Consider the following 72089-nt stretch of genomic DNA (forward strand, 5'->3'; position numbering starts at 1 on the left):
TGGATTCTTTTTATTTCTTTTCTTTTTCTTCCATTTCTTTTTATGCTCAAGTCCCTAGCTGTTTTTTTGAAAATTGTTATTTCCTTAATGGCTTGAAGCAAAGGAACTTTATGCAAACATTATTCAGTTCATCTAACATGTTGTAACCAGGCAATAAAAAATGTTTTTCTAACCCTTCATCAATTTTTAATATTTCATGGAAAGGTTGTTTCGAAACAGACACTGAAGGTTGTTCCATAATAGGAGTTGGGTTATTTGAATGTGTTGGAGTAACTTGTTTTTGAGCTTTTTATTTTTCCTTGAGAGAATTTTCTTCTTCAGAAATATTTTCTTTTTCACTTTCTTGAAAAAAAACTGATGGGGAGTTCTTTTCTAATATTCCACTAGATCTAAGTTGAACATTGTTTAGATCTAGTAGAGTTATCATGTAGTTTGAAATATTTTTCCTTCCATATTATAAAAAGGTTGTGAATTTTTATTATTCTTTGAATTTGTGAGTGGTTGAGAAGGAAATTGGTTTGGTCTTTGAGGAAATGTTAATGAAAGATGTGGATTCAAATTGTCAGGTTGAGTTTGTTGAACAGTTTGAGGATAATATTTTGGAGGAAAAGTAGGATACGATTGTTGAAATTGTGGGAATTGAGGATATTGAACATATTAAGGGTATTTTCCATAAGCATTTTTTCATCCTTATGACGGAGGTTGTGGCAAATATGTCCAAGCGATTGGGGAAATCCAATTACTTTGTGAAGATTGTGGAAATGATTGAGTATTAAAACCTTGAGTTGTATTTGGTTGTGGATTCTTTCAAGGTATTTTAGCAAGAAAACAGAGAGGATCTATCTGATTCAATACTCCTTCTTGATAGACAACTTTAAGACTTGGTATTGAGGGAAATTCTTTTGTATCATGATTTTCCACACAAATAACATAAATTTATACACTTATTAAATCAAGAGGACATTCTCTCAACACATGCTTCTTTCCGCACTTAGGGAAAAAAATGGACAATGCAACATTTTCAGATTTTTGCTTGTTTTTTATTTTAAGGGTGTCAATTTGTTCACTAAGACTCCCTAAAATATTAGTTTTAAAATTATCAATAAAATTTCCTAATTTTTCTCTACTTACTGTTCGGGATGCAGATTTATTAGTCCTTGATAAAAGAGGATCTCTTCGATTTTTCTCGCTTCTTGCTTTGCCTCTTGAAATGTGTATGTACAATTCACAAATTTATCCTACTGACAATTGAGAAATGTCTACCTTACCCATTAGATTTAGAAGATCAATCCACTCACCTCTAATGGATTTCAATAAGATAGCTTTCAAATTTTCCTCATCTAGATTATTCATTTTTTCCATTTTTACATTGTAAGCAAATATTTCAATGAAATCTTCAAGATTTTAATGTTATTTTTGTATAATTTTAAAGACTTCATATTTAATGGTATGGGCATACAATTATACTTATATTTCTCTAACAACATAGTTTTCATTTGTTCCCATGTTCTTATGGAGTTTATGCCTAAACTCATAAACCATTTTAATGTTGCATCTTTAAGGGTTGCAGGGAATAATTTCAACTTTTCACCATCATGCAGATAGCCATATGATCTACACAAGACTTCAAATTCAAAGATAAATGTCTCAAGATCTTCACTCAATCCATGAAAGTTTGGAAGGATAGAGGGTCAGATATTTTTCATTGTTACAGTTGTATCTTCATCGAGGATAGGAAATCAAAAGGGTTCTAGATTTATATCTTCTCCTCTTCCCTTTCCTCCACATCTTCCACTTCCCCTTCCACCTCCTCTTCCACCTCATCTTCCCCCTCCAATCCTAGGTTTTTCACCATTGAAATTATGTACCTCTCCTTCCCCTTCTCCAACCATTCTAGATTATTCAAAACTAATATAGGGTTTTGGTTATGGTTCTAAAATTGGGTTTTCAACTTCCTCTAGTTCCTCTGGTTCTTCTATCAATGGTTTGAAGTAGGTTTCTTCTTCCTCTTCTTTAGTAGGAACTTCCAACTCTTGAGCTAGAATTTTTTCTCCAGTTGAAGATAGGAAATACATTCCTATTGTTGGGGATACGGGATCTTCTCCTATTATGGCTTTTGTTGATGAAGTTAGTGAATCTTTAGGGTGGATTATGGATCTTAATACCTTAGGCAGTTTATGTTTGCCTGCTATGGATGGAATTCAAGTTTGTGTGGGTGGTGTGGCACTACAAGGTCATGGTGGGATAAGTGATGTTGTTAGAATTAAGCTCTTTCCTCTACCTACAAATATACCCCTAGAGTCTCTTTCCCTGTGCATATCATATTTTTTTATTGTTTGATTGTTTTTTTTATCCAAAAGAAATCAATACTTCTATTTACACTTCCCTGGAAATGGCACCAAAATGTTTGGCCAATTTAATGTTCTTAAATTGCTTGTATAAATTATCGACCGAAGTTGGTAAACTTGTGAAGTGCAAGTGCACTATATATTCTAGAAGCCTTCTTGAGTTTATTAAAATGATGATTGTGTCTATTTTAAGGATTTTCTTTATTCTTATGTTCCTAATGAAACTGATTATTTACAATTAAATTCCTACAATCAAATCTATAAAAGAAAATTAAAACAAGTTATCATGATCCTATTTAATTGACTATTGTTAGTTTCAAAAGAGCTACTATGCAAGGTAATGGAAAATCAAAACTACTTTGTAAATTATATGAAAAAATTCTTTAAGATGAATTGTGTTTTTGAAAAGAAACTAAAAAGAAAGTTATTCTAAAATTTGTGAATAAACTACTTATGTTATAGAAAGACAATTATTTATGCTCTAAAACAAAATCACTTCTATTGTAGAAGGAATTTATAAAAGCATCCTATGTTAAATCTCTACACTGTAATTAGCAATTCAACTTTGAAATGACAAAGAAAAATAGAAGGAATGCAATCTAACATATGTATTTGCTATGAAAAGAAGAAGAGTATATACATGGTTCTATTTTAGAAAACATATAAATGGTTGAAATTGGTAGACAACAAAAGAAAGACTATAAACAAATGACTATAAAGAAACTGGAGCTACGATAATGAAATTCTGGAAATAACAAAAACAAAATGACTGAGATAATTGTAAAATATTGAATCTCAACTGTCTACAGGGGCCCTCCACAAAACAACAGGTTTTATAACTTTAATTCAACATGTAATTTCACATGAGATTGACGAAAATGCTTCTTCAATTAAAGAGAATAGAGTTATAAAACTTCAAACAATCATTCAAAGATTACATACGCGCCTCTCTACTTCCTATTTACAGAGTTTATATATAGAATTTGTGCTCAACAAGTTGAGACTTTTATGCCTGATAAAACTTTAAAAAATCCTAGTTTGAATTTTAATCTATAACAAAGTCATAAAATTTCTCTATGATTTTCTATTTGGAAAGAAAATTAGAGAGACGTGATTTATCTGAACTCCCATTGTTCCGCTTATCCACATACTGGCTTGCTTCTTTGATTCTGCCACTAGAGGATTTCCTTGATGATTTGGCTCAGGCGAATAGGAGGAGATCCATGAGGAGCTCAATCCCCATATGGCCATGTGCTTCTTTCCTTGGATGGTGTACTAGAATCCGAAAAACCATGGAGATAGTTGTAGAATCATGAAACAACTACATAATCGTATTAATTATGTACCTATTACAACCTTTTAACTTAATAATAAGGCACATTAATAAATATGAAAAATAAGACATCTAAGTACCTTACCATGTCAAAAGCTATAGTTTACTTCTTATTTGAGTTGATAGTGATGATGAAAAGAGGAAAAATGGATGAAAAGAGTGTCAAAAACAAAACAATCATGAGACTCTACAGATGGCATATGAGGTTTCTTAGGTGGATTAGGGTGAAAGAGTTGTGGTTGAGATGGAGGTGGAGGCAGTAAGGCTAGAGATTTGTTGAATGGGGGCTTCCTGGGATGGTGCATTCCACTAAGTTTGTGCAGGAGCATATGGCTAAATGGGTTGGTTAGGAGGTTGGGAATGGTAATGAGGTGCAAAATACTAGGGAGAAGGTGTGGACCATGAAGGATGAGTAGGAAGGCACCAAGGGGGAATGGATGCATTCTAGTCAGGGTGGTAATATGAATAGGATTTCCCTTGCATGCCCTTTTGGTAGGGTCAAGGTCCTTGAGGCCTCCTTTGGTTGATATAATAGAGTTGTTCAGTCACCCCTTCAGTTCCTTGATATGCATCCTTAAATCCAGTAAGAGAAGCACACTTGTTTGTGGAGTGGTTCTCCTCACAGATCGAGGAGATATCTATAAGATTCAATAATCTTATAGACATCCGTTCCTAGGGTGCCTTCTAGTGCATCTAGGGTAGAAGATAGCTAAGGCTCTTTATGCTTCCTCTTACTTCCTCTTGATCTGTATGGTGTCCATTTGCAGAGAAAGGGCATGCAACATTTCATTCTTGAAGTCTTCCAAAATGTTCCCAATTTCACTTTTTATGGATGTGTTGTAGGAAGATGAACTCATCAAATCTTAGCTAGCCCTACCATTCTTTCTGGCTGTCCTAGAATGATTTATGAAAATTGTCTTGATATCATCATAGGGTAGCTAATAGATGTCCCCTCCTGACATCAGGTTTAGGGTTTCTAGGAGATCTTCCCTGATCCCTCTAAGAAGGACTAACTTAAGTGATTCAAGATCAAGGGTGCACCTAGCCCTTTTGTAGCTGAGTTGGAACCTTTCCTCATAATCTTCCAAAGATTCATCATGTCCCAAGGTCATTCTAAAAATTTCCTCCTTGGTATATTTGGACCTGCAATAGTCCCTATACTTATTGTTGAAGACTTATGCATCTAAGCCTAGATGGTGATATTGTCCCCAAGTAAACCCATGAACCAGTGCAAGGCTGCATATTTGAGGGTAGATGGGAATAATTTCAACTTCTAGTCCTCAGAGGTCTAATCATAAGTTCTGCATATGACAACAAACTTAAAGAAAAAGGTATCTGAGTCCTATGAGGTCAGGCCATGGAAGTAAGAAAGGACAGAGGGGCTTATTTTTTTCATCCTAGCATCTCCATTAGTTTCTTTGATGGGAAACACACCCTTGGCTCTATTCTCAGCTCCTTCTCCATCTCCAATCCCATTTCTATTTTCAGCCATGGTATAGGTTGGTGGAATGGTCTCTTCTTCTTCCCAATATGCTCTTCAAATATATTTGGTTGTCTTCTAGCACACAACCATCGAAGAAGAGGGAAGGTTGGTTGTTATATGCAGTGGGGGTATTTGAAAAGTTTTCCCTAAGTTGTTTATACTCCTATGATCCATGGAACTATTTATGGAATTGGAAATAAATCAAATATTGCAACTATTTGTTGAATGGAACTACTTGCAGAACTAGAAAGAAAGAAAAAAATAAGAAATCAAATATACTTAGAAACCTCCCCAACAACGGTGCAAAAAACTGATGAGCACCAGTATTGCAGCAAGAATGTTGCAACTCCTGGGGCTACCAACTTTACTTCATCAACCTAGGGTTCATACAAACTTGGAGGTGACAGTGATGTATACACAATAGATGCAATGGTCTACTCTTGCCACTTTTTAACTAGGGCGATAAACCACTAGGTTTTTTTGAACCAGTATTCTATTGACTAGGAGTCTGGCTACCAAATGGAAAATGAAAAATTATCCTTAATGCAGAAAGGGAATGCTGCCTACTCTAGGAAATTGTCTAGCTAAGCATCTACACATTTTTCTTTCAAAAGAGACGTAACTTAACATTGTTTATAAAATTTAGTGACCTGGACTAACTAAGGATGGAATTTTATCTAAGAACTATTATGACCGCAACATGCATGTGGTAACTTAGAAATTGTAGAAAAATCATTTTTGGACTTTTAGTTTTATGAATGAAAATGTTAATTTCCAAGTTTTCTTTGGCAAGGGAGACACGCATGGGGGGGAATTTTGGACTAGTTTCAAGGGCATGGAAGCCAAGTGGAGGCCTAACCTAAGATCATATGACCATTTCTGCTTAATTTTGGCTTAGAAAAACTACTACAGGGTTTCCTGTAGAACTACAAGATATCTTAGTTCTACTACATGATGTCGTGTTTTACTACAGGAAACAGGCCGAAATCTTATAAGGAGGTGTTACACAACATTTGATCACTGTCCCTATACTCCACATTCCATGATCCTAGAGGACCTCTATAGTGAACCCTACATTCTTCCCCTTCATGAAGAAACTCCTACTGTATCCCTCTTCATGAGCAGAACAATTCCCTTTTGCATGATTTCCCAAGAATCTTCTGTTTTTCCCAGTTTACAAGACCAGTGCTAATGACCCTTGTTCTTCTTGTGCCGATATGCAAGGATTAACACTTTCCCTAGCATCGAATGGAGAGGCTGAGCTTCTTTCTAGTCATGTCGATCCTCTTTTGGAAAATTTTTTAAATAAGGAGCCTAAGCTTCCAACTCTAGAAGCTTTGTAACAGATGTCTGGTAAATGGTTGGGCCGAATGGAGTTGAGGATGTCAGTTTGGGCTCCTTTCCCCTATAAGGATGGAACTAACTCAAGAGATAAGACCTTCTCCCATGAGAAGATAACCATCCCCCATCCATTCGTGCTATATAAACCTCCCTTTCTCCAAGCACAAGCTAGTGTTAATGTTGGTGTGCTAGTGCTAATTAAGTTTGTAGTAAACATCAAGTTATTCAGAGTTGTAGCTCTTTTGTTGTGTCTGAGGGAGAAGTGTGAATTTGGTTTAGTGTGAATACTAAAGGGATGAGCCTTAAAAATATTATTATTGAGGCCATCATGGAATTCTAACGGAAGTGTGTGGGAACCTGGTTTTGTCATAGGAGAACAACAATGTCAAGACAATGGTTGTAATTGCTTCTTAATTTAATATATATGCAACTATCGATTGATTTCCTACATAACGTGTCATCTCATGTGTTTATGGCTTAATGCTTCTTGACTTGTTAAGTAGGTTGATTTACAATTTGTCTATTATCATGGTTGTTGTTTGTTGTTGTTTACTTGTTTCAGGTGTTTGAAGAAGGAAGTGGGAGATAGCTAGAGAAAGCAAGCAAGGTCATCACCAAACAGGATAAGCATACTAGAGGTAGGCCCTCTTAATTGGTTCTAAGATAAGGAAATATTCCATAGAATGTATTATTTGTGACTAGACCGATGATCGGGCCAGACGAATTGTTTGTTTCTGCACTTAGAATTTTACTTCACCACAAATTGGTGACTCTGCTGGGGAGCCAATCCTTCTATTTTCTTGCTTGAAATTTAATGCTTTTGTGTGAACTTTTCTAGTATCAGCATTTCCCTTTAGTTATGTCTGCTTTTCCTTGTTTACTGCTCTGGGTCTAAAATTTACAATAGCAAGTCTAGTCTCAGCCTTTGAATTTTTTTTATATTTTCCTTGTATCCTCAGTTAGCGTGCTTATTTCACTGACAGTCACACTGAACCATGCGATATGCTTAGAAACTGTCATGTCGACCCCCTTCTGGTGCTTGTTGTTAGTTAGGCAGTCATGCTGATGCCTCTAGGTGAAGATTAGGGTTTACCTTAGATCTTGACTAGTGTGTCTTTCTCTCTTGATTTCTTCCTTTTATCTTGTTTAAATTGAATTCTCCCTTACTAGAAAGCTCCATTTAGCTTGGTTTGTGTGCTTGCTTGGTTAAGCCCACCCTCTGATGTGTTAAGTCTAGTCCTATGAGAAGTTATTTTTTTATTTTTTCTTGGAATCACTTGATCAGTGCTACTTGTCAGTTAGGCAGTCACACTGATCAGGACATCAGCCCTAGTTGTAGTATTGGCTAGTCGTGCCGGTTGTGCTGATTGGTGCTAGATGTCAATTAGGCAGTCACTCCAGTCTATGAGTTAAGAAAAAAATATGAATTTCTCACATTCCAATTCTAATGTATCTTGACCCTCAGACTCCCTCCTTCCGACTCCCATCTTCATTACTTCATTTTCAATTGAATGAGTGAAAGAGTGTCATTTGTTCTCTTATTTCAATTATCTCTTTTCTCTTTCCAAGCATAGATTACATTTCTTGGTTTCTTGATTGAATCATTTATGTGTTTGGTTGGTTTGATTTAGGGAAGAAGTTGTTTCAGTTTCATTTATCATGCTTTGGATTTGATTGATGCTTTCTTGTTTGAAATTGTGAAAATTTTCATTTAAAGTGCTTTATGTGAAAGATTCATTTGGCATTTTATGAAAAGGAGAACATCATTCTAGTTTACTTAAGTGAAAATATTGCATTAGTAGCATTATTGAGAAGCTATAATTGCATCATCATAAGGATTGGAAATGAAATGAAACTTCTTATGTTGTTGCATTGATTTTGTGTTCCCTACCTCTGAGGTAGTGTTAACCTTCATCGAAGGCAAAGATCCCTTTTCTCATATAGCTTCATGTAGGCTTTTTGTCAGATGACAGTGGTAGGGCCTTGTAATTGAAACCTAACTCAAGATCAACTGTTAAAATTTATCAAATTAGCCTAAGGAAGCATTGAAACTTAATGCTTACATTTAGTGGTCTAGGCTAGAGACGTGTTCTGGCATCATTAAACCTAGCAATTGTCGTTTGCTTCGGCATTAGACATTGCTAGTACGGACTTGTGCTCCTTGTACCATCATGTATATAAAGGGATATCCCACTAGGTTTGCAATCCTTTATCCATTGGTAGCCAAGGCTACTGCCTTGTAAACGTGATACACGGAACACAACATTCGTGGATATTTCTTGCCCATACTTCCCGGTTCACCAAGAGGTATTTTATAGTTCATGATTATCTGGTAATCCTTTATGCCTAGAGTACCCTAAGAAGTCATTTTTGATCTTTACTAAGTCCTTTAATTTGAAAAAAAACATCGATCACTTGTCCTCTCGAGCACGTTAATTCCAAAAGTGACTAGAGTCACCTTTCTTCCTTTTCTTGAATCTTAAAATATGAAAAGGAAAAGTTTTGTTTCAGTGTCTTAAAATTAATTTCCCACAAAATATTCTTGGTTAAAGTTATCTTCCTTAGTGTTTCTTTAAAACTTGATTCCAACGGCAACATTCCCAGAGTCTACCAGTCAAGCGTTACCATTGGATGGGAATCCTGGTCTTTTTCCTTATTTTGGAAATGTTGGTGCTCCTTATATGGCAACATTTCCGCTCCATGGGTTAACCACTGGTTTACCTGTCTAGTTATTTTTGACCTCGGTGATCGTGAGTGTCCCAAATCCTACCTCACCATCTCCTTCATTTGAATCACATCACGTTGATTCTAAGTTTGATCTCTCCCCTTCTTCCACTATTTCTTCCTCTTCCTCTTCTACTTCGCTTGGTGAAAGTTTGAAATCTAGTAACCAGGAGGCTAAGAAGAAGAAGACGAAGACAATGAAGAAGAAGTGAGATAAGAAAGAGGTCAACCGTGCAGTTGTTACTCCAAATGCACCACCTGTAGACAAACCTTCTGATCCTGCACGAAAGGTTAGATTCGCTTGCAAGCTGTGTAAGTGTGACCATCTCCTTTGAGACTATCCTGGCATTCTCGGAGTCTTAGAGGTATTGTCTCCAGACCTGAGCTGACCATCCCCATCAACCTTTGGAGATCATGTCGATGTTACGCCTTCAACTAAGATGGTAAGAAGAAGGGATATATTATATTCCCCTGTAGGTTATGTGAATGGATGCATCTTCTTCACCTTTGTCCTATTATGGATAAAGCTTCCAAATTTTTGGAAAACATTGCAGCTCCTCAACCCCAACTTCCTATTGGTTATCAGAGGATTTCTTCTAACCCTCTCTCGGTTGGTCAAGAGATTAACTTAGGTTCATATCTTTCCCATCCTGCTCTTCCTGAGCGAGACTCTCTTATGTCTAGTCCCAACCAACCATTGGACGAAAAGAGTGTCGACTTGGCTCTGCCTTCAGTTGTTCACTCTGTTCTCATAGAGAGTAGTGATAATACTGCTCATGTTCTTCTCATATCCTTAGATTCTCATGAATCGAAGAGTGACCCTCCCATCCCAGTTTTTCAGGAGAGTCCTTCTTCTATTCTTGTAGAGCATGGGGACAGTCATATGATACTGTCAACAAGTATTTTGTCATCTCTTTCGATTGGAGTCCATTGATTGCTTTTTGCCTTCCATCTTATGTGCCTTTCTAGATTACAGTACAAGCCTATAATATGGTAGTACATGGCACTATATTAGATGAAGGCTTTTCTGTTACCATCATGTCTTCTACTACTTGGCAAGCTTTGGGTTCCCCATAGTTTGTGCCTGTCACCCATCATCTGTTGGCTTTCAATAGAGGAACCAGTCAGCCCTTAGGGGTCCTTTTTAACTTCCCTATTACTTTGGAAGGGAAGACCATCTATATAGACATGATGGTAGTCCAAGGTTATTTAGATTTCAATATTCTCCTTGGACATGACTATGTTTATGCCATGGGAGCTCTTATTTCTTTGTTTTTCTGTGTGGTTTGTTTTCTACACGAAGGGAGAATTGTGATTATTGATCAATTATCATTCATTGGTTGCTAAGCGCCTCCTTTGCAAACATCATCCCCTATCGACTCTTGTTTGCAAGTAGTACCTTCCCCACCACAGGTCAATTATGTGGCTACCCATTCTATGTCCACATCTGCTGATGATCACTCAGATGGTATTGTACATATGTACTAGGGGAATTGGAACTCGATTTGTCTTTGGTACCAGATGACATGTATTCTTCCCAGAGAATGGTTCTTCCATCTAGTGAAAACCCCTTGGGAGCCATGTTCACTTATGGTTCATGAATAGATATCTGAGGATAGTTCCTGGTCTTGTGTCAACCTCGTTGAAAAATGAAACAAAGGGTGTGAGCATAGTTCTTTGTCTTGTGTCAAGCTTGTTAAAAAATTAAACAAGGGTCTTGAGGATAGTTCCTGGTCTTGGTTCAAGCTCGTTAAAAAATGAAACAAAGTGTCTGAGGATAGTTTCTTCCTATATCAACCTCGTTAAAAAATGAAACAAATGTCCGAGGATAGTTCTTTTACTATGTAAACCTCGTTAATAAATGAAGCAATTCCCTTTTCCAAATCGAGTCTTTAATTAAGATAACATAAAATCTGAGTCAAGTCTTTCTAGGATCTCAAAAGTGAACCTTCATTCCATCCACCTAGTTGACTGAAATGAAGCTTGAGGGGCATGTACCTCGATTGAGTCATTATGTTAGGTACATGCAAACTTATAACAAGCATAGTTTTTCATTTGAAGCTAGTGTAAACATGAAACAAAATCCAAGTGGAGTTCTCCATGGTTCAAGCTTATGTAAAAATGAACCCATGCCCAATTTACATCTTGTGATTGTCATTTTTATTAGCTAATTTCCACTATATGAGCCTTGCTTGTTTCATTCCATTGCCACCATCTCGTTCGCCAATCATATGCTTTCACTTGGTTGTTTTTCCTTTCCTGAGGGACCGCAACGATGAGTGGTTTTATTAGCCAGCCTCTTGACCATTACATTTTTTGAGTAGTTCCATCATTGTCAGAACCAGTTGCTACCCTTTATATGACTCATTCCTCCAGGAAGAGTTGCCTTTAAGCTCTTTTATGACTCATAAAAAATGAAAAGATTGTCGAGTATTTTCCCCTTTTTGACTCGTTAAAGGAAAATAAAAATAGGGGGTTCACTTTCAAGCTCTTTTGCGACCCTTTAAACACGAAAAGATTGCTTAGCTCTTGTCGTTTTGAACTCATTAAAGGCTACAAAAAATCATTTACCCAGTATATGTTTACCCCATTTCGGGCTGGGATCAACTATTTACGAAAAAGGTGCTCCGTGACTGAAATGGTCAAGCGATTCTCTTGAGTATTTCTTTTTACCTTTTTGGGATTGAGAGACACAAATGTATGAAAGGGGCCATGTGGAGTTTTCTTTTCCGTGCCTTTTTCAAACTCTCTAAACATGAAAAGGATACCGAGTTACACCTTTGTCAGACTTGTTAAAATATTAAACGACCTCTGATTCGTCACCATGATGAAAATGAGCTTCTCCTTCTTATGGCTCATTAAACTTACTAGGTTGGATTCATCTAAAGGATGAACTTATAGTGAAAGCATACACTATCCCCTTTAAGATTACAGTTAAAAAATAATTGGGGTACCTTCTAGAAATGGTGGGGGGAAATGGAAAATTTTATCATTCGTGTCAGAAGCTCACTCTTGAACATGACACTTTCTGCTTCGTGTCAGGTTGGGATATCCTCACCTCATCATTGACCTTCCTGGGTTGGGCCATTCATTTTTTCCTTCCATTTGATCTCTTCCATGTCATCATGACCACTGATCCTATGGATCCAAAAAGCTGCCAAACTTCTAGTCTTTTCGTTGATATGTTCAAGAGTGGTCCTTCTACAGTTACACTTTCCCCTGATTCTCTGTATCATCCAAAATCATTTTGAATCTCTTTGTCTCGTGTTGATGATGTGGGATTATTTTCAGGAAAATTAGTATTTCTAAGAAATGTTAATCCTCTAGGTTTGGTAGCTAACCTAGAAACAACAGTTAAAACAATTCACTATTTTTCCTATGAATGATAGATAAGAGAAAGGCTATAAGGAGCCAACATGTAACTTCTACTTGATTCCTCACTTGATCTCCCTCTCCTTTGGCTGATCTCGTTGCTCCTCCCATGTACTTAACACACTTGGAGAGTACCTGCATAGTTACAGAAACATAGACCCATCAAAGCATAATGATCCGTAATTCATAAACATCATAGAATCGAAAGTATGATAAACATATGAATGGATTGATAGATTACACAAACATAGGGGAAAAATATTGAAAATCTTTATTAATATAAAGAAGAATTACAACCCATAAGTTCGATCCAATTCCATCCTCCCAGCTTGAATCCTTATTCACCTCATGAACAACAAGAAATTTCGACATTACCACAATATTTTTCCTCAATACTAAAACCATCAGCACTTCCATACCACTTAGAATTATTCAGCCTCCAGATCCCTTGGATGAGTGATCCATTTATAGATGAGTGAAGGAGGTTGGGTCATCAATGGTGATGATGAATGCCTTTCTATTTTTAGGAATTAGTTTCATGAAAGAGGGGAATAGGAGGTGGATGTTTCCTAATTCCTTTAGTCATCCTTGGGTGAACTCAAAGGGCAGGTGGCACTGGAGAAGCTTCTAGAGGTTTTCATGAGTAACCGATTCTTCAAAATCTCCCAGAATTTTGCCCAAGCTCGACCAGCGCACCCTAAAGAGGGCGTAAGTGTGATGCATATCACTTGGTCAGTGTCGCACCTGCTATGCATAACATCTTAATGAAGAGCTTCCTACAATGATCTCTTTCAGACACTTTTTGGATGAATATTGTGATGTAACTTTTGGGGAATGAGGCATTCAGAGGACTAAGTTTATTTAGGGTATAAAACAACTATATTAGGGGTCGATAGACCCTAATAAAATTGACATGTGAGTTTGGGTTGATGTGCCCAAATAAGTCTGTAATAGGGATACATCGTGGCCCTCCTTTGACATGGTCACTTCCTGTCAACTTCAGCTCATTATCCAGGAAGTCGTCTGACAGACTTCCTTCCAATAACTTAGATCTTGCATGCCCTAGTGGAAAGTTCTTCACACTCGATGACAATCCACATCATTGGCTTTTGATCGAGTGATTTCACAGGTGTTCGACTATAGTTCCTTTGTTCATAGTCTATGAATTATGCTGATAGTACCTTGAGGACCATTGTCATTATTACTGGTTTCGCTCACGCTTGTTAACAATTAACATCATTGGCTAGTAATAAAGTGATTTTCCTGCATGTTTGACATCAACACATCTATTCACATGTTAGAATTTGTACTTTGGTCAGGTCATGTTGGAGTGCAAGACCCTAGGCTCAGATTACAAATGTCTAGGTTGCAAGTCAGAGTGACATGGTTACGTTGATATACATGTCTCTCTCAGACGGATGCCTGCGACTGTACCATGAGTTATCATATGTTATCCTTCTCATTATTGGATGGTTGTGACCATACTTTGGTTTCATTATGGTCCTCTCTGTTGGATGGTTGTGCCCATACCTTGGATCCATTTACATGATCATTCTCTATATGGTTGCATCCATGTCTCGATTCATGTATCATTTGATAGAGTTTTTAGTTATGTATATGTATCTGTACTTGCTTGCAACTTTTCCGATGACAGACTTAAGTTCCTTGCATTGATTCATAAAGCATTTCATCCCTCACTTTAGTTCAGCCTTCATGCTTTAGGGGGCATCTATTACACAAAATTTTGTCACTGTCCCTGTACCCCCCATTCCATGATCCTGGAGGACCTATTTGGTGAACCGTACATGCTTCCCCTTCATGAAAAAACTCCTATTGTATCCCTCTTCATGAGCAAAACAATTCCCTTTTGCATCATCTCCCAAAAATCTTTTGTTTTTCCCAGTTTACAAGACCGACGCTAATGACCCTTGTTCTTCTCATGTCGATATGTAGGGATTAACAATGTCCCTAGCACCAACTAGAGCAATTGATCTTTGTTACAGTTGCGCTGATCCGCTTTTGGAAAGTTTTTTAAATATGGAGTCGAAACTTCCAGCTCTAGAAGCTTCGTAATAGAATTCTGGTAAATGGTTGGGCCAGATGGAGTCAAGGATGTCAGTTTGGGCTCCTTTCCCCTATAAGGATGGAACTACCTCAAGAGATAAGACCTTCTTCCATGAGAAGAGGAACCATATCCCATCCATTCATGCTATATAAACTTCTCTTTCTCCCAAGCACAAGCTAGTGCTAATGTTGGTGTGCTAGTGCTAATTAAGTTTGGAGTAAACAACGAGCTATTCATAGTTGTAGCTCTCTAGTTATGTGTGAGGGAGAAGTATGAATTTGGTTTAGTGTGAAGACTAAAGGGAAGAGAATTAAAACTATCATTATTGAGGCCATCATGGAATGCTAACAGAAGTGTGTGGGAACTTTGTTTTGTTGGAGGAGAAAAACAATGTCAAGACAATGGTTATTGTCTCTTCTTGATTTAATATATATGCAACTATCAATTTATTTTCTACATAATGTGTCAGCTCACATGTTTATGGCTTAATGCTTCTTGAGTTGTTAAGTAGGTTGAATTACAATTTGTCTGTTATCATGGTTGTTGTTTGATGTTGTTTATTTGTTTAAGGTGTTCGAAGAAGGAAACAAGAGATAGTTGGAGCAAGCAAGCAAGGTCATCACCAAATGGGATAAGCATATTAAGAGGTAGGCCCTCTTAATTGGTTCTAACCTAAGGAAATATTCCATAGAATGTCTTGCTTGTGGCTAGACCCGCAATCGGGCTAGAGGAATTGTTTGTGTCCACACTTAGAATTTTACTTCACCACAGAAGGTAAGAAAGGTAGAATGAAGCATGGGAAAGGTGTCTGATGGGAAATAAGGCATAGAGGAGGTTCACATTATCTAAGGCTTAGTAAAATGCTTCAATATTGTTGGATTTTCTCAATCAAAATGCCCACTTTGCTTACAAAACAAGGATTCAGATTAGGGCTTGGTGGACTTCGGAAGCATAGGTGGAGAAGACTTGGATGAGGCGAATGAGATGAGATCTCCCTGTAGATCAGAAGCTCCTACAACAACATACACTATTTTCTTCATTTATACACAAATTCATTTATACATGGAAAGTGAGTTGAATGTAGGAAAAACAGATTTATTAATAGCTAATGGCTAAGTTCACGAATGGAAGTGCTTCTAAACCATAGAAAACTCAAGAGATAAAAATGACAATTGTAGATACTTCTAAGAAATTTAGAGCTAGTCACATATTCAATAAGAAACCATAGGTCATGTAGTAATCGAACATTTTTTTTGGCCTACGTGAATGGAACCCTCAAATCATGATCCCATAAAAGAGATAGGTGAAGACCACTATCACAAGATTTTTTTAAGTGTTTATTTTCACTATGATACCACTGATCTATGTATCCACAAATGGAAGAAAACTAAGTAATCATACAAATACTTTCAAATTAAACAAAACCAAAATCACTTTAGAAGCTAACTGTGAATGTAATCTAACTGTACCTATACAAAAAGGGGACCCTCTACTGGTAGGGTTGGGCCTTAACCCAAGAGGTTCAGCCCTCTGAGTCAACTCAGTGATGGATCAAAGGAGTGTTGTTGATTTTCATTAAAATATCAAAAATACATTACAGTTATCAGTCACAATGTCTTAGCTCAAAAATGCCTCATGGCTACAACAAAAAAAGTTGAATCCTAATGAGGCTCTCGGCCTTCTTATTTATAGCACTGAATCTACCAACAACTTCCTTAAAGTTAGGGAGGCTTGGCTCCCAAATCATGATTAGTGTGTCTTCAACTATAACTAGCTTGGTTGCCAATGACATCAATGGCTTGGATGCTTGTAACTCTAAGCTAATGAGATCTAGTGGAGGAATCTTCGAGTGAGTGAGGAGTCAAGGAGGGAGATCCAATCTCCTAAAATACCTCTTTCTTATCTACTTCGAATTCCATCACTTTAATTAGCCAAAATTGCTCCAAATATTACAATTAATGCACATTAGGCCACATGACATAGCATCTCATACTTACCCTTCTCACTAAGCAAAATATAACAAAAATGTAAAGAAATGTGAGAAAAGTTGGTTTTAATAAGCTTGATAGTAGCATTAAGGTCCATATAATGTACCTATTGATGAGCCTCATTAGTTACATGATGCTACATATGAGTGTTTCTCAATTACACTTGATTATATGCATTATGTGTGGGAATGGCCCGTACTCATGCTTGAGTGCTATTTGCATGTAGGCTAGTGTATTATCTACATTGTGGTTGTGCATGGTTCACATACAATGGTACAATTTATATCATCATGTATAAGTTCATGGTATATATGGTTATGTAATGCTTATGAATTTTCATTTTTCCATGTGATCAAGTGTACCGTGATGTTGTTGATGTCATCATGCATGAGGTTGTAGTGTGTGAGGTGTTAAGGTCATGCATTGATGATTAGACCCTAGCTAGAATGATAGTTGCATGGTTATAAGATTTTGTACTATTTTTATATATTTTATGATTATGTTATACATGTATCATGTTGATCTGTTGATCTTTCAGATAAGGTGTCCTCCCCGATCTATACTAAGGTATGCCGGTTTATTGTGATTTGGTTTAGCTGACATGATATACCTTGTAGGAAGAAACATCAAATGGCTAGCAATATGGTTGTATACATAGACTCTCCCTATGAATCCAAAGAGAAGTATGGTGTTGGGAACTCTTCTAATTTGGCAGTGACACTGAGAAGCTTAAAGGAAGAGATAAGGAGTTGTAAGGTAGATAATGATAAAATCATACAATCAAAGGAAAATTTATCAGAGGTAAATGTCATCACACTTCAGAGCTTGTCGGATTGGTAGTGACAGGGCCACTTCAAATCATTCATGAGCAAGAGAAAAAAACTAATGGGGCATATGGCAGTAGATCACATGGAGGACACTGATCAAATAGAGAGGACAGAATTCGAGATGGTAGATTGTTGGACACTCTAGAGAGGAGAATGGACAAACATAGGTATGATTCTAGTTCTGATTCATATAGGCACTATGATTATCATCGGTATCATCCATACAATAAGAGTGATAGGGGATAATTTCTGAATGAATTTAATAAAGCGAAGCCACCTAATTTTGATGGAGAAATGAAGAAACCATGGGATGCAAAGGCATGGTTGCTTGGCATGAGGAATTTCTTTGGGTTGTATGATTATTCAGACAACATTAAAGCTAGAGTAGCTACCTTTCGTCTCAAATGTAAAGCAGACATTTGGTGGGAAGATGTGAAGAATTCCAAGTGTATTCATGAGGAAGATTTTTCTTGGAGTGATTTTAAGGGGCTTTTTAAGAAGAATTACTTCTCATAAATCTACTTTGATGACAGGGACAAATAATTTTATGAACTAAAGATGGGTTCCATGATAGATGGCAAGTACACTAGTAAGTTCTTGGAGTTACTGAGATATGTGCCTTACCTCACAGAGGAGAAGGCCAATATTCAGAGATTCATTACTGGACTTTCGGTTTATTTCAAATACATGATTGAATTGGATGAGCCTAGATAATTGGAGGAGGCCATTCGGAAGCTAAAGCATTTCTATGAAAAATTGAAGTGCAACACTAAAACTAAGCTAAGTTGTAGATGTAATGTTAAGAAAAAAGGAAAATGGGATAAAAAGTGAGTAAGGCCACAAGGTGTACATAAAAGGGAGAATGTTGCACCACCTAAAAGTTGAATGCATCAGATAGAGGATAGGCATATTTATCTGAAGAAAAGAATAAGGATGGATGTTGGAATCCTATAGAGTGTTGGACTTGCCAGAAATATCATTGTAGGAGAGATTGTCCATGGAATCAGGGTGGTAGACCTCAGATATACACTACATAGGAGGCACAGCCTATTGGGGACGTTGGTCAGAGTATTCCACATATATATGCGATAGTGGAAAACATGCAAGCAAAACACGAGGCATCTATCATTGAGATGGAAGGTAAGGTTTTTGATCAAGTTATTTCTATTTTGATTGACCCTGGATATAATTATAGCTATGTTAGTCCTGACTTGGTGGATAAGTGTGGTTTGCATAACGAGTTGCATGCAGAGTCATTTCTAGTGTAGTTGGCTACAGGTACAAAGAAGGGGGTGCATCATTGGGTAAGCACTTACGCATTTGAATTAAATAATATACCTCCTGAAACACATTTGAATTTTTTACCGTTGAGATCATACAGTACGTTATTGGGCATGGATTGGTTGTATCTACATAGAACCAAGGTAGACTGCTATGAAAAAGCTATTGAGTGTGTTGATGAAAATGGAGAACCAAGAGTATTACAAGGTAAGAAGAAGGCCACATCAATTAGGATGGTGAAAACTATGCAAGAAAAGTGTAGATAGAGAAAAGGGTGCAAGTTATTCGTAGTGAACATTTCTAGTGATAAGGGTAAGGAGGTTAAGAATGCAAATGTGTTGAACAAGTACTCGATTTTACAATAGTTCAAGGATGTATTTCTTGAGGACATTACAGAGTTTCCACCTCATAGAGAGGTAGAATTTTCTATTGAGTTAGTGCCTGGGACAGCTCTAGCATCAAAATTACCTTACAGGATGAGCACACTTGAGTTGGTAGAATTGAAGCTACAACTGAAGGAAACGTTGGACAAAGGATACATTAGGCTAAGTGTATCACCATGCAGTGCACCAGTCTTGTTTGTGAGGAAGAAAAATGGTACTCTCATATTATGCATTGATTACAAGCAGTTGATGAAAGTGACTATCAGGAACAGGTACCCTTTTCTGAGAACTAATGACTTCTTCAATCAACTAAAGGGGGCAACAATGTTCTCAAAGATTGATTTCAGATCCGAATACCACCAACTACGCATCAAAGATGAGGACATTTACAAGACTACATTCAGGACTAGGTATGGGAATTATGTGATTGTTGTAGTTCGAGTTGGCTTAACTAATGCTCTAGCTAGATTCTTGTATTTGATGAATAATGTATTATGTCCATATTTGGATAAGTTTGTTGTTGTGTTCATTGATGATATACTCGTATATTTTAAAAATTAAAAGGAACATGTCAAGCATCTAGTAGGAGTGCTGAAATTTCTGAGATAACATCACTTGTATGTTAATCTTAGCAAATGAAAATTATTTCAGATAGAGGTACATTACGTGGGGCATGTCATCAAAAAGGAAGGCGTTGCAGTAGATCTAGAAAAGATAAGATCCATCATGGAGTAGGTATCTCCTAAGAATGTGGATGTGGTGAGATCCTTCATGGGTTTGGCAGGTTCCTATAGGAGGTCCATCAGGAACTTCTCGCACATCCTTGCAAAGAAAAGGTAAGAAATTTGAATGGACAAAGGAATGTGAGGCTAGTTTTGAGCATCTCAAGCAGTTGTTAATGCATGCACCAATGTTGAAGACTGTAGACCTAGACAAAGAGTTTTTTGTGTGAACATATGTGTACAAGAGAGGACTTGGTGGAGTCCTTATGAATGATGGATAGGTATTATGATATGAGTCACGGAAACTAAATGAGGATGAGAAAAATTATCCCATGCATGACCTTGAGTTGGAAACAATTATACATGGATTGAAGATGTGGAGACATTATCTTCTAGGAAGAAGGTTCACATTGATGAGCAATCACACTGGGTTGAGGTATCTATTTGACCAACCAAATTTGATTGCTATGCAGGCTTAGTGGTTGGCCACATTCAGCAAGTTCTACATTGAGATCAGATACATCAAAGACAAGGAGAACAAAATGGTAGATTCTCTTAGTAGGCAGGTATAGAAGAATCACTTAGAAACTATGAGCTCTTATGTGACATATTTATAGGAGAGGGTCTTGTAGGAAGGACAGTAGGATGTTAGATACATGGAGATTGTGCAAGCTGCAATAGAGTCTAGGTACAACTGATGGTACAGTACAAGCATAGGTATAGGTACAAGTAGTGGTATAGGTACAGGTACAGCTGCACAAGACATGGACTATTGTCTTACATGATATGGATTGGTTAGGTTCTGAGACATGATATATGTGTCAGATGACAGTGATCTCAAGAAGGTAATCCTCAAGGAGTTTCATGTGAAACTGTATTCAAGTCACCCAGGTTACTAGAACACACTGCCAATAGTGAAGAGATCTTACTATTGGATAAATATGAAGAGGGATGTAGCGGAGTTTGTGGCTAGATGATTTGATTGTTAGCGAGTGAAGACAGTGTAAACATCCAGGTGGACTGCTACATCCAATTGTGATTCCAGAATGGAAATGGGAGGTCATTTCCATGGACATGATCACATGGTTTCCAAAGATAGTGAAGAAACATGATTCTATCATGGTCATTGTGCAGAGCTTGATAAAGGTTGCACACTTCATTCTGGTGAAGTCTACGTTCCCAATTAGTGATGTGGCATAGGTTTTCATCAGAGATGTGGTTAGAATACATGGTGTTCCTAAGAATATGTCAGATAAGGATGTGAAGTTCACTTCCAAGTTTTGGAAGGAGTTATTTGCATGTTCAGGCACAAAGTTGGCATTCAGAACAACTTATCATCCGCAGATAGATGGATAGATAGAGGGTCATTAGGATATTAGAGGAGATGTTGAGGATGTATGTGATGAATCAACAACAGAAGTGGGAAGATTATCTCCCTTTGGTAGAGTTCACATAAAACAATAGTTATCAGGAGTCATTGAGGATGAGTCCTTTTGAGGCATTGTATGGGTGGAGTTGTAACACTCCCATTAGTTGGAGTGATCCGGTTAGTAGGTCATTGATTGGACCATATATGTTGGTAGAAATGGAACAAGTAATGCAAGTAATCAAGAAGAATCTGAAGGAAACATAGGATAGGCATAATGTATATTAAGATAGGAACAAGTTTTTCAAGGAATTCCAGGTTGGGGATCATGTGTACTTTCACATTAAATTGAAGAAGAGCTCCTTACAGATTGGATCATGTGCCAAGCTAGCACCACGGTTTTGTGAACCCTTCAGTATCATCGAGAGGACTGAGCCAGTATCATATCGACCTACACTACCTCCAACAGTGAAATTCCATGATGTTTTCCATGTCTCGTTGCTTAAGAATTATGTTAAAGATGTTGATCATGTGATTGAGTGGTCTGTATTGTAGGTGGAACCAGATGGATAATTCTAGCTAGAGGCTCAGTTTATATTGCAAAAAGAGGTGCTCATGCTCTAGAATCGAGAAATTGAGTGAGTTAAAGTCCAGTGGAATCACTTTGGTCCTAATGAATCTACATGGGAAATGGTGGATCAGATGTGAGCCATATATCCTTCCTTGTTTGTCGGTTGAGGTAAAGAAGCTTGATATGATGGTTTGGTATTTGCTTATGGTGGTTTAATTTTTTCTTTATGGTGGTTTGGTATCTGCTTTATGATGGTTTCGTATTTTCTTTATGGTGGTTGATATATTCTTTATGATGGTTTGATATATGCTATATGATGTCTTTTATATTCTTAGACATGGTGTTTAGTATATTTTTTGATATATGCTTTTCGTATGTGATTTGCCACTACAACAAGAAAGGTCATTAGTGAGGGTCATGCTTGTGACGAACCTTTAAGGTCTGTCACCAATATCGCATATGGTGATGGTCTTTAGATAAGTGTTCTTGTAAGTGTATATAGTGATGGTCCTTTAAGGTTTGTCAACAAAGCCATTTTCAATGACACTTTTGGTGAGGGTCATTAAGGGACTGTCACTAATTCTCTCTTTGGTGACACTTTTGGTCAGGGTCGTTAAAGGCCCATCACTAATTCTCTCTTTGGTGATACTTCTAGTGACGATGTTTTATTAACTGTCACCAATGATATTTTTGGTTACTTTTGGTGACGGTCAATAAATGTTCGTCATCATTGGTCATTACAATGAGTATTTTATGATTCTTCATGTGTGTGACGGATCTTTAAGGTCAATCATCAATGTCACATATGGTGACAGTATTTAAAAAATTGTTGTTGTAAGTGTATATAGTGATGGTCCTTTAAGGTTTGTCACCAAATACATTTTCAATGACATTTTTGGTGAGGGTTGTTAAAGGCCCGTCACTAATTCTCTCTTTGGTGACACTTTTGGTGAGGGTCATTGTCATGCGGAAAGAGTCAATTTTGTGGACAAAACTGACCTCCCTAGAAGCTAAGGCTTTCTAGTGACAAACAAAACAATCAAGCACTATCTTTCCCTAAATATGCATTTAAAATAAAAGCAACCAGGTGTTTAAGGCTTACCTCTAGTCCAACGCTTATTTGTAGCAGCCAAGCCTCTTCGATCCAGATGAGCTCCTTCTCCTTGAAACCTGCATTCACTAACAAGCAAACGATTACATAGCACCCGAATAACTCATATAATAAAACATATTCATCATAAAGACCAAGGAGTATATGAAACAAATTATACATAACAACTTGTTGAGAAAAATGAACTTAATTGTATTAATTGGAAACAAAAGAAACCATTACAACCAGTGCCTTGGTGTTGTGCAGGTCCTTCCCAGGGTCCAGCAAGAGTTCTCCTTTACTTTGATCAGCTCACCCACTTCCAAATGAAGCTAAGAAAGGATTGGAATCTCTCCTCTCAAGCTCTAAAAGGGAGTCCTAATTTCAGCAACATCTACCCTTAGGAATGTTCAGCTTTCAACCTCCACTCCCTTTGGCCCAATGCCTGTATTTATAATGCTTTGGAGGAAGTTAATCAGGTCCACCATCAATGGGATAAGCTCCTCTTTCAAAGGGGTAGCTCCCCTCTTCATGGGATAAGTTCCTCTTTCATTGGGATGCATGAACCATCTGGAGGCGCTCAATACACGTCAAACCATCTTCTAGAATGCTCTAGAATCGACCACAAGTAACTTTTTTGAAGTAAAACTTGCGCCTTTTGACCTTTACAGGAGTACGCACCCATCTCTTTACAGACAGAGTGTACAAGTACGCAGGTATTATGAACTTAAGGTGCGTACACGCAGGTAAGGGTAAGAGAAACTGCGTAACCAGAGTTATATTGACTTTTAAAGACTTTTCTCTCTTTTTGGAGTTTGACATGAGGAGCAAAGGTATAAGACTTGCCAAGGAGGATAGTATGACTATTGATGGAGCCATACTGACTGCAAATAGTCATGGTGACAAATTTTAGTGTAACAGATTGCCCCCTAAAGTGTGAAGCCTGTAGTAGATTAGGGTTTTATATCATCTAGGAAGGGTGAAGCACTTTATCATTTCAAGGATTATCTTGTGGAGAGCCCAATTGGAACCTGCAAATATTCAACACAAAATACATATATGAGATCATATCATCGCTGAGGTAGGCATTCCCATACTCAGATCAAAAACTTTAACTAACAGACTAACCACTGCTCTGATACAGGAATGATTTCGCAGTACATCATAATCATAGACTCATGTAGACACAGTATGGACGCAACCATCTGTTTATAATTAGTCTACTATATAATGAATACAAAACTCCTCGCAGCCTGGATGGTGGAAACTAGATCCAGGGTCTTCATTTCTACTTCCCGAAATAGTACGATTCTATCCATGCAAATAAATGAGTTGATGTTGAACATGGTAGAAACCACTTGATTACCAGTCAATGATGTAAACTGTTAACAAGTGTGAGAGAGACCACCAGTGATGTCAATGGTTCTCAAAGTACCCAGTACAATCCATGAGATGTGAATGAATGTGTTGATGTCGAACATGTCACAGAATCCTTCGATCGAAAGTCAATGATGTAAATTGTCGTCAAAGGCGAGAAACCTACCATTGATGCATGCAGATTTCAAGGTACTGACGATTTCTAGATCATCTTTCTAGATAATGTGCTGATGTCGATAGAAAGCGATCCGTCGCAGGCAAGCCCACAACACGAAATCATAGATCAAGTTGAAGAAATGTAGCTGTAAGGACTGACTCAAGGATGGTCAAGATGGATGACAAGTATTTTGCAGATGAATGGTTTATTTGCAGTAACCTCTTGAACACATAACGACACAACAGATGGCTTGGTGACAATTAACCCAAAGTTAATACCCGGAAATCGGTTGAAGTCTTTCAATGTGGTTTGATCAACTGTTAGGCAAAGGATTTCCCAACCCAGGTGAATGAAAAGTGTCGTGTTCAAGAGTGGTGATAAGGTTTCTCTGAGACAAAGGATAACAAATAGGCTCATTTTTCTCTCTTTTCCCCCACCATTTCTGGCAAGTACCTCTTTATTTTTTTTTACAAGCTTGAGGAGGATGACATTTGCTTGATTATAAGCTCATCCTTCGGATGAGTCCAACTTAGTTTAGATTCGAACCCTAAGAAGGAGTGGTCCGTTCCTGTTTGTAATCGAACAGGTGCTTTACTGTGAAATTTTAACGAGTCCAGTATAGGAGAAACTCGGCGTTTTTCAAGTTTAGAGAGTCTGAAAAACTTAAGAAGACTCCAGGGTTGACCTTTTTCGTAAGTTTGTGTCTCCCAAGCCCGAAAAAGTATAAAATAATACTTGAGAGAACTGCTTGATCTTTACGACCAAGGAGTACTTTCATGATTAGTGTCTCTGATCTGAAAAGTAAAAAGTGATCAAGGACACGTCGTTTTATTTCCAATATCGAATTTGAAATGACAAAAATCTGGCAATCTTTCCATGTTTTTACGGTCAAAAAAGGGCTGTAAGAGGACCGTCTTTTAATTCCGTTTTAACGAGTGTAAAAGAAACGCTCGACAATATTTTCATGTTTTAGGAGTCAGAAAAGGGCTTAAAGATGACTCTGATGTTTTTGTTTGTAAAAAATGACAATTTTCCCTGAAAATCCTTTATCCTGCACAAAAACCAACACATTACTCATACCTGTTGAAGATAGATAAAAATACTTTGAAAAATACCTTTCCATGGTGAAAAATAAACAAATTTACCATTTATTTACCCAAAAAAACTATAAAAAGGGCTTTTACCAATTCATTTTTACCATTTTACTGTTGAGGAGAGAAAAAGGGCTTTTGGCAAGAAACTTCCCATGGACATTGCGGAGAATCCGACCATCGAAACCGAATGCCGTCTCTTTCAGGTATTCTGCAACATCCTCCTCTTCATTTTCATCCATTTAGAATTCGTTTTTAGGCCCAAAATTTCATTTTTTGGAGGCTTTGGAGTTTCAAGAACTGCCTCTCGGGGTACGCAGGTGCCACACTAGGGACCCGCGTACCCCGACATTTTCTCAGTTGGGAAAATGTCGGGCGTACGCACCTTGCCTTAAGGGAACCTACGTACCCACGCTTTGTTCCTAAAGGCATGGTGCGTACTCCGCGCAAAGAGTTTTCAAACCCCAAATTCTCCAAATTGGACCAAATTGTTTTGATTTTATGGACTCTAATGGATGTTTTCTGGTGTGTAGATTGTTCACCATGCTTGATTGGCGCGAGAGAGAGCAAGAAGATGTTGATTTGGCCGCCATTAAGCATCAACCGTCAATTGATGCTTTGAAGGCATGCGGCCTTTATAAATACTGGGCCATACCTGGCATGAGGGCCCAAGTGAGATTTCTAGAGTGGCTAGTAGAAAGATGGAACGTTCAGGACCAGTGTTTTTATATTGGAGGGCACCAGCTCGAGATAGAGCCCACAGATATTTACTTTCTCACTGGTTTGCCCAAGAGAGGCGAACACTTGACTCTGTTCGGGACTAGGCCGGGTGGCCAGTCCATCGCTAGTCTCCGACTAGAGTGGTGTAACACTCAGACTCAGGGGAAGGGGATAGAGATCAAAACTATATCCTGACCTGAACTTATGGTGATTGCTTTCACATTTACCAGACTTTGCGGGGCTGCCGCTTTGTACATTGCCACTGGATCCCAAATGCAGATGGCGATTGATTGCTATCGAGGTACCATTTTTAACTGGTGTGATGCTGTGTTGGCCAATGTAAAAGGCCAACTGACTAGAGCCAAAAACGGACAGCTAAAGACTTTTGGTTATGGGCCTTTAGTTGTGAGTTTTGGCTTAGAGAGGGTTCCGATGCTGATCCCACAGCAGCTCACTGTTGGTGTTGGGCTACCTCGAGAGCCCAAATTGATGCGATGGGTTGCGGTTATGGCCCGTCATCCTGATGAGGGAACGGAGGTTGTTCGATTTACTCCGGAGTACTTTCACTGGTTAGAGGACCAGGTCTTTTCTATACAGGATTTTCCTTATGCCAGAGTTGATTTTCGTGGAGATCCGGACATGGTTCTTCCACCGGGAGAACAGTGGGATGACACAGGTAACTTCATTTTCCACAAGTTTGTTAAACTATCTATTTTTTTTTTTTATATCATCTCAAAACTGATAGTAATAATTTTCAAAATGCAGATGTAGGCCCACGACGTCCAGCCAATCTCCGGCCTTTCGAGAGGAGACTACCAGTTGTAGCAGCACCGGCCCCACAGGACGAGGCCACAGAGACTTTAGCTGAGTTGGAACATGACCTAGAGCGTCTTACAGCAGACATACCAGAGACTACCATAGATGATATTCCTATCAGGCTTCAGCGCTATGTAGTCGGGGTCCCAGGACCTTTTAGGAGGTTCTTGTGTAGGGTAGCCCGTGCAGTGGTGTCATATAGAGATCATCACCAGTGATTGGATGGTCGTTTTGTAGGCACATGTGACATTTTGGTTTTTTGTACTTATCATCTTTTCCGATCATAAGGTGTTTTTCAACCTATGATCGAAGACAATGTATTTTTTGACACACTCCTATCTATATATATCATTATTACCAGCTTATTTTGTAAATCATGTTATGAAATGGTTTTAAATTTACATGTATGATTATTGCAAATGTCTATTTAAAATTCGAGAAGCAATTGCATCTGCTAATGTATTTAAAGACCTTGGAATATGCTGATATTCAATGTAATCAAACTCACGTTCCAAGAGACGCACTCTCAAAAATAACCTTAATAACACTGGATTTCTAATGGCATACACTCTATTAAGCTGTAATACAACGAGTTCAGAATCTAACCTCACTATCAAACTCCGAATCCCAAATGAAATAGATTCAGACAATAACTCAATCACTGCACTGTATTCAGCAATGTTGTTTGTTGTTTGACCGAGGCTCACCCCATGCATAGATACTAACTCGTCAGAGGGTGAATAGATAACCCAAGCTGCAGAAGAGATATTCCGTGTACTACGACAAGCACCATTGGCGAAACCAATGTATGTTTGGAGAGGCATCGACATCTGCATCATCAAGAGTAAAACCAAGATAAGCCAGAATAACGACGAAAACACACTTTCTAAGCTAAGCACACTGTCTAAACTAACAAACACACCAGCTAGAAAGAAAAATGAACCTAACTAAAAATCTCCATACCCATCTTTTAAGCATAATACCTCTTTAGGTAAAGTCCATTTCTGGGTTTACCCAAAGAGTCCCCGTCAAAGTCTACCAGCTCATAGGCCCCTTTTGCTAGCTTTCACTTGACAAAATAGGGCCCATGCCACATCGGAACGAATTTCCCAGCACCTAATTTATCATTAGCTTGATCATATAATAACACTAGGTCTCCTTCCAAAAAATTTCGAGGGGTCACATTTCGATCATACTGAGCTTTCATACGTTTTGCGTGAGTCTCGATCGCCAATGCATCACGTCGATTCTCATCTAATTGAGCTAAGTATAATAAACGCTTCTCCTCTTCGGAAGTAGCTGGAAGTAACTCGATGGCCATTTGCAGTGACGGGATTTCGCATTCAATGGGTAGCATAGCTTCCAAACCATAAACTAGTTGGAAAGGAGTGAACCCTGTTGACGTTTTCACTGAGGTTCGGTACGCCCAAAGCGCAGAAAATAACATGTTGTGCCAATTCGACCGATGAATACCAATGATTCGTCGGATCATGATAACTAAAACTTTGTTGATGGACTCAACCAAACCATTCGCTTGTGGATAATAAGGAGTTGAACTATCGTGACGCAAACCAAGCTGGCCTGTAAGTTCGGTCATCATAACGTTTCGAAAATGGCATCCATGGTCAGTGATTATCGCTTGTGGGACACCAAACCTAGCAATTATATGATTGAACACGAAAATTGTAGCTGTCTTGCCGTCTGCCTCGAATGTAGGCATCGCCTCGGCCCACTTAGTAAAATAATCTACCGCAAGGATGATATACGCATGCCCCCCAGCCGAGTGAGGGTTACATGTAATAAAATCGATACCCCATTTGGCAAAAGGACCAACGGAAATTATAGGGTGGAGAGGAGCAGGTGGAGTGCGCATCTTTCGATCAAACACTTGACAGTTGTGGCATTTTCGAACCGCAATGATACAATCTTTGAGCAAGGACGGCCAGAAGTAGCTAGCGCGCAATATCTTTTGGGCTATGGCATACCCAGACATATGACCGCCACATGCTCCAGAGTGACAGTAATTTAGAACCCTTTCAGCCTCTTCGTGAGTTAAGCAACGTCGAAAAATATAGTCCGCCCCACGACGATAAAGAGTATCTCCAATAATTTTGTATTGTTGGGACTGGAATCGAATTTTCCGACGTTCCGACTTTGAAGCTTCAGGCCGAAAGGATTGGGTCTGGAGATAGACGATGATATCCCCGTACCACGGATCTAAAGTGCTGATTAGAAACAAATATTCGTCCGCAATGGGCTCCTCTGCCACAGTTTCCGTGTCAGCACGCGGGAAGTTACACATTAACTCTGCAAAAACTAAAGATTTCTTAGACTTAGATTTTTCAAACTCCAAGTCGAACTCCTGCAGGATAACAATCCATTTGGAGTACTTGCCCCCTAGCAATTTTTTAGTCAAAATGTAGATCATAGGGTTGCAATCCAAAATGACTGTAGTTTTACGGAGTAAAATGTAGTGACGAAAATGTTGGACAGCTTGAACGGCTGCCAATGCCAATTTCTCCACATGTGAGTATTTTAGCTCAGTTGGATTTAACGTCCGACTAAGGTAATATATCACATGTTCCGTCCCGAATTCATCTTCCTGAACTAAGACCATTCCAATGGTGGAATGAGCGGCGGCGAGGTACAAAAAGTAATCCTGGTTGTAGTTGCGAGGATGCAACAACAGTGCATGGGTCAACGCGTGTTTGAGTGCATCAAAAGATTTCTCAGCTATCTCATCCCAAGGGAATTGAGCATTCTGTTTCAACAACCGTGTAAAACCCTTTGTAACCCCAGCGTAGTTAGGAATGAATCATCGTAAAAAGTTTGCTTTCCCCTGCAAACTTTGGAGTTGGCGAAGACTCGAAGGAGGAGGCAGTTTGATGATAGCTTCTACCTTCGAGGGATCGACACGAATGCCGGCCTTCGAAACTACAAATTCTAGCAACCATCCCACTTCTATACAGAAGACACATTTGTGTAGGTTCAACCGAATACGATAATGCCTACACCTCATGAAGATTGCTCGTAAATGGACAAGGTGATCAGCTCGATGTAACGAATGAGTAGGCAAATCATAGAGATACGGTTGCACAATGTGTTTGATGTCATGAAACGCATAAGACATCGCCCTTTGAAAATTTGCTCCGACATTCTTGAGCCCAAAAGGTAATTTGCAATAAGAAAATGTCCCCCATGGACAAATGAAAGCCGTTTTTGGTTGATCGGCAGGTAGAATATTGATTTGATTGTAACCGGAAAAACCGTCCATAAAGGAAAATATTTCGCTGCCAGCACAATCATCAATTATTTGATCGATATAGGGTGTTGGGTAGTTGTCCTTTGGACAAGCTCGATTAATATCCCTATAATCGATGCATATTATTATTGTTCCCTGCTTTTTGTTAACCGGAACAATATTCGATACCCAATCCGTTAACGGGATCGGATAAATGAAACCTGCTTTCAACAATTTCTCAACTTCTGCTTTAATTGCAGCAGTTTTTCGTGGGTGAATCTGACGCAAACGTTGCCGGACAGGTTTAGCATCCGGGTAAGTCTTGATCTCATGAACAACAATCGCGGGATCAATTCCTGGCATTTCCTCATAGGACCAGGCAAACACGTCGTGGAATTCTTGAAATAGGGCCTTGTATGTCTGAATTTCGTCATCTGTACACGAGGCACTTATATGAATGTTCTCAACAATTCCAGGCTTAACCGAAATGTCAATGGGAATAGTTCGAGAGATATTTCCCAAATTCAGCTCTGAATCAGGATGTTTCATGGGATTCTGAGCTTCTTTGACATACTCAGCTGTAAAAATTGATGAGAAATCATTTTCAAAATGATCATCCGCGGGTAAAAACGAAGACCTATGATGGAGATCGTCCCATGGTAAATCGTCTACACATAGGACTTCACGAAGTTGCTCGTCAGATGACACAACTTCGGGAAACACTGTTAACTCCGAGGTTGATGTAAAAAGTGATTCCTCACGGACCACATTCATTTGGTCGATTTTGGTTGAACACAGGTCGGTAAAAGACTGCACGGCTTCATAGGCAATTTCATATGGACTCAAAGGCATAGAATTACCAAATGAGTCTATTTCAGATTCAGAAGGAACGATCCAAGGATCGTCATAATAAATAGTGTCTGATGTAATCATATGAATGGTTGCAAATGAAGATGATGTGTTGAGTGGAGGAAAAGGAAAAGTTCCCAGTAAACCGGAATCTTTAACTAGTCCTACTCCAACATCCTTATATGGGATAGTCGTTTTACCGACATGCTGAATACTCTCTGAAGAGGCTGGGTCGGATGAAAAGTAAGCCAGCTGGTCTATTGTTACGATCTTTCCATTATGTGGGAACTTTATTACTCGGAAGACCGATGAAACGACTGCTGTCATAGCGTAAGACCAACTTCGACCCAAGAGAAGGTTGTAGTCTAGAGGGGCATCAACCACCTCCACATCTAGACTAACGGTTTTTCCTTCAACCCCTATAGGCAAATCCTGTATAATGCCAAAAGGATGAAACCCACGGCCATCAAAGGCCTTAAGAATTGTCGGGGACTGATTTAGTGAAGGAGAACCAAGCGATCGCCAACACTGTATCGACATAATACACGTTGAAGCTCCCTCATCAATTACAGTCCAATGAATAGGCTTGTTTTTTACTATCACTGGGATCTGGAAAGCCATTTGATGAGGCAAACGCGGTGTACTATTTTCTAGATCAAAGATTATTAGATTCGGGTCCTGAACATCAACAACTCCTATAGCCGACAAAAGTAATTTGCGTTGTGCTGGGCATGATTACAGCACTTCCAAAGCCAAAATTGCTGAGGGTGAAACAGCTAAGTCCTCAACAATGTTGTAATTTTGGGCCGCTCTCGCATGTGGATTGAAAGCAGACCTTCAAAGTACACCCTTGGCGGGCATTTTGATTACTAAGTCCGGGTTAGGCTTCTCGATCTGTAGTGGATCGGTACCGAGAGCTGAGGTCGATGGATTAGAGTGAGAAGATTCTACTTCTTTGCCATCAACAGGACTTTTACTACCATAATCTTGTGATCAAGTCGCAATCCTTACATGGGCAATCATCAAAATAGGTTCTTCATTGGCACTCGAGGAAGAACCTATCATTTTTCTATCTTTAGGAAATGGATCCTTCAAGACAGCAGGAATTTGGGAACCCTTGACGATCTTCGCAACCTTTGCTCGATGAGGGCAGTCTCTTGTAAAGTGATCTTCTTCACAAATGAGACATGGATAACGAGGTTTGCGCTTTTCATCATTGGATTCCGCCTTTTCAGTTTTCTCCTTTGGAGTTTTATCTGCTTTATTCTTCTTCTTCCCTTTCTTCTTTCCACCGGATTTTGATTTAGCCGTAGATGACTCTACAGCGTGAATATCGGCGGAAACTTCAGCAGAAGAATCTCCTGTCGGGGAGTCTGGTAAGGTTATAATAGGAGAATAATTCTTTGAGGATTTCTTCTTGCTTTTAGTGTTCACCGTACCAATCATGCCATCAGTAGCATGAGATCCCGAAGGAGTTGCAGCGATTTGATTTGACTTTGGAAGATCTGGGATCTTTTCGTGTAACATACCTGACTGAGTATAAAATAAGTCAAGGTACTGCGCTTGAGCAATCACTTGCTCCTCAGTAACTACTCCGGCCTTAGCTACGTCTTCAGTAATCTTCGGTAACAATGATTTAACAAACCATTCAGCTAAGATCTGGCCCGGGATAAAAACTTTCACTAACCGCCTTCGACGTCTCCATTCATGAATATGATCGGAAATATAAGTGGATGTCGATTGTTTTAATGAAGTTAGTAACTCCGTGCCATTATCGTATCTGACCAGCAACTGAAAATGAGTTAAAAACAAGATAGCTAACTGACTAAAATTATAAAAAGAGGCCCGTGGTAACTCAATGTACCACTTGGCCGCAAGACCAATGAGAGTGCGCTGGAAAAGACGTAAGCAGATCGAATCATACGAGATAGAATTGGAGGCACACCAGAGGTGGTAAGTCATCACATGATTCGACGGGTCCTCTCCAGACTTACCTTCGAACTTGGGAATGTCACTGGGCAACTTATTCGACATTGGTGGCCAAAACTGAAGATAGTTTATTGGATCATTTGTTAGGCGCAACAAGTCTGGTAAATCCAAAGTTGCGATAAATGGTAGCTGCCGATTAGGATCCCTAAAACTCTGAGTCATTATACCAGCCCCAGGAGGAGGATATCCAGGATAACTAGGAATGGGAATCACGTTCGGGATATTGTATCCTGCTGGAAAACCAGGATTAACCGGACCACACTGGGGTTGTTGTGGTTGTTGATAAGTGTACCCAGGATACGGTTGATACTGGTAAACTGGTTGCTGGACAGCAGGACTGAATTTGTACTGTCCCTGGTACGGTTGATAAGTGAATTGTGGTTGACTTGTGACAACCGTACTTAAACCAGGTTGTCCTACAGGCATCTGAACCGTAGTTTGAATCGTGGATCCAGACAATGGTAAAGATGTCTGAGGAGTAGATACAGGGACAGTAGAAACCGGAGCTGTCGATACTCCAGAAGTAAGTGGGGTAGATTGAACAGATGTTGCGACAGTTGCAGCAGTCATTTGAGATGGAGTACGAGGCGAAATAGGCCTAGACTGAGAAACTGCCGAAGGTACAGAAGTTTGAATATTAGACTGGACTGGTTGTTGGGTTGAACCAGAAACTAAGGGTTGTCCAGTTTGAGATGACAACTGTACACTTGGCTGCAATACCTGTTGAACTTGCGATGGATCCCACACTATGTTTATTCCGGGGTACTGACCCATAATAGGTTGAGGATATTGAGATCCATAACCGGGTTGAGGGTAGGATTGATAAGTGAAAGGTACATTCCTCGTGCCTTGAATGTAAGATTGACCTTGGGGTGGTTGGAAACCTTGATTCGAGTACTGACCTTGGGGTAAATACCCTTGAGGCATGTACTAATACTGGGGTTGACCTTGAGCTATAAATTGATACTGGGGTTGACCTTGGGGTACATATTGAGTTTGGGGTTGACCTTGAGGAATGTATTGTACCGTAGGCACGTATTGTCCTTGAGGTTGCCCCCCAGATGCAAATTGTGTAACTTGAGGTTGCCCCCCAGGCATTAATTGAGGCTGCCCCCGAGACGGTAACTGGCCACCTTGAGGTTGAGAAGCGGGAATAGAACCTGACATCATAAGAATGTCCTCTACGCTCAACAGCTTTGCACCATTGCTTCCAGTGAATACCCTTTGTTCAATGGGTTGAGGAGATGCTCCCGAAAAAGTACCAGCAAGTGACTGATACCCAGAGGGAACAGAAGGACCACCGTACAAAAAAGATTCAGGCGATTGAGTAAACATGGACGACTGACCTGACATATTTACAGGAGTATAAATACCTCTAGGTGGATAAGGAGCACGAGGTGGTGAAAAACTTAACCCTGAGTTGTCCAAATAATTAGTTAAAGAAAGATAGCAAGTAGTACTTCTAAGTGGACTGTAAAAAATTGATTCACGCTCCCTTAGATCAATAGTAGGTTGATCTTCAGGGATAGGGATGCCTATTTCTTCTTCTGGAGCAAGTTCTTCAATAGCTATCAAACCAGAAGGAAGATTTTCGGTGATGACTCTTTCTACCCTAAGTGAATCAGGAGCACTAGAAGTTGGAGAGACTAACCCCGATGTTGGAGTAACAGGTTCATATATCTCAGGTTCTTCGCCTATATCACTAGTAGATGAAAAACTACCAGCAAGCTCGGAAACCGAAATAGCTTCAAGATTATAACCTGTTTCTAGAGTTTGGTGATCAGGATGAACAACCAACGAAGACTCTCCTTCTTCAGGTGACCCTACTTTACTGCCACTAGGAGTTACGAGGACTTTCAAACCTTCGTAATGGCCCGAGACGTCTTCAGGAGGTTGGCCCCGAAGTCTACGGGACTTCCTCAACAAATCAGCCACGGTTACAACCTCAGGAGACTGGCCCCGAAGTCTACGGGACTGTCTCGGTAATTCAGCCACAGTTAAAACTTTAAACTACTGCACACGCAAACAAAGTAAAATCTCAAAGCAAACCGCCTAAAGTCTCTAAAGAACCAAACAAATTCGAATCACACGCCTAAAGAATCTAGGGCGTCAAACCACACACAAACAGTAACCTTCTGGACCGAAAACACTAGTTGGTGATGAAATCCAACATCGCCGAATTCAGTACAGAAGTGGTGGGTGGAACAGTTACCCCGGCAACCTGCTTAATGAATAGACTGGACCAAGTTCCTCCACTTTAACCGTCTCGAGTGAAGTGAACCCCCCAGAAAATCCAAGTGAGTCTAGCTGACTTCTGCTCCAGGTACAGTGGGATCTTCCCTCCACCGTCACCTTAGGAAGAATCCTAAAGATAATAGTCACTAAGGTCACCAACAACAACAAGTATACCTGGGGGAACAGTCTACGATCCAATACACACGCAAGGGCAGAGTAACAAGCTCAATCCCCTTTCCAGCTCCTTGACAATAATCCAAGGTTTACCGACAAGTGACCCCAGGCTCCCCGACAATGGTTAATCCAAGGTTTACCATTTGTAGTACGTGCATATCTGGCATCGTTCCCAATGAAGGAGGATTGATTCCCTCACTGGTTCGGACATGATCTCGTGCTTCTCCTTTAAGAGGAGCTTTCCCAGAGCATAAATGTAACAGTTGGATTTATCCTACCACAAGATAAGCTACTTGTTTGGTTTTGCTGTCTTGGAGAGTTAATTACTCTCCTACTCCAAGACACTAGCCTGATCTATATTGGTGTTTCAGAGCCCTACTAAATAAAAAGTTACGAAGTTGATTTTACTTTAAGCGTTAATTTTTATGGCTTTCCTTTAGGACAGAAGGTAGTGGAGATGAAACTGATGGTGTGCAGACTTGACTCAAATCCACTAAAAAGATGCACCTAAGATGATTTAAACTATCTTTCCTTTTCAATGAATTCCCTAGCTAAGAGAGTTGGAGAATGCAACTTTTATAAAGACAACTTTCTTGGCAATGAAAATCAAAGAAACAATTCTCTTTATCTTTTCCAGAGCACACAACACATGACCACTAATTATTTCACGAAAACTTCCTTTCTCTTTTGAAAGACCTCAAACGCTACTAAAACAAACTTTCTTCAAAAGAGATTTTGTATTTTTCCTATTTTAACAAAGCATGTAAAACTACTTTAACAAAAATCAATTGTAAGATCTATGAAAATCTAAGAGAAACTTACCTAAAAGCAAATCTAATGAGGTAAAAGCCTACAAAATATAATTCCAGGTTGTTTTACTCGTTACAATTCAACCAAGGACTAATTCATGTAGAATCATAAACTAGTCAAAAACAAAAATAAAATTCTTGTTCTTTTTCTTAAGAATGAAATTCACAGCTTAACCAACAAGCCTTCTCGAAATTCCGCAAAGAGACAACACAACGGTAGGTTTCTCACAAAGGTGGATTTTACGAAAGGTCCGACTCCTAAGAAGACTGAAAAGACCAGGGAGATCCAAGGTTTTTACAACTTCTAAAGCCAAAGTCACTACAGGACCAATGCAAAAATCAAACCTAGGGCTAGAACTTCTATGAACTTCACTAAAACCCTTGATGCTAATGAAACAAGCTTAGATGAAAACTTTTGACAGGTAACCAGTGGATCTGGGCAGCAATAAACAAACTAGAAACAAAATCTAATAGGTAAAAAAGGAAAAAAATGGAATTTTCTAAACTTTTGACAGGGTACGCAGGCAGCTTGTTTACACAGGTGCGGCCACGCTCTGTGTACAAAGTCGAAGTGCGTACAGGTATTCACTGTGCTTAACGCAGAGGGTGCGTACTGCTCTCAAAATCAAGAAAAATAAAAACTAACTCAACCCTAAGCTATTCCACCCAAATTCACAGTCAATCAGTCAAAAACTAGAAAGAAATCATATTTTCTCAAATCAAAGTATCAATCAAAAGAGAAATCAATCAAATCCATGGATTCCCCAGTGGAGTCGCCATTTTGTCATACGGAAAGAGTCAATTTTGCGGACAAAACCGACCTCCCTAGAAGCTAAGGCTTTCTAGTGACAAACAAAACAATCAAGCACTATCTTTCCCTAAATATGCATTTAAAATAAAAGCAACCAGGTGTTTAAGGCTTACCTCTAGTCCAACGCTTGTTTGCAGCAGCCAAGCCTCTTCGATCTAGATGAGCTCCTTCTCCTTGAAACCTGCATTCACTAACAAGCAAACGATTACATAGCACCTGAATAACTCATATAATAAAACATATTCATCATAAAGACCAAGGAGTATATGAAACAAATTATATATAACAACTTGTTGAGAAAAATGAACTTAATTGTATTAATTGGAAACAAAAGAAACCATTACAACCAGTGCCTTGGTGTTGTGCAGGTCCTTCCCAGGGTCCGGCAAGAGTTCTCCTTTACTTTGATCAGCTCACCCACTTCCAAATGAAGCTAAGAAAGGATTGGAATCTCTCCTCTCAAGCTCTAAAAGGGAGTCCTAATTTCAGCAGCATCTACCCTTAGGAATGTTCAGCTTTCAACCTCCACTCCCTTTGGCCCAATGCCTGTATTTATAATGCTTTGGAGGAAGTTAATCAGGTCCACCATCAATGGGATAAGCTCCTCTTTCAATGGGGTAGCTCCCCTCTTCATGGGATAAGTTCCTCTTTCATTGGGATGCATGAACCATCTGGAGGCGCTCAATACACGTCAAACCATCTTCTAGAATGCTCTAGAATCGACCACAAGTAACTTTTTTGAAGTAAAACTTGCGCCTTTTGACCTTTACAGGAGTACGCACCCATCCCTTTACAGACAGAGCGTACAAGTACGCAGGTATTATGAACTTGAGGTGCGTACACGCAGGTAAGGGTAAGAGAAACTGCGTAACCAGAGTTATATTGACTTTTAAAGACTTTTCTCTCTTTTTGGAGTTTGACATGAGGAGCAGAGGTATAAGACTTGCCAAGGAGGACAGTATGACTATTGATGGAGCCATACTGACTGCAAATAGTCATGGTGACAAATTTTAGTGTAACAGTCATTAAAGGCCCATCACTAATTATCTCTTTGGTGACACTTCTAGTGACAATATTTTATTGACCCTCACCAATGATCTTTTTGGTTACTTTTGGTGACAGTCAAAAAATGTTTGTCATCATTGATCATTCCAATGAGTTTTTGATGACGTTATGTACTTGTTACTATATTATTTGTGAAAAGATAACGATTTAAGACCATTGTTGTGGAGTCTTTTTCATTATGTTTCCAAGTTCATAGTGGTTATAACATTCAATAAATTTACTAAGAAGTAATTAGGGCATACCATTTCCCTCAAATCATAAGAATATAGCTTTCCTATGAGTCAACACATGATTCATCTCTATTAGGTTTATTATCTAGTAAATTTTCTTTAAATAAAGTTCCACTAGCATGTCTAGGAACTATATTATTTAATACATAATCAAGATCTATCAATTCTATTAATGAGAGAGACCTAGCAATCCTCAACACTCATGCCACACCTTAACATGCTTTTGAACAGTACACTAACATTCCTTGGCACCTCGCATGTCTTGGACCATATTTGTACTTGGAACATCGTTGTATATAGAACATCTTGCCGTGAGTAGGATGCCCAAGCGCATGTTGGCATGCCCTAGCATATCATATCACTCCCCTATCATGTGTTTGCATGCCCTATAGTCCCTGGCATTCCCTAGAACACCTTGGCATAATATTGCATTGACAAACATTACCACTTGGCACACATTGGCACTTCGCATGTATTGGAACATATTATTAGTGCGCCTAGCATGCCCCTTTTGAAAAATATAAAGTCCCGACTTATTAACCCTCTTATGTGTTCATTTCCTTGCATTTTAGCTTGGTTATTCCCATTGTTTTCTTAAAACTCCTTGATGCATATTGGCATACTCTGGAACCATGCACATCCTAGCATGTCTTAGCACCTAGCATGCCTTGGCACTATTTGGCACATGTTAACACACCCCAGAACTACCTAGCACACTCTAGCACTTCTTGACATTCCCTGATATTCCCTAGCATGCCTTACCCGTGCTTAGCATACCTTGTCACTCCCTCCTTGGCATGACAGCTAACACTCATTGACACTCCCCGACACAACTTCATATCCATTCACTTCCATGCATTTTTACCTATTACTCCCTTGTGTTGTCTTAGTACTCCCTAACACTCCTCATCATGAATTGGCACTCTCTAGAACACCTTAGCACTCTTTGATATGCTCTACCACTTAATAGCATGAATCACACTCCCTGATGCACATTGGCACTTGGCATGTGTTGACACCTGGCAAGTATTAGCATGTTTGGCATGTGTTGAGATAACTTGGTATGCTTTGGAATGGTTTAATAAAAATATTATTTGAGATCAAGTATTGGAAACTAGAGGATAAGAAACAAAGGAGGATTTGGAACTTAGAATGCATTGACAATTGGCACCTAGTTTTGGTGTGCCTAGCATGCCCCTCATGGAAAATGTAAATTGATTACTTAGTAACCTTATTATGTGCTCATTTCCTTGTATTTTAACTTGTTCCTCCCTTTTGTTTCCTTGACAGTGCCTGGAATGCATTGTCACACCCTTTATTGGGCATGGAATATCCCCACAACATGTTTTGGGGCTCAAAGCCCAAGTTTTGAATAGCATTAATGTAAAAACTCCACAAATTGTGGGTGTGGAGCGCAAATTGTATGTTAGAGTCATATGGATGTCCACCCTAAGTTATAAATGGAGAGAGGCTCTAAGTTGTAAAGTAGTTATGTCAAGGAAGGTAAAAAGCAGATGGAGTAAAAAGGATAGCAAGCATAGAGCAAGATTCTAGTATCTTGGGTTGTATTAGTAGGAAGAGGCTTTGTAGTTGAGTGCGCAGAGGCCTACTAGAGTCCGCAGCTGAGTGCACGGACCCCTGTAGCTAAGTGCACAGGGCAGAGTCGAGTCTGTAACCAAGGAAGAAGAATAATAAAGAGAAGTTTATATGAATTATGTGTATCTGTTCTTATGTTATTACATGTTTGATATCAATTACACTTATACTATTTATTTACTGCGCGTTGTTGTATGAATGGTGAATATTGGTAAATATAAATGAAATCATACAGATAAGCTAAGTTAATCAACTGATATCGTGCTACTAGTAAGGATTTGGGTAATAACACTATTCGGCCCCCAAGTAGGGTTACGCAAAGGCAACATCACTAGCTGCGAAGTACTGATAAGTGCACATAACGATGTGTGTGCAGGGTCGAACCGCAGATCACTAGAAATCATCAGACATCTCCAAGGTGCAGAAACTTGGTTCTAGCACCATCCCATACTACTTCAAATGAGACCTCAGTCTGCGAACTGTTGCCAGAAGGGACAGTAGTACTAGGATTTGTTTGGCTAAATCACCTCTGAACCTAGTTCAGGCCCCAACAAGCCAAGGGATGACATTTGATGTCGTGGTGTTGGAATTCGATGAAGAAAGAAATTGAAGGGTGGTTGGATAAAAAGATCACGCGTTCACGGCATAGGAAAAGAGGAATCCATGAGTATCAAAGGAACAGTGGTTAGATCACTACTTATATACAAAAATATATGAAATTTTCTTTGCATCCTTTCCCTCTGAGTTGTATGAGTAGATCGTGAAGGTAGCAGATAGTCAAGGAAGTTGTAGGCTAGACAAACCGATTGTGTGCACTCCAGAATTAGTGGGCAGACTAGAAGCATTAGAAGATAAGATCACACACATTGTGGACCATTGGCTCGGTCAAATTATAGTGAGTCTTATCACCGAGTTCGCAGTAGATACAACCATCAGCTACAATGAGGTAGAACGTCGCTTCCTCAAGGGATCGTGAGATAAGTACATTAAATCGTTGAACACTTGGATTAAAATGTTGTTGTGTGAAAAGAGGGTTATGGGAATAAATTAATATTTGGGACTACGTGAAGTGGGAGGATCTATAGAAATGAAGGTATAGTAGAGATAGAAAATAGTCCGTTGATTTTGCTGTAGTGGGGAAGTGAAGAAGATCTAGCAAAAGTTTCTCTGAGAAGTGCAATCAGTTTGATAACGCAGTGAATTCTGCACATACCACCCCCATCTACACCACCACCAATCTCACCACTATCACCTCCATCTTCGCCCACACCGCCTCTGTCACCACCACAGTTCAATATCGCGAGCGCGATAACATTGTTGGTATTCAGAGGAGTAGGGAATGAAGATCAAGACCAATTTTGATTCATGGTAAAGGTCATATGCGAAGCACAAGGAGTTGTGGATGATAATATAAAGAAGGCAACATTGGTAAGCATGTTGCGAGATCAGGCACTAACATGGTACATTAAGCACTCTAATGACCACCCAAATGTAGAGATCACAAATATCCAGGCTGCGTTGAACAGAGAATTTAGCAGGCCAAAGTCGGAGACACAATCAATTATCAGGTTTAGGAAATCGCGATGCTTCCAAGTGAGACCCCATGGGATCTGGATCAGATACTGAAGAGTATGATCTGCAAAACCAACATGACGTTGATTGATGGAAAACACCATGCATGGTTTGTAGCATCACTAACACCACATTTGAGGACGGCGCTATCGTAGCAGAAGTTATCCACCTAGGCTGAGGCTGTGGAGATTGCAATAAGACTACATGAGACTCCAATACAAGATTCTAGCTTGGGATTTCAACAAATACAAGTGCAACTACAAAATTTGTGTCTAGAAATGTAGAGTTTGAAACAAGATAGGACAACTTGTCTAAAAGCACGCGGGGAGGTATGGTGCATAAAATGTAAAGGCCAGGGGCATCACAAGGACCATTGTCTAGTTTTTGTGAATTACTTGGTTGGACAAGGGTCAATGCCCTTAAGACTAGAGGCATAAGCAGGATCGAGTGCAATACCCACATCATGGTGCATGATTTTTCAGATAGGAGGAAAACACACTACACTTAAATATCACCTATTACATAAGTATATGTAGACGTCCCAACAATTGTTCAAGAATTTTTCAGATCGATAGGCCATGATGAGTGCACCTACAGAAGTTACGACCTGATGATGGATCAAACTCATGCCTACAGAGTGCAGACCAAAATGTGAGCCCTTAATCCAAATGCAGGGATGGCACGTGCTAGATTTCAGGGGTGTGGATGAGGTCGAGGAGGAATGGGACTAGGAAGGGGTTGCGAATAACTGATTTGTTACAATTGTGAAGGGCTAGGGCATTATGCCTGTGATTGTACAAATCTAACAAGAACATCATGTTTATATTGTACTTATTTTGATCATGAGACAGAGGACTGCCCTGCACTGATAGCGAGGTTGCATGATAAAGGGACACTCCAGCCTCCCCTGACTCAGAATCTGCAAATGATGAGGTTTGAGCTGCGCAAAGAGGACCCAAATGTAAATATAATTCTCTGAAGCAGTATCATGATAGGTGATGACAAAGGTAAGAAGCCTAAAGAAAGTGCGTGGGTTCGCAAGGCTCCTACAAAGGAACTTGAATTTGATTTGATGCGCATGAAAGAGACATTCATGGAAGCTAAGAAGAGCTTCACAGAGGCCTCCACTTCAGGTAGTGAGAATCAACTAGAATCGAGGATGGATCCTTCAATGCTCACTACCTTTTTGGACAAATGTATGAAATAGATACGTGATAACAAAGCTGTTAAAACTGGAAACTAGGGCAAAACTTCATGTGGATCATCTTATTCATGGCTGATAATATTTTTATGAGATTCCTCTCGTCAAGAGGTGTAGGATTGATATAAAGATCATCCGATTCCAATAAGTATTCATGGAGATATGAATTTATTTTTATTATGGAATTATTATCAAGTCGACCTACAACTCATGTAGGCTCAGAAGCCCAACAGTCGCATCTATTCACCCGCCAACGTTGTGTATAAATATAAGAGGACTTTTCCTCATTTGGACTCACTCATCTCATCACATCTCTCTCTCTCTCTACTACGCAGAAATGATTCTCTTTTCTACTGCGCTGAAATGGGTCTCTCTCTCACACATTTGAAGCTGGAAACTGCTGAAATTGAAGCTGCAACTGCGGAAGTAAAGATTGACTTGCGTGGCCTAGAAGATCTCCTCTTTGGAACTTCATTGTAGGTTCATCTGAACCTCCTCTGAAAGCCGCAACTTTCGGTGGTGGAATGAAGTCAATCCGATGAACGGTTTGCAAGATATCGACTGCCCTAGTTTGAAGCCGAAAACTGCTCAAAATTAAGCTGCAACTGCAGAAATAAAGATTGACCTGCGTGGCCTAGAATATCACCTCATTTGAACTGCACTGTAGGTGCATATGAACTGTTGTGGGGAAAAATGCCTATGCAGGATGATCCTATCCACCTAAGGTGTGACAGTGCCTTAGCAACAAACAGAGAAAGCTATTCTAGTATTCTTCCTTTATGAATTAGAATGAAGAGAGATGGATGGACTAACCGGTGTTTTCCGTTTGTCCCTCGATCCAGTTTCTCTTCTCTTGGAGAGTTCCCAGCTACTTGCCTTCTCGCTCGCCAAGCTTCAACGGGTTTCTGCAAGATCACAAGAGAAGAACACTACACAAGACATAGATTCATATTCATAACTAGTTCAGGATTAGAAGTAAACTAAACATACTAATGCAATCATACATCAAAGATACACCAGTATATAGGAGAAACCAAGATAGCTTTATTGATGAATAACAAGGTTCAGGAAGAGATACAACCCAGAGGGCTCCAATCCAGCATCTCCTTCCCAGCAAAATGGAATTCCTATCTTCACCTCCCTTCAAAGCATTAAGCACCCAATGATTCTGATCTCAAACCAACAGCAATTCTTTGCAATAACAAAATTCCAGCCTCTAGATCTCATGGAGGAGAGATCCATATATAGATGTTTGGAGAGAGGGTGAGTCAGCTTGAGATCTGACTAGTGTCCTCTCCCTCTGTTAGTTCTTGATTCCACTTGGAGGTTCTTGCTTCCACTTGGAGATTTGGAACCTCTTACTCATCACCAGTCGAATTCCCTGAGGCAAGTGTCATTTTGGAAGCTTCCTGGGTTTTGACACCATGAGAAATGAACTTGCCACATGTCCACTCTCGCTCAGCGCAAGTAGCCAGTGTTCCCTTTGACATTCAGCGCAGGTAGCCAGTGTTGGCTTTGACATTCAGCGTAGACAGCCAGTGGAGCCATTGACATGATCCTGAATTGACTTGTTTTTGAGCAGTTTCTGGTGGAGAACTTCTGTGAATTGCTGTGGTTTGTTAGCCTTGTTCCTCTAGGGGTAGGAACAACATGTTTAGGGACTTTGGATCCCTTAGATTATGGACATTTCATGCTCAATGCTGTAAGGCACAAAAATGTCTATAACATGAACCTCCTCTGGAAGCCGAAACTTTTGGTGGTGGAATGAAGTCAATCCGACGGTCGGTTTGTGAGATATCGTCTGCCCTAGTTTGATAATGAAGCCGCTAATGCTGATGCTGCTGATCTAGGGTTTGCTACTGTTGATATGAATCAGATTTATCGTACTATTTCTCTCTGCTGAATTATTGAAGATAAAAGAAGATTTGATCAAAGGGTTTCCCCACACATTGTGGGGTTTGTCCCTGGCTAGCCGCCACAGCTTGTGTCTCTTGTCTTGGCTTGTTTTTTGTCGATTGTTTAATGTTCTATCTGCACTTTACTTTATGTATATGTGATTGCTAATCTGTGGAATATAATAAGAAAAAGAAGTAAACTGTTATAAGCATAGAACATACCATAACTTAACAAAAGCTGTGAAAGGGTTTTAGGAACTTATCACTAGGTACACCAGGCAAGAGAACCCCACATAGTCCAAAAACGTGGAAAACATACATCGTGAACAGGAAGTGAAATGAGATTGAATGCACAAATCAAGGAATATGAAATGGATTACGTAATTCTAGATCTAGGAACAAATGCGAATGTGCTGCCAAAGAAAACATGGGAGTGTATGGGTATGCTCATGTTGCAATGGTCCCCTATTTAGTTGCGAATGACGAACTAGTAGAAGATCCTATCGTTGGGAAGACTATAGGGAATAACGGTAGACATCGAAGGTGCAAGTGTGCTTGCAGATTTCAAGGTGATAGAGATTGTAGATGAAAACAATCCCTATCCCATGCCACTAGGAATAGATTGGGCTATTGATATTAACAGAGTCATAAATCTAAAGAAGCGCAAAATGATTTCTGAAAAAAAGTCATTGCGCGTAGTGGTACCTTTAGACCCTATGGAAGGATTGCACTAAATAGAGCCAGTGCACGACAACGAAAGAGACGACAAGCTAGAATGTATCTATAAGATGCCCGCTCGAGAACGGGATTGGGTGAATCCAACAGTGGATGGCAGAATTTTGTGGGAGTGTGAAAGCTCCTGCACATCAGATTCGGATGAGGAAATAGAACGATGGCAGAACTGGTGATGGTAATATCACTGTGTTGCATGACAACCGAGGCAAGAAATATGTATGACGGGTTAATAGTAGTGGATGAATTCCTAAATTAGTTTGAAAGTGAAGTGCTAGAACAATAGCGGTTCGATGCTATGAAATGGGCACTGCGCGCTACGCCCGCAAAGTGGTGGGGTACGCACCAGCAGAGTTTTGGCGACTGGTGCAAATGCAAAAATATGATGCACTTACGGTTTGGGAAGCCTCAAAGGAGGATGAAAGCTAGGAAGGATGGAAAAAATAGCCTACACGGCCACCTTTCCAGATGGGTACAGGCGTATGGTACGCAACTTGCATGAATGCACATTGCTCTCATGATAGGAGACAGGAACATCAAGCAAAATTAGTCAAGACAAGTGTGCGAATAATGAAGCATGATATAACCTAGCTCACCAAACATCATACACAGGGAAGCTTTTGACAAGGTGTTTGAAGTGTTGAACAGGGTCCAACATGTGAGATGCACCGACTGGGACCTGCACGTACGAGTGGTTCGATGGGACTATAGGACCACGTGTGAAACTTTGACTATGGAAGCGCTTCTAAAGCTTAAGTATGAAGCAGGGGCTATAGTCCCTATGGAGCATGCGAAGACAAGTCCGTGCATAATAACACCCATAGATACGATGGTCTGTGGTGACCAGAACAAAGAAACCACAGAGCTACACAAAACATAACATCTAAGACTTAAGGAAGAAATCTAACGAGGAAACTTTGGACTTCATGAACTTGAAAAAGACTGGGTACAACTAAGGGAGAAAAGTGATTTAATGGACACAGAAGTCAAGAAGCTGGAAAAGGAAATAAGGGAAGCATTTCTCGTCGAGAAACCAAGGAGGGAAAGACAAGGTACGTATAACCATACTGAAAAATTGGAAAGCTATCATCGTGAATTGGTTAGTTTGTTCCATGGCTGAGACTGTGTCTCACCAAACGTAGTGACCCGGGTAGCGTAGTGCAAATCGTAGAGTGCACGATGTTGATCACTACAAGGGAAGATGGGGATTATTTGCAAACCATGATGGGGGATGACATGAAGCCCCACATAGGTGGTTCACCCACCTGACTAGCCATAGGAAGGACAGTCTTAGCACTCCAGGTAGTTGAAAGGGAGCGCAGGACTATAAAATATTCTACCTAGGGGCTACGCGATATAAGAGATGCGCGTAGGAGTAGGATGTCACAGGGTTCACGATTGTCCACGGAGGGCTATGTTGCCATGTGAGTTGGCTAGGAAGTGATTATTGGTGTCACTATTCATGATGGGATGTTCGATTTGAGGCCAAATGGAGTGGTAGGCAAGCATTTAAGACATGAGTTATGGGCAGGATTTGGGAAAATGTGTCGCCAAGAAAGCATTAATGGCCTGAAATTGGGGGGAATGGCTGAATTCGAATTTGGAAGGTGCTATAACACTCATAGTGCTAAGCAGCAAGCAACACTTGGTCATTTGAGAATTGAGCGCTTGAGCAGAGCATAGACTGTTGAGAGTCAAGCGATAATTGAGCCCTTAAGTTCATGAGAGATAGAATACAACCTAGAGAGGATGACAACCACTAAGGATGTGTTAGGAATTGAGGAGGTAACCATCGGTGAGGCTACGCAGACCCACATGGTGGAGGATGTTCTAGAAGGCGCCAGGGTGGTAACCGAAATCCCCAAATCACTGCAAACATCAAGGCTTGAGAAGGATAAAAAATCAATGGGGCCAATATGCATGTCCCTAAGGAATCTGCTACACAAATTATCCATGGAAGAGAAGGGGAAGGAAGTTATGATTGAAACAGATGAGGAGGAGGAAGATTTGCAAGCCCTGATTGTCGCTGCAGAAGAAGAAGAAGACATGGAGGAGGACATCCAACTGTTGTGCTCTGCAACAAAATTAATGGCATATGTCCCTCTACAGAAAGGGAAAACCAAGGTGCTGAAGAACTTGGAGAAAATGAAAAGCTCGCTCCAGACCCCACTCCTCCCCGACGACATTATATTTGAGGACACACACCTAGGCCCCATGCCAACCATGAAATTTGAAGATAGGGACCTCATGGACAGTGAGAAGTTCCCGTGCTTAGAGATAGCCAACCTGATGAAGCATAATATGGAGGGGGCAGCGATAGCATTAGATCCACGAAAATGGTAGCGCAGTGTAGAAACCGTTGGGTTGCTGCACTTGTTATGGATACCGCATTTTCACTGTGCACCCATCACGATTTTCATCATTAGGAAGTTGATGTGCCTGGTGCATGATGGGTATCTATGGCTGGAGGATCCTATTCCCATCATGGCAGAACTCATTCATTAGATTTTAAGGCTTCCCTCTAAAAGAATGGACCCCGCGACGATAGCCGGAAAAGTAGCAATTTGGCCCTCATAGAGGCTATGAAGGCAAAGTATAAGCTAGAGAAAGAGAAGAGGGGCTATGTCATCTCTAGCATCAATGATAAGGGGGTGTGTGTAGTCACCCAACTCCTGGCCGAAAAAGTGATGAGAAAATGTTGCACTGATGAGATACCAGCGCCAGTGGTCGCGTTGGCTGAGTAGTGCATGGAGGGGGTTCAACTCAACTAGGCTGAATTCCTTTGAGAAGAATTTTTTACAAATAGTTGGGAATCCCAAGAGGAGGGTAAGACCTTCCACTACACGTGGTTGCTCTTATCCATATTGCTGGTAGTGGGAGAACTACCAGAGGATAGTAAGTTCCCCCACATTGACAAAGAGTTACCAAAGGCCGCGAAGTACACTTCACTGTGGGTAGCCAAGGATGCAAAACGAATTCGTGACATCAAAATTTTCTCAGTGCTCACGGAGGTAAGCATTCGAATGTGGATCAATATGAGGTCACACCTGTCACCTATAGTGTGTAATAGACTGAACAATTTTACAGAGTTTAAAGCTGATATGTACAACATTCATATGAGGACACGAAAGGATCCAACGAGGCAGTGGATGAAGCTACCATTTGTAGCCACTGACGATGCGATTTTATTGTCTTGGAGACATGCCCCCTCAAATGGTACACTATAGACTTGGCATAACTCGAGAAGGTAGCAACCCAAAAGAAAAAAGACAATGCTAAGTTGTGTGTCACTCAGTTAGCAGAGAAAAGGTGGAATGAAAAAGTAGCAGTTGAGGAAAAGGCAGTGCAGGAAGCTGCAGAAGCATTAGCAATAGCGCAAGTAGCAACAACACAGGCAGACAAGGGCCAAGAAATGTCCTCAAGACAGGGGGCAAAGGAACCAGATGCAGAAAAAATGAGAGCGAACCCAGGGACCGCTTCCACTTAGTTAAAATGACCACACATCGCAGAGAGATCGGGTCCAAGGAAGAAGGTCAAGGCCTCGAAGTTGGCCACTGACCTGATCACCTTAACTAAAGTAGATCTCTATGACATCAGCGAGATGATCTGTGATGTCACCAACGAAGTGCTTCAAGAGTTTATGCAGGTACTTTAGCAGTAGACTATATGTCACACACAAGGATGGCTAAGACAATAGTGTTTCCAAAGAGAGCATTAGTAGCATCAAATGCGATGGACCGAATGATGGTTAGTAGGATGAAATGCCTTGGCCTTCATTTGGCTACCCTTCCCCAAGAATTGCTCTATCAACTATAGGATGGAATAACAACAGAGTTGCACGCTAGGGAGAGCTGTGTGATCCAAGTTCTTAGTGAGCAGAAGATCAATATGGAGCAGCTCAGCTTACAGCATGACGAGTTGGTGTCCTAGACAAAAGGTTGGCGGATACGATATATGAATCCTCTTGATGTGTCCCAGAGTTGGCTGTCACAGCAGATCTACCAGTGGAAGTATGGATCCAGAGTTTGTCCATTGGAGTCCACGACATGAGAGAAGAGACAACAAGGGTGCAACTAGAGATGAATCTCCAAATCACTGAGCTTCGGTTGAAGGCACAGCCTTCCACTCCCCCGGAAATCAAAGAACAATGCACCAACGCTATTACAACAGGGTTGGAAGAGATTGGAGGTGCAGTGCACGACTGTACCAACATGTTGGAACAGGTGCTTGAGGTCCTCACAACGTTACAGGAGGACCCCAACATCCAGCGGCTAGAGACAGAGGCACACGAACTCCATTAGTAGTATGACAACATCAGAGGAGCTGCGCAAACAGTAGTCCTCACTCAGCCGCTTGCAAGGATGCAGCAAGCCAAGGAATTAAAGGAACATGTGGATGCGGCGTGCCATAAGGAAGAAATTCTCAAAGTGTACGTCCAACCATGGATTGATGAAGCCTTCACAATCACGGCAGCTATTGACGGAAAGCTTGCACAAATTTAGGGGATGCATGTATATATGTAATGCAACACACTGGAAACAGAGGGCTCAGAAGAGATAATTGAGCATGTACAACATGCAGTAGCTCAGTGTACTGTAGACATCGTGACCATTTGGGACCAGCTGGAGGGACCCCATGCCAAGATTTCCGCACCGATAGAGTGACTTGAGGGTGAGTCATGATGTTTGTGTTGGGGGCCTGTTAGGCATGGAATCCCCCCACAACATGATTTGAGGCTCAAAGTCCAAGTTTTGAATGTAGTGTCGGCCTAACCATGGTATGCAAACCATGGGATTGTATAAATAGAATGAGGCCCTAAGTTGTAAAGTAGTTAAGTGAAGGAAGGTAAAAAATGGATGGAATAAAAATGATAGCTAGCATAGAGAAAGAGTCTAGTATCTTGGGTTGTAGTAGTAGGAAGAGGCTCTACAGCTGAGTGCACAGACCCCTGCAGCTCAGTGCATAGGGCAGAGTCGAGTCTGTAAGCAAGGAAGAAGAATAATAAAGAGAAATTTATCTAAATTATGTGTATCTATTCTTATGTTATTACATGTTTGATATCAATTGTAATTATACTATTTATTTACTGTGCTCTATTGCATGAATGCTGAATATTGGTAAATATAAATGAAAGCATATAGATAAGCTAAGTTAATCAACTAATATTGGGTTACTAGTAAGGATTTGGGTATTAACACTATTACGCCCCCGAGTAGGGCTAAGCGAAGGAAGCATCACCGATTGTGAAGTACTGATAAGTGCGCATAGTGATGTGCATGTAGGGTCAAACCATAGACCACTAGAAAACATTAGACATCTCCAGGGTGCAGAAACCTAGTTCTAGCACCCTCCCATACTACCTTAGTTGGAACTCCGCGGATTGTTGCTAAAAGGACCAGTAATATTGGTATTTGTTTGGCTAGATCACCTCTGAACCTGGGTTAGGCCCCAACAAACGAACATCCTTGTACATCTTGGCATGCCTTAGCACTTGGCACATCTTAGTTTGTTTAACATGTCTTCATACTATCTGGCACATGTTAGCATGCCGTAGCATTCCTTAACACACCTTGGCAGTCATGACCTCACAACTAGAATTACATTTTTCCATGACTTGGGAACCTTACATCACTAGAACACCTTGGCACTCCCTAGTTGTCATGCCCTCTTTTATCCTCCATAATGTCCTAGATTGATGATGAGATCGACAGAGGTAACCACATACCAAGATTTTAGTTTGGTAGATAGCCCTACTAAACCAGAGAGGGCTCTCTCTATGAAATAATAGCCATGAGATGACTGGAATGTAAATGAATTTAGGCTAGATAATTAGGCTCAGGTGGGTTTTGGAAAATTTAGGGTTTTGTTGCTGGACAAGGGAGAAAACCCGGGTAGCTAGGTCAGAGGGTCAAAGGGTTACCGCAACAAATATATAGAGGAAAAAGGTAGCATTAATTTTGTGATGGATCCTAGGTTTCTTGGTGTATTGTACTATTTAGAAGAAGCAAAAGGTCTTAATGAGCATGAAACATGAATTCATTAAGCAAGAAAGAAAGTAACACATAATGATATTTCCATCAAAGCAGAGATTTATGAAAAGAATTGTGTTTATAAACATAAGGAAAACCATTGAAGAATTGATGAATGGAAAGAGAAGATGAATATATTTCATATAAAGCTATAACAAATAAAAAATAACATCACAAACTTACCGCACATGAATTCCTAGATAATAGTTGCAATCCGTGCCCTTTGATTTCTAGAAAATGTCCAAGTACAAGCTACAATAATTCTCTCCTCTGAAATCCAACCCATTCTATCACTAATAAACTGATACATAAAGACTAAAACTACATCTCCCCACCCTTAGGGGTTGAATCCATGACTCTAGGAATTGTTCCATGTGGTGTTCTAACCAAACCCTAATGTCTAGGGAAGTTAAAAACAACTTCTACAATTAAGATTGACTCCAACCTTTCTCATAAATGAGGTCAAATTTACATCAAAAAAACTTACAAATACTAAATACCCATTAGTTCTATTGACTTTTACTCCTCACATTCATCTACTTCACCCTTTTGACTTTTACCAAATTCAAACTAGGAATTACAAAAACTTACACTGTGAAAATTTAAAAAAAATCTCAGAAATTTCCAGGTCTACAGTGAGCTGTTGGAGGACATTTTTGAGTGCCTTTCGGAAGTCGAAATCCATATCTGGATCCTCTTCCAAAAATATTTGAGAGTTTATATGTCTTCAGAGTATTGTTTCACTCAAAATGACCCATTTTTGGCTAAGATATCCATTCTCCCAAGGTGTCTCCAAGTGCACAATGAAATGGAAAAAGAGGGTTAGAAAGGTAATTTTTTGCAAATTCCTCAAGAAATGAGCACCAGACCAGGAAAGTGGGAAAATGGGTTTTGATAATGGGTCATAATATTTCCAAAAATACTGATTTTCCATCATTTAGAGCCTTGAGGAAGAAGCCCAATGTGAGCTCGCTGCACTCCTAGACAGAAAATTACCAAAAAATTGCAAGTTTGCACCAGTCTGCACCAAAACACAAATTTTTCTCCAAATCCTCCCAAACTTTGTCCAAAGATGTCTGATGAGGTATTTTATTCAATCATGGATGCATCAGCAAGCAAATCTAACTTACCCTTCTCCTCTTGGCTAATTAGTGTTTCCTTGAGTTTTTCCTTCAACTGCTTAATTCTGACCTTGGCAACCTGATTCCTTGTGTAATAATGGATGGGCCTTTTATTTTGAAACATTTTATCGCTGTTGCCCTTGGGAAGGAGCTTCTCAAGGTGGAAATTGAATTTTTCAAGCCAAAACTCCCTGTCCTCATATATTTCCATGGCAATCCTCTCTTCAAATGTCAATTCTTCCATTGTTGGCTTTTGTTCTCTTTCCCTCTGAAGTGCCTTCCTAAGACCCATTTTCCTTGGTCTCTTCCTTGCCACATGTCCTTCATGATGCTTAGTGTCCTCATGTTCCACCACTGCCTTTCCTTTCATCTCTCATTTCTTGGCTTTGAATTTCTCTTTCTCCATGACTAGTTGTTTTGCATTAAGTTAACTATTTTCTTGCTCAAGGAATGAAATGATGAATTTGGCCCTTTCCAAATTGTCCTTGTGCTCCATGATCAGAGAATCCTTCTCTTTGATGACTTGTTGTAGGGTTTGATGCTCATCATGTGCCTCAAGGTCAACTAGGTCAAATTCATGCTCAATGGGCTCCTCATCATGCAAAGACGCCTCATGATGTGATGGCGATCCCTGTTCTGTTGATGTAGTAGGCTTGGCCCCTTCCTCAATTTGAGGAAAAAACACAATGCTTATACCTCTCTAATATGTCTTGGTAACCTCGGGCCTAGGTGTCTTGGAAACCTCATCATGTTTGTTTGATGACCCCACCTCCATGGCTTGTACTGACATGGTTTGGCGTTGGCCTGGTGAAGTGGTTAAATGTGTTTTCAAGGCTACCACAGTGAAGGTGTCCCATGTCATGTTATTCTCTTTCAACTGATGGAGTACTATAACCTTTTGTTAGGCTATGGTCAAAGAGGCTGGGATAATTCACTTTGCCTTTCAATTGCACCCTTTCAGACATTTTGGTTAGGCTCCTATACAAGTAGCTGGACAAATTTAGAGACATGGTAGCTGTAAAGTGCATGGGCAGTCTTATGTGTATTGATATAGCCTGGAAAATCTTCCCTCACATGTGAAGAACTTCATGACAACCTTCGTCAATGGTGCATATCTCTCCAAAAAGTATATGAACGAGAAAACATGTGAGTGAGCTCCTTTGTATTGTGATTTCAAGTAGGTTTTGTACTCTTAGCCCTAGACACACTCCTTAGCATGCATTGGCACACCTTAGTGCTTGGCACATCTTGGTATGCTTCCCTAGCACTCTAGCATGTCTTAGCAGCAATGCATGGCATACCTTGTCGCTTTCACCTTAGCACACCTCGAACTCGCTGACTGTAATGTTCTAAACTCAAAAAAATAGTGTTATGCAAAGCAGACAATAAAAATAACACCATAAAATTAAATCAAACCATCAAACCACAAAACTGTCTGACATGTGTTAGCATGCTTTTTCATTCCTTCGCATGCCCTGGTAGCACTTAGCTATCATGCCCCCACAACTACCCTTACATTTTTTACAACTGGGGAACCCAACAAAATCCTACCTCAACTATAACAAATTAACAATAACAACAACTTGACCAGGTTAAAATTACTACAACTAGACTATGTCTTATTCACCTAAGAACTTCCTATAACTCATCTTAGGATACTCATTTATAATTCCAACTTATCCAACTTAACAAGTTATGAAGACAAGGCTCACATCCAACAGCAGTCGTAAAATTAAACAACTAAGCAACAAATTTTATATCTTGACATGCCATAACATCTAGCATGCCTAATAATCCATTGGCACTATGGATCACATGTTAGCATCCCCTACTTTTATTGGCATGATTTAGCACTCCCTAGCACTCCCTGAAACATAGCACACCTCATACTCGCTAGCTAACACTCTCTGTCACACTCTTATTCATTCATTTCCATGCACTTGAAACTACTGCTCCCTTGTGTTTCCCTAGAACTTGGCCCTAACACTCCCTAGCATGTGTTGGCACCACACCTTGGCGCCTGGAACTTCTTGGCATGCCTTAGAACTTGGCATGTCTTAGCATGCTTAAAATGCCTTGGACCTATCTGGCATGTGTTAGTACTTCCTGGCATTCCGTGGAACACCTTGGCACTCCCTAGTTGTCATGCCCTCATAGATAGCCTTACCTTTTTTGCGACTTAGGAACCCAACCAAGTCATTGACAAAAAAATGTTGTGCCCAACCCAACCTCCCTTTGTTTGAAACTACTTCGTACACACCTTATCACAACCATAGTCTTGCCTCCTGCAAGTCCTATTGTGAACTTATACTAACACACTTCATCCTTGGAGCACCTAGAATTTGCTGACAGTCCTTGGCACATTGCACTCTTATTTGTTCATTTCCAATAATTTTGACCTAGTTCTCCCTTGTGATGCCTTGGCACTGGCTAGTATACCTTTTCACTCCCTCCTTAACACACTTGGAACTCACTGACAATTCATTTCCATGCATTTGAAATGAGTGCTCCATTGTGTTTCCCTCGCACTTGGCCCTCACACTCCCTAGCATGCATGGATAAAATATTTGTAAAATTTGCCCATAGCCTACTATATAGGGTTTGGTTTTGGACTAACTAAAGATGTGATAACTAACGAGTTAATCATGGGATATGATATAAAAATTCTCAAAATTCATTATCCAAATAGATTTGAGTTGAACTATGCCAAGTTGAAGGTCCACCAAGTCGAATTTCAAAAAGTTCTAGAACCCTGTCAGAAATTATGGCCTAGCGAAATTGTGAAAAATGGGTATCAAAGTGCCACTTGTAACTCCAATATAGTAACTAATGTGTAAAAAATGATAGAGGACTTTGCTTTTGGGTATGTTAAGAAAAAAAACCTCCTCCCATTTTCAAAAATACTTTCCCATTTTTCAGAATCCAAGCTTGAAGTTGGTCACACAGAAACGCAACAAATCTTGGCAGAAGCACAACAAATAGTTGACTTGAAATTTTGATGACTTGAATGAGGTTTGGAGTGTTTCTGAGGACCTTTGAATAAACTTAGAGGTGTCCACTACACCTTGGAGCCTTTAAACCATGCAAAAACATCATTTTAGCCTCTTCAAACTTGATTCCAAAACTAACTGTCCAAAAGCGCAGTGAAAAGAGCAGCAAGGGAGACAAACTCATATCTATTTAACCATAACACCTGTGCAAAAAATGAAGGAGGTTATTGTGCTTCATTACATTTTTAAAAAAAGCCACCTTTGGGTTTCTAAATTCATCTCCATTTGGCATAAATATCTTTTGAAAATGATGATAAAAATAGAGTCAAAAGTACAGCAACTCTCCTGTAGAAATTGTATTTTGGGAATATCTCCCAAAAGGTAAATCCAAATGGTCTTAAACTTTTACAAAAAGTTACTATCATCATAATTCACCTCTAAAAAATAATTCAGCCAAATTAGAGTAAAAAATCGCGAGAAAATATGAAAATGGCGGTAGATGATGATGGCTCATATATCGAAAACTGTGCATCATTTTGAGCTGAAATTGAGTGGGTATTTTAATTTCATCCCCATTCATCTCCTATAAAAATTTCATGGAAAGAGGGTGTGATTTTAAAGAGATATGACGAGAACATGGTCACTAGGTAAAAGTGCAGCGCAAAAGAGCAACAACTTAGGGGAAGGGAATGAGAGGGAAGGGAGGTAGGAAAAATCATGGGAAAAATATGGGGGATAGGTAAGGGTGTTAGGAAAATACAAGAAGTGGAATTTTTCAAAAATAGTGAGAAGAAGGAGAGGAAAGGTCAAAACAAAAACCTAGGTTAAAAGCATAGAAGATTTCTAGGGTTTTTGGTAAAATAATGAAATGAAAAGATTTTGATGAGGGGAATGATGGAGAATGGTCAGTGAAGAATGATGAAGGAGGTATAAGGTTAAAACGAAGGCCTTTGAATCCTAAATGAAGATATGAACCGTGGAAAATGGAAAGCACAACAAAAACCCTAGTAGAAGAATTTTGACTCAGTCTCTGAGGAAAGAAGGTGCAAGTATGATTGATAGGGTTTGACTGACCATGATTAATCAAAAGACTCATGAAATATGGAGATGACCTACCATGATGAAATTATATTGAGTTTTGGAGTGGGAGTAGAAATGACACCTATACAGTGACTCATACTCTTTGCTTTATAACTTGGCAAATTTTTCCAGTATAGACAAAATTTGACTTTTGACCTTGATTGACTTGAAAGATTAACAAAGACCCTAACAGAGACCATATTGAATGTTGATCAATATCACCAAGTTTTATGCACAACCATCCTCCTTCTATACATCGAGTACCCATATGGAAGAGTCCTTATTTCATCTAGTATTTAACTAAGACATACCATGCACATGATTTCAAATATATTTATGCATCTAACTCTCCCTACCATATCTCTGAATACATGAATTGTACTTTCTAAAGAAGATCTCTTATCTAAAGATGTGCATACCTCTTTCCTTCATTTTGTCATCTAGTCAACTTCTTTCACGAACTGCCTCTTTCTTTGAAGAAAATGTCTATGATGAGGCTCCTTTCTCAAGATGATAAAATACTTAAATTATGCCTTCATGATGTAGCTAAGCTAGTAAAATTCTTTGATTCTTGCTTCCATAATATGCCAGACTGCATCCACAAACTTCTAGTGGAATATACTCTTTCCAAGATTCTTACATATATTAAAAAGCCTTCTTCATCCAGGTGGATATTGGAGGCCACCTGACAATTCCACTTGGACCCCCACCATTGTTTCTTTTATCTTTTTAGTTTCCTTAATTATAGCACAGTTTACTGTTTTTAGCCGTTTTTCGGGTCCTGAACTTTTGGAGCTATTTTGAGGCCCTAAACGACGCTTTTTGGGAAAAATGGGAGCAAACGTGGGCCCATGGACCAATTTTGCTCTTCCAAAACTTGTATTTCTCATATAGATATTTCTAATGAGATATTTTGCGTGTCAAACAGAGATCATATGCCAAAGTTACGACCTCGGGAAGTTGATGTGCCAATTTACCCAAACGGGGCCCACAGTTTGGCATTTCATATTCTAGGGTTAGGTTTTTGGATGTTTAGGGTTTTCCATTGTTTATTAACAATAAATAGGCCTTCGAGCTTCATTGTAACACAATTCAGATGCATGTAGCTGCCACATCTCTTCTTAGAGATAAGCTACCATCACCCTAGCTGGTTTATTTCCATTTCTACTTGTGAGCATATTTTAGTATTTTACATTAATGACATGAAGTATTATTTCCACTGCATCTTTGTGTCTATGGTTATCTCTGTAATTTGTTGTGTTCCTATTTAAATATGGATCAGTGGTATCAGAGTGGTCTGCTTTTTCTCTGTTTTTATTTTCATGTCCCCAACGAGGTCAGGATATAAGGAGTTAGGGCTTGAACTGGTCAAACCTTTGCAAGACCGCCCTCACAAATCTCGATGGCCTCTCATGGTGGATGAAAATAGAGATGAGGGAGAAGGAGATCCTACTAAAATCTTGCTCGAAGAAGCCCTCATGCGACAAAGGAACGCGATGATGGAAAATTTTGCCTAGATCTTTTAGCGGCTACTTAGGGGCGACGCATTGGCTTCCAATAGCTACTCAGGAAATGCCACACCATTTAAGGTACAAGTTAATTTTGAAATCTCCATATTCGAGGGTCAGACACATGCATATGCGATCGACAAATGGTTAAATTTGCTAGAGGGTTATTTTTCTATTCATGATTTTTCCAATCAAGAAAAGATTATTTTCGCTCTTCTCAAAGAAGACCCCTGTTATAGACATATTTTGGCACTGCAACCCCAATCAAATATGTCCATAAATCAAGGGCTTCTAAGTTCCTAAAAGTGTTGTTTCATACCCTAAAGGAGCAAGGTCAGCTGATTACATCATCTCCCAGAAGTTCTCTCTGAAAAACTACTCAGAACTAGTCAAAACTGGACCATACAGACTGCTTAGTGCTAAGGGTGTGATGCATCTCACCTGTGACATGCAAAAAGTGCGATGCATACTGGAAATCCCTTCTGTAGGGTGTAATGAGAGAGAGCAGACAAATGGCAGAAGCAATTTGCTGGGTGGAGACCGTAAGAATCTTCTAGAAGCTACTTATTTGACACTTGCCTCTCTGAGTTCACCCAGGGATGAGTAAGAGATCATGAAATCTCTAAGTGGAACCAAGAACTATTAGAGAGATGACACTAATCCAAATCCTAGAAGTTGAATTACCCCCCTACAAACATCTATATATGGATCCCTCATCCCAGAGATCCAAAGGCTGGAATTTTGTAGTTTGCAAGGAAGTGCTGTTGGTTTCTCTTTGAATACATTGTTGGGTGATCTTGCTTTGTATGAGGTGAAGAGGGCTTTAATGTTGGGAGGATGGCACTGGGTCAGACCAATGGGTTGTAATCCTCTCTTATACTACTTCTATCAATAAATTTGTTTGAGTTTTCCTCCATATTCTTGTATATCTCTAAATCTTGTATTGATATATGCATTTGTATGGTTAATATACATCTAATCATATATTGTTTATGGTTATAGATCTCTATGCTTTGATGGTATTATGCTGCTTTGACTCTACAAGTGTTCTTTGAAGCGAGACAAGTAAGGAAGGAGTGGTGAAATTCTGTCAAAGGGGAAAGGAAACAAGCAAGGAGCCAAGTGAAAGACTGAGGTTGGTACTCTCTGCTTCTTTCTCATCTATCTCTCATAAAGGAAAACACAAGTGACTTTGGTTTGTTTGTTTCTAAGATAGCTACCCATCTTAGTGGGACTAGTAGCTCTGAATAGACACTACTTTTCCCGATAACAAAATGACAACTCCACTGGGGAGTGAATAGTTTGATTGCTTGTCTATGTTTGTTTGCTTTATAAACTACAGACAAAGCCTAAAGTTAAGCCAGCTAGCCTTCGAACTGCATTTTCTATGCAAGTGCAAAGTAGATCAACACTGCTTCAGTCTATCTCCGTGTTTTGTTTATAAACTAAACAATTGACTTGCAAACATCCTAAGTGCCCTAGTGGTAGCTCAAGTAACCTCATTAGATCAGCCCCTATACTTTGTATTTACTGAATATCATTAGCTCAGCCTAAATCCTTGAACTAATATGCAAACTGTGACCAAAAACCAAGTTAAAGTCTCGTCCCTAGACCATTGCACTGTCTCCTTTTGGAAGACCGGATGCATCACACCTCCCATGTGCAGTAGGTGGGATGCATCCATGTTTCCCTGTGTTATAGGTGTGATGATCAGATAAGATTGTTTCTAGTCCAGATTTTGGTTTTTTCTTCACTGTCTTCAACTTTATTCAGGATTTTTTTTGTCTGTGATCAGTATACCACTGTTGAAACTCCCTTCCTTTGCATTATTTAACCTCCATTGTACAAAGAATTTTGAATGTTTTTATGTATTTTTCGCCATTTACAATTCTCCTTTACAAAGAAAAGTAGCTTAATCAAACTGTCGTCTTTTGATTTGGAAGTGTCGCAAGTGTCGTTTTCAGTAAAAGAAAAGAATCCTACTCTTTTTTATAGTTGATTACACTGTTACTCTTGTATTTGATATGAATTAATAGTATTTCAAGTGTCAAAAGTAGTTTTCAATTCAAAATCGCAAAGTGTCATCCTGGTCTTCCTTTTGTTTTTTGAAAAGAAAATTGTTAGTAATGTCGCTTTGAGAGAAAAGATAGTTCAGATTTGTAGTTAGAATTCTTTTTGTCACTCGCACATTAAGAAAGCGTAAAACAAATACATGCATGTGCATTTGCATTTACACCACTTGTTGATTTTGATTTAGGATAGTGCATCCAATGTGTTCTCTCTGCTCTATGTTGAAATAATTTCGCTTCTCTTTCCTTAGTAGCTAGGATTTTCATTGCAAAAAGAAGAGTAAACGATTTTTTATCATCTTAGATTGCATACGTAGAAGTTGTATATCTACATTATGTGGTGAACCTTAAAGGCAAACTTCTTAAGAAAGATCAACTGTAAAATAAATTCAATGAACATAAAAATGCTTTGGAGCCTAACACACAACATATAGAAGTCTAGGATAGAGACTATTCTGGCATCGTAAAGCCTGGTAACTGTTGCTTTCATCGTAGGTTGGGTGATTCCTCCTCTTTGAGATGATAAGTGCCAGTACAGATTTGTGCTCCCACATACTGTCGAGTATATATTTCTTCCCTATCGATCGTAATGCACTGAACACAACATTCAGGAAGATTGACTGCCGTACCGTAAAAATTATTCTACAGTTTTGTGATTCGTTTGGTAATCCCACTATCTAGATTTCCAGAGTAGTCTCTTTCGTTCCTTTTTAGACTCCTTAAAGGAAAAGGTCCATCTGAGCACTTGTCACTTTAGGCTCATTAAAAATCAAAGGCGACTAGAGTCATCTTTAGCTTTTTCTTAACTCTTAAAAATTCAAAAAGAAAGTTGTGACAAAGCGTCTAAAATTCATTTAAATCGGAATAACATTCTCCCCTTTAATTTTGAGTTGATCAAGTAATCCATAATCATGGAAGAAATTCAATCAAAACCCCGACGTTCACTGAGGCTAATGAGTCAACCATCTTTGACTCTAGAAACGAAACCATTCCAGGCCAAGCGGACTCATTTAACTGGGTCAATGTCTCCTGGTTTGTTTGAAACTTATGTTTCGACATCGTCGGAGACTCGAGTTACTCAAACTGTTTCTAGTATCCCTGCCTCTACCGAAGAAGTTTTGCAGTTACAAGAGGACATTAGAACTGATCCTAGTGTAATGGTAAACACTTCTATTCCTGAACCAGCTCCATCTAGGGTTGATTCAGAAGGTGTTACCCCTCCAACATCTGTTGCTGTAGAATCTATACCTTCTTCGGCACCAGAAATATTTTACGGACCTGACGGTCTACCTCTTCCACCTGGATTGATTGCTATAGAAGAGATTATGGAGGATCTTCCATCCAATACTCCATCACATTTTGGAACTGGGATCCATCTATATCCCTCTACTTCAGAAGTTAGTTCCCCTTCATCACTAGTTCCTATAGAATCACTAGGAAGTCTTTTGGATAGACTCGATATGTCTGGACAACCATTGACATCTAAGACTGTGTCATCTGATACAATAGTAGTAGAACATCCTGCCACCACTCCGATGATGTTCGCTAGTATACCATCTGTCCCAACTAGCTCTCAACTGCTAGAGGAAGTCCACCCAGGGACTATTTTGACAGTATGGTCTGTTCCCATTTGTTCGTCCGAAATAATATCTGGAATTTATTATGTTGACTCTCAGCAAATTGATCCTTTGCAACAGTATCAATTTGGGCAGTATGGTCTCCAAAGGCCAATTTTTCCTTTGAGCACTGGATTGTCGCCGTATGGGGGGTAGTATGCCCTTTCATTATTCCCTCTGAGAGAACAACCATATGAGAGTTCACAATAGAATTCGGGTCAATTTGGAATCACATCTAGTGGTTGGGTGCCAATACTACCTCAACAACCAAGAGTTGTATACTCAATGCAACCAAGTTTACCTATGTCAAATATCCCCACTACATCAGCTATTATGACGTTGTCACAAGTATAAGCGTTGCCTATCATATGCCAACCTCAAGTTTCTCAGGTCGTAATACAACAGCCTCTTGCCTCCATGACGTAACCATAATAGCCGATTGGTGGCTCCTTAACTGGAACGACTCAAGCTGAAATGGGTACCCCTCATCTTGGTCAAACATCTAGTATTGGGCAACAATAAATGGTTTCACAACCATGGCTGGTGCAACATCAACAACTGCAATTCCAGCAAGCGTATCGAGGACCTGAGCAACAACACTTTTCCGCCAATGGGCAACCATATATTCAAAAGGGTTATCATCAATCATATCAAAATGGTTATACCCAACAACCTTATCAAAGTAATCAACATCAAATACATTATGCTTGTATGCAAAGACCCACTTCTCAGGCGATCCCATCTTATCTTGGGTATGCTTCACTGAACTTGAATCAATAGTTTCCCTTCATGGAAACTTTGGAGTTACCAGATCTAAATCAGCTAACAAACAATCCAATTTCTTATGCCCCTTGGTGGCTGGAAATTCCTCATAAACTTCTGTCAGATATTCCTAAATTCAATGGGAATCTGGGTGAAGATTCGTCAAATCATGTGATGACCTTTCATCTGTGGTGTTCCTCCAACACTCTAAATGATGATTCAATTAGGCTTTGCCTTTTCCAGCGAACATTAACTGGTCCAGCAGCAAAATGGTACATCGAATTTCCTAGAGCTTCATTCGATAACTTCAGTACGCTTGCCACCACCTTTTTAACCCATTTTCAGTTACCAATAAGGTACGAAATAGGAACGGAACTTCTTACCAATTTCAAGCAGACGATAGCCACTCACATATTTGATCATATTCATGAGTGGCGACATCATCGTATAATGGTAAAAACATATGTTTCTGATCAGCTGCTAGTTGAATGGTTTATTAAGTCATTGTTACCTTCTATTACAAAAGATGTGGCTAAGGGAGGGGTCATCACTGAAGAGCGAGTCATTGCTCGTGCACAATATCTAGACTTAATCTATACCCAGTCTCGCACACTCTATGACAAAATCCCTGATGCTCCTATACTAGAGTTTTTCGTTCCTCCTCCTCTTAAATCAAACATACTCTCATGCCGACGATGGCATGATAGGTACGACGAACACGAAATCCACAAAAGCTACATCTAAGAAATCCCGTAAGGTTTCTGGTCAAAATGCAAATTAAGAACTTCTTGGTTCAGAGGTTAATGCTGTGTCGACCAAAAAAGGAAAAGAACCAAAGCAACCAGGGGGAAAGAAGAAAAAGAAAGGGAAAAAGAAGAAGCATGATGAGTCATCTCCTGAAAAATCTTTTGCAAACCCTTATGGGAAAAGGAAACCTCCTTCGAGATGTCAGATATGCGATGAGGATCATTGGATGAAAGACTATCCGCATAAAGCTGAGATTAAGAAATTCTTTAAGAACCCAAAAACCTCAGCGCTATTGACTGATCCATTCCCAAACCCAGGAACCAATCTAGTTTCTAGTGACAATGCTTCCCAATCCCAAGTGCTTATGTTGTCCATTTCGAAACAACAAAATGATGCTTTGATATTGACAAGGAATAAGGATTACAAGAATCCACAGTTATTGAACAACAAGGCTACTGATCAACCTAGTAGTTCGACAACAACTTCAACCAAAGTTGTGCCACCCATCATTCTTGAGCTAACGATAAAGCTGCCAAAGGGAGTAGTACACAAATCAACATTTAATCCTCATGCCATAGCAGCACAAAATTATAATACATTAGAGGACCTGGCCCAATTGCCGTCTGCTATGTCGACACTTGAAGTACTGCAAAATTGCCCCTCCCAAAAGCAGGCTCTATTATCAACGATAGGTGGGATTGACCCAGTGGATTCCAATCTTGTGGCCTTTAATCATAAAGGATATGAACCTCAGTTACTGGCTCAACTCCCTTTCCTCATCCAAGTGAAAGCCCTCAACAAAACTATTCATTGAACAATTATTGATGAGGGGGCATCTACATGCATTATGTCAATGAGTTGCTAGAAAACTTTAGGCTCACCACCCTTGTCGACATCATCAATGAAATTAAAAGCATTCGATGGACAAACATACACCCCGTATGGGATTTTAAGTAACTTGCAAGTTGCACTGGGGGGAAAACAGTAGAAATTGACGTCGAAGTTATCGATGGAAACCTTGATTGCAATATGCTACTGAGAAGGCCCTAGATTTATGCTATGGATGTAGTTGTGTCAACATACTTTAGAAAGATTGCATTTCCTTTTCAAGGAGGAATTACAATCGTTGATCAACAATCCTTCCTCCCCAACAATTCACAAGTTAGGGGAAGCATTCCAATGATCCATGGAAGCTCTCATTCACTTCAAAATATCGGAGTAGGCCTCATAAAAGACCCTACTTTAATGGGTACTTTTTCCCTACCACCTCTGAGTAAACTAGCGAAAGTGGCCAAGGTGGAAACCTGCAATATGATATCTTCTATATCTAAAATATTCAGAAGATTCCCGAACATTTTGTTAGCATGGATCATTGCCACTATAGAAATACTGTAGCAATCAATTTTCTTGGCCTGGGGGGCAAACCCAAATCAACACTCATCGAGTGTTTGGATAGATAGGTCTAAGGAATATGGTACCTCGTTAGATCCTTGGTCACATATACATTCTACAGACGAAGGAATCATTCAGTCAATGATGATAGGAGAGGCACCATGGGAAGATCACCATCATTGTTCCCATCTTCTAGATTACCACAAAGATTATTCTAGCAACCTTAATCATCCTTTAGTTTTTTATTTTCTATCAAATACTGTAAATACAGTGGATTCTGAGGATGGTTCTTATCTCGTGTCAACCTTGTTAGAAAATGAAACAAGGAGTAATGAGGATAGTTCTTTTACTATGTCAACCTCATTAAAAAATGAAACAACTCTCTTTCCAAGTCGAGTCTTTCAAAGATCTTGAACGTAAACCTTCATTCCAACCACGACGTTGAATGAAATGAAGCTTGGGGGGCATACACCTCGATTTGCATCATTATGCTGGGGGCATGCGTACTTATAACAAGCATAGTTTTTCATTTCAAGCTTGTGTAAACATGAAACCAAATATGAGCATATGTTGTCGCATGGTTCAAGCTCATTAAAAAATTAACCAAGCCATGAGTAGTTTTACGTGAAGTTCAAGCTCGTTAAAAAATAAACCTAGCAATGAGCATATGTTCCACCAGAGTTTATCCTCATTAAAAAATGAACCCACCTTCAGTAAATAACCATTTTGATCGCATAATTATCAGCTTTTAAACCTTGGTCGTGTTCTTACCATCACCTCCACTCTTTTTTAGTCGATCATATGCCTCCATTTGATTGTTTACCCCTTTTGAGGAACAACTACGACAAGTGATCCTATTAGCCACCTTCTTTACATTGCCGTGATTGTAAAGTTCCAAACATTACCTAGAACTAGCTGCTATCCGAAAACGTCACTTGTTCCTCAGAAAACAATTCTCCTTTAAGCTATTTTCATCTGACTCGTAAAATATGAAAATATTGCCGAGAAATTGGCCTCTCCAGCTCGTTAAAGTGATTGGAAGTGCCATCCCTCTTCTAGATTTTAATCTTTTTGGACCTGAGGGATTATTGCACAAAAAGATCGAGTGTTTGTCTTGTTCGTCTCGTTAAAACTATCAAAAAGTCATCCCTTTCACATTGTTTTATACTTTTTCGGACTTAAGGGATTATACTACGAAAAAGGAATATTGGAGTTTCCTTTCCGTCTCTTTTCAGACTCTCTAAAATTGAAAAGAACTGAGTTATCCTTGTCATTAAACTCGTTAAAACAATAGCAACAAACTTGTCCATGCAGACAAGAGCGAGTCTCATTGTCCCTAGGCTCGTTAAACATAGTGTCGGGTTTGCCCGAAGGGAAAATTAGAGAAAAAGCATATGTTATCCTCTTCAAGCTTGACAAAAATAAATAGGTACTAGCCAGAAATGAATGGGGAAAAATTGGGAAGAAAACTTGAAGAAACTTTATTGGTAGTAGGTCGCTCTTGAACATGACACTTTCACTCCATCACCATGATTGAGTCGGGTTGGGTTATTCCATTCACCGGTCATATCACCATTGGTCCACCATACCATCCATTTTTGGGGTTAACACTACCAATCCATTTCAATGTCACTGGTATGTTCAAGAGAAGTCACTCAGAGAATTCACCAATCTAGCTTGTGTCTCACCCACTGCAATACCTTCACCCTTCATTCTTTCATGACCGCCACCCTGAACCTTGTATCATCAAATCGTTTTCACCTCCACAAAATCATTTTCTCCATTTCATGTCATAGATGTGGGATTCATTAAGGCCCTCCTACGACGGGTCGCTTCTTGTTGACATCAGCTTATTATCCAAGAAGTTGACTTAGGGACAACCCTTTCAGTACTTTTAAGCTTGCATGCCTCAATGACAAGTTTCTCACTTCCGGCGACAGGTTTACATCAATGGCCTTCGACCGAAAGATTTTACATGGTGTTCGACATTAACTCATGTATTCACACCACGTGAATTGTACTACAGTACCTTGAGGGTCATCATCATATCGGTGATTCCTCTCGCACCTGTTAATAGCTTACATCATTGCCTGGTAATCAGGAAATGTTTGTCCATGTTCAACATCAGATCATATTTTCACATGGACCAACTTGTACTTCGGGCGAAGTTTGAACGATTTTGAAGATCTCGAATCTAGTTTCATCCATCTGGGCTGTGATATATTCAGGAAAATAAAGACATCAAATGTACATCATAGCTCCATAGATAATCATCCAAACTAAAGGATTCTGGCTCTACCAGAATCATCAGTCTGCCACATAGATGATTGTCTGTCTTATGTACATGAGTATAAATTTATAAAGTTGAGCATGGGAATGCCCACCTCAACTAGATCATGAAAACATTATGAAGATAATGTACTGTATTGTATCTTATTACAGGTCACCTTCCAGTTTGAAAAACCTCGGATCCTCATTATAAAGCATGTCACCTGACATCAAAAGATTTACGACCTCATGCTTTATGGGGCAACAGTTATAGACATATTTGGGCACTGCAACCCCAATCACATATGTCCATAAACCAAGGGCTTATAAGTCCCTAAAAGTTTTGTTTCATACCCGAATGGAGCAAGGTCAGCTGATTACATCATCTCCCAGAAGTTCTCCTTGAAAAACTAAGAACTGCTCAAAACTGGACCGTACAGACTACTCAGTGCTAAGGGTGCAATGCATCTCACCTGCCACATTCAAAAAGTACAATGCATACTAGAAAGCCATTCTGTAGGGTGCGATGAGCGAGACCAGACAAATGGCAAAAGCAGTTTGCTGGGTGGAGACCCTGAGAATCTTCTAGAAGCTGCTCATTTGACACTTGCCTCTTTGAATTCGCCCAGGGATGAGTAAGAGATCATGAAATCTCCAACTGGAACCAAGTACTATCAGAGGGATGACACTAATCCAAATCCCAGAAGCTAACTCACCCCCCTAAAAACATCTATATATGGATCCCTCATCCCAGAGATCCAAAGGCTGGAATTTTGTAATTTGCAAGGAAGTGTTGTTGGTTTCTCTTTGAAGACATTGTTGGGTGATCTTGCTTTGTATGAGGTGAAGAAGGCATTCATGTTGGGAGGATGGCACTGGGTCAGACCAATGGGTTGTAATCCTCTCTTCTACTACTTCTATCAATACAGCTATTTGAGCTTTCCTCCATATTCTTGTATATCTCTGAATCTTGTATTGATATATGCATTTCTATGGTTAATATACATATTATCCTATATTTTTTATGGTTATAGATCTCTATGCTTTGATGGTATTATGCTACTTTGACTCTACAAGTGTTCTTTGAATCGAGACAAGTAAGGGAGGCGTGGTGAAATTCTGTCAAAGGAGAAAGGAAACAAGCAAGGAGCCAAGCGAAAGACTAAGGTTGGTACTCTTTTCTTCTTTCTCATCTATCTCTCATAAAGGAAAACACAAGTTACTTTGGTTTGTTTGTTTCTAAGATAGCTACCCATCTTAGTGGGACTAGCAGCTCTAAATAGACACTAGTTTTCCCGATAACACCCCCCATGTCAAGGACTGGTGAGAAAACTACTACGAGCAGAAGGATGAAAGTATACGCTCACTATTTTTAGCCACATCCACTCGGGATTCATTATGGGATGCCATCAAGGAGTAGTACTACCCTGTCGGAAACTATGAGGATCAATACATAAAGTGGACCACGCTGTGATAGGGAAGGGACCAATATGTCCTAGAGTTTAACAATATTTTCCATACCCTTTGCACAAATTTGGGTATAAAGGATTCAAAGCAACATCTGATACTCAAATACTGTAGCTTCCTACATAAGTACATCCAGGAAGAAATAGAATTCCTAAACATCTCCTTGCTCGGCAAAACATACAGATATGTCATCAAGGTCGAGCAAACTTTTAAACAGAATAAGCAAGACTTTGGATCTATGAATCCAAAGCAAGGGAAAGGTGCCCCCAAACCGCAGAACAAAGGTCAAAGCCAATGCAGGCCAGCCCAAGACAACCCACCAAAGTTGCAAGAAAAAAACAGCGCCGCAAAGTTGAAAAAAGACACAGGAAAGTGGTCTAAGTTCCATGAGAGCTCCAATCACAACAAAAGTGAGTGTCAGGCCAAGCAGTCATTGGTGGACTAGCTAAAGGTGTCAAAATCAGATGCATGTTCTGACTCTCAGTCATAACGCGACAAGGGGAATGACAAAGGGAAGTAGATTATCGATGTGGAGCCCAACGCCACTATTGCCACCATGAAGATCCAAAAGGAGGAACCCGAAGATCCAGAGGAGGAGGAGTGTCTCTTCCACTCCTAGATGTGGGTAAAGGGCTCCCTGCTACAGTTCATTGTTGACAGTGGGAGCTGAAAGAACCTCCTTTTGGTATAGGTCATGAAGCGGTTGGGCTTACTGACCACAACACATCCACAACCGTACACCAACGGGTGGCTTCACCAAGGACAGGATCTTTGCGTGAGCCAAGAATGTCACCTTCCATACAACATCAAGCCCTTCACGGATGAGGTATTGTGTGACATTTCTCCCATTGAAGTTTGTGATGTATTATTACGACAACCATACTTGTGGAAGTGGCATGTTGTGTATGAATCAAGACACCGTGCTGTTATTGTTACTTTGGGAAAAAAGCTATACAAGATACCGTAGGTAGCACTGCCTACTGCCATCTCCTTGGTTACTGCAAAAAAATGCAGTAAGCTCATTTCCAAAACTAAGAAATTTGTTTTCCTGATGATACACCCTCATGGAAAGAAGAAGAAAGTGGCTACGGCCTCTAGACAGGGCCTCTTCGCACGACAACTACAGATGAAGAAGGTTGTGGAGGAGTATGAGCACATCTTCACCTCCCTCGCAGGGGTACCTTTGCACTGTCAAGTTAATCACTCCATCGATCTGACCCTAGGTGCACCGCTGCCCAATGGGCCAATCTATTAGTGCTCCATTTTGGAGAACGATGAAATCAAGAGGCAGATTCAAGAGTTACTATAGAAAGGTCACATCTGTCTGAGTTCATCACCCTGTGGGAGCCCAATCGTGTTGGTATAGAAGAAGGATGGGACTTGGACGCTTTATATTGACTATCGTGTGCTGAACAAGATCATTGTCTATTGGTCACTTTAATTGCTTATTAATAAAATAGTCGAGTGCCACATAAATTATCAACCCGGGAAAGTCTGATTATTCCAAAGGTGAATACGTACTGTATGTACTCAATATTAATGGTATTAAAAGATGTAGTATAAACAGTCTATTATCTATTAAATCCCTAGTCTGTGTTACAACAATTACAGTAGTTACAGCCTATTGCAGAAAATGAAGAACAAGTAACTTAAAGGGAACAAATATGCAAAAGGGAGTGATGGTTGTCCTGCAACAAAGGATCAGGACCCTATCCTCAGAGTAAGGACTTTCAGCACCTGCCTCTGTTGTCCAGTTCACCAATACACTCTGTAAATCCTAATCACCAGTGAGGCATTCATGTACAACATTAATCAGTTAAAAAGGAAAACAGAGTTTCAGCAAAAGGAAATATCATTAGAAGTAGTACTTGTGATATAAACAGAAATCACACACACACCACACAACAGAAAGAAGATGAGTGAATCTTGTGATGAAGGTGGGCCCTATCCTTCTCACAAGTTTCCCCAGAACACAGGAATTAAGATAAAATACTCAGAACATAATTGTATTCATCTATCAATAAACCATATTACAAAAAGAGATTCAGTCTCATCCCTTCACTACAGTTTATGTGTTACAGCTTGTTCCCCTCCTTTCTGTCTCCCTCTCTAATGTAGATGTCTCCTCTTTATAGAGGATACATCTATTACAAAAGATTTTCATACATTCTGATTCAACCCTTTTGTACCAAAAATAGGAAAGTCAGTTCTTGATAACAAAATATTGTTACAGTCATGAGGATCATGATCATTATGACCAATATAGTAGTCGGTCAGACTCCTTTGCCAATGCAGATTTGTTACACAAATCTCAACTGTTTCTCAAAGTGCACATGCTGTTCGTGTTGTTTCAGCTTCGAGGTTCATGTTGTTCTTGCTATTTCAACTTCACGGTTTGCATTGTTTCCACTGTTTCAGCAACGGTAAAATGCGATCCTGCCAGTTAGGAAGTTTCAGCAATTGGTCAGCACTTTAATCAACTTCAGGGAACAATTATAAAGATAGCATCATTACATGTTGAATAATTAAACATATAGCAATGAGGAAAGTTACTCTGTACCTTTTGGAGTGATTAAGCCAAAACACTAGCAAAGGCTTTCAACTAAGGGCTGAAGAGGGTAATATAATGGCAAAATATACAGTCAAAAATAGACAATATGGGAACCTAACATCCCCCCCGACTGAAAATGTTGCATGTCCGCATGCAACATCTACTCTGAATCGGAATCAAAATATTGGGCTAAACAGTGTAGATTGCTTATGCAGTAAGTGTAGAAAGTGTTGTCAACCATGTGTCTGAACCCTTGGACATTCTGAAGTCTTTTCCATGCTGCCAATTCTTCCTTTTTAGTCAATGTAAATTGAGCCTTGTATTATTCTCTAGGAAGCCATAAGAGAGGGAAATGAAAATGGTAACCAATCCACCGTTCAGCACATTGTCTCATGCATTTTACATAATCAGGTATCCGTGTGATTTCCGCCTGAAGATTGAGGAGATTTTAGGGATGATATTCCCGTATTTCTTTGGGACAGTGTTCCCAAAATAATTCATTTGCGTTTATGGCCAGATGTCCTTTAGCTTTGACATAATGTTGGCAGTCTTCCAAGACTACTACTTGCAGATTCCTAATGTGATCGGCCATCCTTGGTTCTCGTAGATTCCATTGATGTTCCATAAGGAAGATGGCTGCATTCTGTGGTTCCGGATGAATCCAGAGAAGACAATTCTCCTCATTGTGTTTTGCAGACATGAAAGCATTCTGCCAAGTAAGCTGGTTGGCCAAAAAGGAAATAAAAGTTCTTATTTGAATATCACCACAAATAGGAAGTAAATTAATCTTTCTATCTTCAGGCATAGCCTCATTGTGAAGATAGAGTTCACACAACAAATTCTGGTCATTGTTGGGTGCTTCTGCAAAAGTTTCAATGAATTGTTGTGGTGTAGAGACCTGGTGTGGTCTTCCATCCTTTATTGCTTTTAATTGGAGGAACGCTAAGCGTTCTCTCAAGAATACAGAATAATTAAAAGAAGGCTTTCTTGTAGCCAGTAAGCGCTGGACCAAATCGAAGATAAGGGACAATCTGG

The sequence above is a fragment of the Pinus tabuliformis genome, chromosome 6, assembly GCF_031772625.1.
Source record: "Pinus tabuliformis cultivar Carrire ecotype Pingquan chromosome 6, CPIR1, whole genome shotgun sequence".
Classification (NCBI taxonomy): domain Eukaryota; kingdom Viridiplantae; phylum Streptophyta; class Pinopsida; order Pinales; family Pinaceae; genus Pinus; species Pinus tabuliformis.